This window comes from Lithobates pipiens, unplaced genomic scaffold (assembly GCF_037356315.1).
Source record: "Lithobates pipiens isolate NorthernLeopardFrog02 unplaced genomic scaffold, aLitPip1_a1.2 Scaffold_10, whole genome shotgun sequence".
NCBI lineage: Eukaryota > Metazoa > Chordata > Amphibia > Anura > Ranidae > Lithobates > Lithobates pipiens.
The window spans coordinates 226483872-226555960 of record NW_027507686.1 but is presented as its reverse complement, the minus strand read 5'-3'; the positions used below and the strand labels follow the sequence as shown (position 1 = coordinate 226555960).

Here is a 72089-nt window from a genome sequence, read left to right as displayed (position 1 = left end):
TATCTTGTGTGTTGTGTTTTTTTTTGTACTTTATTTTACAGGTGAATGGGTAGGGGTACATTGTACCCCATACTCATTCACATAGGGTGGGGGGCCGGTATCCGGGGGCCCCCTTATTAAAGGGGCTCCCGGATTCCGATAAGCCCCTCGCCCGCAGACCCCGACAACCAACGGCCAGGGTTGTCGGGAAGAGGCCCTTGTCCTCATCAACATGGGGACAAGGTGCTTTGGGGTGGGGGGCGCTCGCTCGCCCCTCCTTTCCTGGCCAGCCGGGTAGCGTGCTCAGACAAGCGTCTGTTGTGGACTTGGGGGGGACCCCCACGCCGATTTTTTTCGGCGTTGGGGTTCCCCTTTATGTTCATACCAGGTGGCGGGGCCAGCGCCGTCTCCTTCACGGGCCCCACCTACCTGGAGACCCGCTCGAAATGAGCGGACTTTTCTCCAGGCGGGAAAAGTCAGTTCATTTCAAAAGTACGGTGGACTGGCACACACACGGCCGGATTGTCCGCCGAAATGGGAGTCCGGCGGGAAGATTGGAGTGCAAAACTACTTTCTAAGTCCGCCGTACTTTCGGGTCAAAAAAGTATGCCGGAGGCTACACACGGGGGGATTGTCTGGCGGACTTCAGTTTGCCGGACTTTTCCACCCGCTTGTTTGATCGTGTGTACGCGGCATTACTGGTTAGCTCATCAGATAAAAAAGTGAAGAAACAAAGCCTAAAAAAGAAAACTATGGCAGCCATCACATCTAAGAATTGGTAAGCAGCAATATAATACATGTTTGCTTTTGGGTTTAATACTGTTTTAAGAGATTCACTTGTTTAGGTTTACATACATTTTCATATAATATATAAATATATATGCATGTGTATGTACTGTATTTATTGGCGTATAGCACACACTTTTTCACCCTGAAAATCGGGGGCAAATAGTGTGTGTGTGTAATATGTGGATACTGCAATTTGGGCTGCCAATGAGGGAACGGGGGGCGGGACGAGTGCCATCAGATTACATACAGCGAGAATCTCCTGTTTACTCAGTGGCCTCTGTAATAGGAAGGCCCGTTTCCTGGGCCGGCATTGGACCACTGTTCTGTCTGTCATAGAAGCCGGTCCAGAAGGCAAGGACTTTGTATTAAACAGGCCGCTGAGTAAACAGGAGATTCACGTTGTATGTAATCTGACGGCGCTCGTCCCGCCTCCCTCCCTGTTCCCTCCAAGGCAGCAGTAATCTGAGATTAGGCTGCAGTTGGGCATTGATCAGACTGCATTCATGGCAATGGTGAGGCTGTATATGGGCATTGATCAGGCTGCAGATGGACATTAATCAATCTGTATTGATGGGCAATTGTGAGACTGCAGATGGGCATGGATCAGGCTGCAATCATGGCAATGGTGAGGCTGCATATAAGCATTGATCAAGCTGCATTAATGGGCAATTGTGAGGCTGCAGATGGCATTGATCAGGCTGCAGATGGGCAATGGTGAGGCTGCATTGATGGGCACTGCGCCCTATTTTGCTTCAAAGTTCTTTATTTAAAATGTAATTTTTTTCCTGAAACATCCCTCCTAAAATGGCGGTGCGAGTTATACATCTGTGCGTGTTATATGCCACTAAATACGGTATGTTCTATAACAAAAGCACAATCATTTAGGCCCCTTTCACACATGCGGACAGTATGTCCGTATTTCATCCATCCGTTTGTGGATGAAATACGGACATACATGCATTCCTATGGGATAGCGGGTGTCTGCGGATAAACATCCGCAGACACCCTCTATTGTCCGCCTCCGCTATTGTCCGATTCTGCAGACGGAGGAAAATCCTATTTTTCTATCCGTCTGCAGAGCGGATCGGATGAATACGGACAGACAGTCCGTGTTCATCCGATCCCCCATAGAGGAGAGTGGAGAGCTGACAGGGCGGTCCCTGCACAGTATGCCGGGACCGCCGTGTTATCTGCCGACTCAGTGGGAACAAACGGAGCGATCCCCGCTGAGCAAGCGGATCATCACGGGGCGGATCATTACTGATCCGTCCTGTGTGAAAGGGGCCTAAAGTGTATGTCCTACCAAAATGTCCTTTCTTTGGTAGAGTAGAGACTGTTTTAACAGACAGGAAGTAAAGGAAAATCTGCAACAAGGACACAGATAGAAAAAAATGCTCTTCTGTAGTACAGTAGGGGAAGGATAGACCCCCTGTCAAATTTTTATTTCTGTCTGTTTTACTGTTTCCGGTTTTCCATTGTTTCCTGTTTTGTGCAACTATTGTCTGCAGTACAGGAAGTGAGGACAAATCTCCCTGAGCCTTGGATAGTAGGAAAAATAGGAGTTGTAAATCTTTCCCCCTCTTTCCAATACTAGAAAAAAAGTTTTTGGCTTGACGCACACTTAAAGAAAGACTGACAAGCTGAATGAGTTAACCGTGGGTGTTCCGTAGCATCCAAGCATGGCTAAGTTAAACGCACCTATTTCATTATTACTCAAATATGCTAAAGTTGCCCCCTCTTCAGCCTCCCCTGTAAGCTGCCCTATTGCCAATTTGTTTGCAATGCTTTTGCCTGTACGGAGCTCTCGTTTTTCCCCTGACAGGCAGGTGAGATCAAAGCGACATAGGACAAAAGGGGCTCCACAGTGATTTGTCAGGGGACGAAAGGCAGCGCTGTCTGGGAAATCAGCTGCAGCCCAGAAATGGGCCCTCAGCTCACTAGCACTAAAGAAATTGTGGCATGAGAAAAAGTACAGCAGAAAAGGTTCAAAGGTCAGGTTGATTTGGTTTGGATTATGGGAGCCTCCTTTTAAACCTGAGAAAGAACAGGATAATAACCTTTGTTAATGTCCGGGGGAGGGTATTAAAAAAAAAAAATCTTTTGTGCACAATTGCGCAGGGATTGCCTGCAATTAAAATGTCGTTGTTAGGCCAATGCTAGTTTGGCAAGGTCTCTTTATTTAAGACATACTCTTATGAACACTCAGTCCTTAACCCTTTGTACCCACAAAACTGCGAGCATAGCTCATTTATAACCATAAGATATATTGTAGGAGCAGACGAAAGCAGAAATAAAGAGATTTCTAATGATACTGCTGGTCAACCCGATAGGTTAAAAAAGCAAGTTTTTGAAATACCTAAGGTTAAGGGGCTGGTGAAGAAACAAAGGCTAGAAAAGTTTGTATCATGAATGTATTGATTGAGCTAAAGAATGACATTGTTTTGAAGCCCCCCCCCCCCCCCCTCTCCCTGTGGTACATACTAGCTGCTCAGAGTGTTTTCTGAACTTTTGGCTGCTGTATGTGTTTGGTGTTGGGGAACTGCTGTACCCCACCGAGTGCTCCAACTCACTGGCAATGGAGTGGAACACCCGCTAGCCGGAGCAAGGAATGCTAGAAACTTGGGTTGTGAACATCCAATGACACACTTACTTTATATATAGAATTGTGAACCATTTATTAAATGTTCCTAAAACCTAAAGTGATTTTAACCACTTGACATCTGAAAGATTTACCCCCTTCATGACCAGGCCATTGATTGTCAGGCCAATAAAAAAAATGCAGCACTGCACTACGTTAACTCACAATTGTGCGGTCATGCAGCAATGTACCCAAATGGAAGTTATATTAATGCTTTTTCACACAAATAGTTTTATTTTGGTGGTATTTGATCACCGCTATTTTTTTTTTTTTGTGATATAAATGAAAAAAGAACATACCGTATATACTCAAGTTTTTCAGCACATTTTTTTGTGCTGAAAAATCCCCCTTGGCTTATACTCAAGTCTCCCTCCCTCACTGTGCCCATCTTCAGCCTCATGCACCTGATCTCCCGGCGCTGTGAAATGCAGCCTACTCGGCTGCCGTCCAGTGTAACAAAGCCCCGCCTTCTCCTCGTCCTTGATAGGTGGAACACTGACTCACTGCTGGGAAACAGAATCAGTGTTCCATCACGGACGAGGAGTAGGCGGGGCTTTGTTACACTGGACGGCCGCCGACTAGACTGCATGTCACAGCGCCGGTGTTCTGGAGATCAGGTACATGAGGCTGCAGATGTATACAGTGAGAGAGGGAGATGGCACAGTGAGGCATGCAGATGGCACAGTGAGGCATGCAAATGGGCACAGTGAGGCATGCAAATGGGCACAACGAGGCTGCAAATGGGCACAGTGAGGCTGCAAATGGGCACAGTGAGGCTGCAAATGGGCTCAATGAGGCTGCAGATGGTCATTGTTGACCCTCTTTTCCACTTACAGTAGCTGCTGCATTTCTCACCCTAGGTTTATATTCAGGTCAATACGTTTTCCATTTTTTTATGTTAAAAATAGATTCCTCCGCTTATATTCGGGTCGGCTTATACTCGAGTATATACGGTATCCAATAAAAAAAATGTAATTTCTTTATAAATGTTGTCCAAAATGTATTCTGCTACATGTCTCTGATAAAAAAAAAATACCGCTACTAGAACATTTTTTACCTGAATGCATTCAGGTAAAAATATTTAGGCTTTAGTACCACTTTAAGTATAACATACATTTTTTCTTGCCTGGTGTCTGCTTTCCCTCTTCATGATATTATTGGAGAAAAACAGTTTTCATTCCATACTTTATATTGGACTCAGTGACTTTATCATAAGGTCTCTGTGCTTCTTTGTGAAATGCAAACAGATCATGGCAAGTGGATGGGTCAGCAGGGTTCTCCCCTATGGACGAGTTCCGGCGTGTTCGCACACTCCACATGCAGAGCCCGCCAGGAAGTCGGCACAGCGCTGCGCTAATCACAGGCAGTGAGACATTTCCCTATCTCTGCAGCTGCACATCGGGACAATATCTCACTGCCTGTGATTAGCGCAATGCCGCGTCGACTTCCTGGTGGGCTCTGCACACATGATACGGAGCCTTTGTGATTGATAGAACTGAAATCCAATGAATGAAAGGGGATGGGCCATGGAAGGTTGGGAAGGAAAGGTCTAGATAAAGCTAGATGTCATCAAGCCAGAAAATTATGTAGACTCTGTCTGACTTGCTGCATCTTTGGTGAGAGGCTCACAGTACAGGAGAAGATCTTGTACTGTGAAAGACTGAAGTTAGGTTAGCATTTGGCTTTAAAGTGGACATGTAGAAAAAAAATCATCTGCAGGGTTAAAAAATACTGTAAACTTACCTTACATCCAGGTCTGCGGTGGTTAAGTGATGGTGATGTCAAAAAATTTAGATATTTTACATGGGGCTGGTTCACTATTTAATAACTGACCCTTGCATTTTAGTGCAAAGCCCACTTTAACGTGCCATCTTTAACCTTGTGGTCAAAACAATTGTGCAAAACAAGTCAGCTGCTCCAGGGTTCCTCCTTTCTAGCACTGATCCTGAGCTTGAAAAGAGAGTGCAACTTTGACTATTGTGTTCATTTGCCTAGTAATGCTGACAAGTCAATACACACATTTTTTTAGTAGCTTAGGTACAGTAGAGAATCGTAAAATAGCGTATTGATATATTAGGATTTAGGCCCACCTTGAGCTAATTTTTCTGCATTTATTGCAAGATAAAGAAGACAAACATTGAGCATGAAAACCATAAAAAGACAAACTGTGTCAACATTTTGGAGAGAAATGTACTGCTTACAGATTAAAGCATATATCGGCTTATCAGCCTCCTACCATGTATGAAAGAAATATATATATTTTTTCAATTTCTTCTTACCTGAAAAATGATGAGAGGTAAAATAACGTAGATTAGAAGAAATAACAAAATGTACAAATACTCTAATAGCTATTTTATATATCTACTGGGGGTGGGGGGGGATCAGAAACCCACCTATCTCGATCTACCCATCACTCGTGGCCAGGTGACAGATAGATTGTGTCTCTTCCTTGCCCCTCCTGTCCCCGGTCCTCTTCCTTCTGCTGACCGGACCCCCTTGTGTGCTCCCCTGGTCCCCCTTCTCTCACAGCACTGCCGCCTTCCCATCCTCTCAGCTCCCAGGGGATCGTTTCAGGATGGAGAGGGTGCAGGGCTCTTCTTGCTCATTCAGACTGGGGCCTGTGTTCTCAATATACTTTCTCTGTCTCAAAATGGAGACACCAGGGGGAAAGCCCCCCAACAGGGCTGTGAAAGATATTGCAAAAAAGAAGAAAAAAATAAAACTGTAAAAAGTAATTGAAATTAATAATAAAAAAAAACTATTAACACCATCCACTACCCAGCTGACACCATCCAATACCCTACTGAAACCAACCTCTGCCTTACTGACAACGTCTACTGCCCTACTGACCCAATTCCACTGCTCTACTGACTAATACCATCCACTGCCCTACTGACTGGCACTGTCCACTTATAAGGTAGGCTAAGTTTATATTTGTTTTATCATATTTTTATAAATTTTCTGTGCTATTAACTAGCCTTGCTAGTTAATTTCTTTTTTTTTTTTTAAAAGGGCGTTGATCTTTGATCTCTTTCATGTTATTCAGGTGGATCTCCACCTCTAAATGGTTGCCTACCCCTATTCTAGTGGCTGTCATTTATATAGAGAAGGCCTCAGCCAAGATTTGTGAAATCTTTTGACCCACTATGAACCAATAATATCACTGAAGAGAAAGGCTTTTGTAGAGATGACAGGTGCACATAATGACTTACCAATTCCTCTTGAGAACCACTTGTTTAAGGGCAGACAATGGAAATGGGGGATTAAGGTTGTAAGACATCAAATTCTATCACTGAGCCGTAGAGATGCCAGTTTGTCAGTGAATCCATATATATACTTAAGAAACATCTTTTTAAAATGTTTACCATGTATTTAGTAGCCTTGTGAATTAAGGAAGTGTAGTACCTCAAATGGTTAGCATCAGATTACCAAAAACCTTCACCAAGAAGACACAATAGAGGTTGGCCATTTCATGCTAAGATTTATTCATTCCACTTCAGATCTGCAGACAATAGAAGAGGGTATCACACTTAAATCCTCAAAAAAGAACCCCATCGTAATGTGTGAATTTGGTTGTACTGCCTTTTCAATACGTAAAGGTTGATCCCACTCACATGGACACTTCATTATTACTTAGAGGATGTCCTCTTTGAGGACAAATTGGGTACATGTTTGAAGTAGTAATTACTATTTAATTGGACAGGGTGGCTATATTTCTACAGGAAGATCCCTCTCCACCACCCTCTGTAGTTTTTATTGTTGTACAAATTGTAGTTTCCTTTTTCCATTAGTGCACAGCCTAACCTGTAAATGATTTCCACAACCTTGCTGGTTTGTAGCAGTGGATTCCAGCTAATCACTGTCACATTCCAGGCTGAATTGCTGCCATGTGGGATTCATGCCGGGGGATCCTGGATTCATCTTCCCACGTGCTGCAATGTAGTTAGAAGAAATGCTGATTCGGAACACAGGAGTGTGCAGATTACTATATTTCTCGAATATTGTAATTAAACTACCTAAGGTTGCACAGGAAATATTGTGAGGGTAGAGTGAAGAATTGATCCTGGAGAGTAATTTGCCAAAGTTAGTGAAGAAATGAAAACTAAGAAATGTTTGGATCGCTCACCAAAAGCAACTAAAATGCAATCAACGAAACCAAAGATTAAACCCAACAACAAAAATGTAATATGCTACACTTTACCAGTCCTAAGGTGTGATGCTTGCATTCATTTTATTTTTTCAGGACTTTTTTTCCCTTTATTTTCACTTAGTGATCCTGACCGTAACAAATTTCCCATTCTACGGTGACAACACCCACCCATCTTACTGTACCTATGGAGAAGCAGCATTGTCATCCCGGGCTGCTCTTCTAGTTTAGACTACAAACATCTCCCTCTCTCCTCTTGCATAGGTACAAGGGGTTGTGTAGCTCACAGCACATAGCTTAAAAAGCTTAACCCTAGGTTCTCACTTCTGCATGTGGCTGCAGTTGTGGGAATTGCAGTGATTCCTGCACCCGCAACCACCCACAGTGAAAATGCGCTGCTCTGCGGAAACATCAGGGGTTGCCATTCATTCTTATGTAAAATCGCAGTGCATGTGCAGGAAGCGCAGGGAAATCGCATGGTCAAAAAGACCATGCGATTTCCCTGCGCCCACATTTTTGAAAAGGTGCATACACTTTTTATTTTTTTCATTTGAATGGGATACTGTGCCCGCGCAAGCCTGGCACACACAAAGTGCATAGGTGTGAACTTAGCGTTAAAAATTGTTTGATTTTTCAGTTCAATGCACAGTAAGTTACAAGGATACTGCATATCTGTAAGCCCTTGTACACACGGTCGGATATTCCGATGGACAATGTCCGATAGGATCGTGTTTTCGGATAATCCGACCGTGTGTGGGCTCCATTGGACTGTTTCCATCGGAAAAAAACCCGACGGACCAAGTTTTACAGCTTGGCTATAAAATTTTCCGACAACATGATCCGATCGCGTCAGTTCCTATCGTGTGTAGCCTAGTCCGACGTGAGCTGCCACGCATGCTCACAATAAAATTTGGAGACGGAAGCGCCCGCTCAGTAGTGATGGCCGAACGGTTCGCCCGGCGGTCGTTTCGCGGCGAATTTCCGACTTTCGCCGTCCGCGGGTTCGAACGCCTTTTTCCGTCGTTCGCCCCGGCGGACTTACGTGTTTAATGTATACAAGAACTTTAACCTTTCGTGACACGTTTATCATGTGTTACAGGACAACCAATTGAGACATGACAGCTCATGGACACTTGGACATTCCCCCTAACCTATAAATACACCCGATCCGGTGGCCATTTTACATTCTTTCTTCTGTCACTGTAGGGAAAGGATCCTGTGTGGAGTAGGGACAGAGAAAACGCTAGCTATTTGGTACACAAAAGTTCTTTTCAGGACTGGTATAGGTGTTAGGTCAGCAGCCTGAGTTTCTTTTGTCAGTTTAGATAAAGGGACAGAGCGCTGTATGCTGCTATTTTAGGGACAGCTCAGCCAGATTAGTCTTTCTTCATCATCATCATCATCATCATCATTAGCTGTTACTATCAGGTCCACAAAAGAGCTGTTCCAGCTAATCGTTCCAGCCTACTCTTTTTTGCCAATTTGTATAGGGACAGGCAGGAAGCAGTGTTGTCAGGCAGTGAGGATAATTTTAAAGACTTGCTGTTACTATTAGTTCCACAAAGGTTCTTTTCAGGACTGGTATCAGTGGTACGGTAATAGGCTTGTACACGTATAATATTCTTTCTTCCAAATATAGAAAGAATATTATACTTGACTGCTGCCCTTCTGCTGCAGTCTGCTAATCATTCACAACTCACTTGTTCCACAAAGCTCTTTATCAGGACTGGTAACTTGGTCTGTCTAGGGTGCTACGGTACATAGGCTTGGGTGCGGTACAGTCTGCTGTTCTGTAAGGACCGCTATCGGTCCACAATACATAGGGTTGCCGTGCACTACTGCTGACCGCTGCCCTATACTGCAGCAGTCCTTCATTGGTATAGGGACTGACGTACAGTCTGCTAATCACTAACACACAACCTGCTTGGTCCACAAAAGTTCTTATAAGGACTGGTAACTTGGTATAGGGTGCTACGGTACATAGGCCTGAGTGCAGTACAGTCTGCTGTTCTGTAAGGACCGCTATCGGTCCACAATACATAGGGTTGCCGTGCACTACTGCTGACCGCTGCCCTATACTGCAGCAGTCCTTCAGCGGTATAGGGACTGACGCACAGTCTGCTAAACACTAACACACAACCTGCTTGGTCCACAAAAGTTCTTATAAGGACTGGTAACTTGGTATAGGGTGCTACGGTACATAGGCCTGAGTGCAGTACAGTCTGCTGTTCTGTAAGGACCGCTATCGGTCCACAATACATAGGGTTGACGTGCACTACTGCTGACCGCTGCCCTATACTGCAGCAGTCCTTCAGCGGTATAGGGACTGACGCACAGTCTGCTAAACACTAACACACAACCTGCTTGGTCCACAAAAGTTCTTATAAGGACTGGTAACTTGGTATAGGGTGCTACGGTACATAGGCCTGAGTGCAGTACAGTCTGCTGTTCTGTAAGGACCGCTATCGGTCCACAATACATAGGGTTGCCGTGCACTACTGCTGACCGCTGCCCTATACTGCAGCAGTCCTTCATTGGTATAGGGACTGACGTACAGTCTGCTAATCACTAACACACAACCTGCTTGGTCCACAAAAGTTCTTATAAGGACTGGTAACTTGGTATAGGGTGCTACGGTACATAGGCCTGAGTGCAGTACAGTCTGCTGTTCTGTAAGGACCGCTATCGGTCCACAATACATAGGGTTGCCGTGCACTACTGCTGACCGCTGCCCTATACTGCAGCAGTCCTTCAGCGGTATAGGGACTGACGCACAGTCTGCTAAACACTAACACACAACCTGCTTGGTCCACAAAAGTTCTTATAAGGACTGGTAACTTGGTATAGGGTGCTACGGTACATAGGCCTGAGTGCGTTACAGTCTGCTGTTCTGTAAGGACCGCTATCGGTCCACAATACATAGGGTTGCCGTGCACTACTGCTGACCGCTGCCCTATACTGCAGCAGTCCTTCATTGGTATAGGGACTGACGTACAGTCTGCTAATCACTAACACACAACCTGCTTGGTCCACAAAAGTTCTTATAAGGACTGGTAACTTGGTATAGGGTGCTACGGTACATAGGCCTGAGTGCGTTACAGTCTGCTGTTCTGTAAGGACCGCTATCGGTCCACAATACATAGGGTTGCCGTGCACTACTGCTGACCGCTGCCCTATACTGCAGCAGTCCTTCATTGGTATAGGGACTGACGTACAGTCTGCTAATCACTAACACACAACCTGCTTGGTCCACAAAAGTTCTTATAAGGACTGGTAACTTGGTATAGGGTGCTACGGTACATAGGCCTGAGTGCAGTACAGTCTGCTGTTCTGTAAGGACCGCTATCGGTCCACAATACATAGGGTTGCCGTGCACTACTGCTGACCGCTGCCCTATACTGCAGCAGTCCTTCATTGGTATAGGGACTGACGTACAGTCTGCTAATCACTAACACACAACCTGCTTGGTCCACAAAAGTTCTTATAAGGACTGGTAACTTGGTATAGGGTGCTACGGTACATAGGCCTGAGTGCAGTACAGTCTGCTGTTCTGTAAGGACCGCTATCGGTCCACAATACATAGGGTTGACGTGCACTACTGCTGACCGCTGCCCTATACTGCAGCAGTCCTTCAGCGGTATAGGGACTGACGCACAGTCTGCTAAACACTAACACACAACCTGCTTGGTCCACAAAAGTTCTTATAAGGACTGGTAACTTGGTATAGGGTGCTACGGTACATAGGCCTGAGTGCAGTACAGTCTGCTGTTCTGTAAGGACCGCTATCGGTCCACAATACATAGGGTTGCCGTGCACTACTGCTGACCGCTGCCCTATACTGCAGCAGTCCTTCAGCGGTATAGGGACTGACGCACAGTCTGCTAAACACTAACACACAACCTGCTTGGTCCACAAAAGTTCTTATAAGGACTGGTAACTTGGTATAGGGTGCTACGGTACATAGGCCTGAGTGCAGTACAGTCTGCTGTTCTGTAAGGACCGCTATCGGTCCACAATACATAGGGTTGCCGTGCACTACTGCTGACCGCTGCCCTATACTGCAGCAGTCCTTCATTGGTATAGGGACTGACGTACAGTCTGCTAATCACTAACACACAACCTGCTTGGTCCACAAAAGTTCTTATAAGGACTGGTAACTTGGTATAGGGTGCTACGGTACATAGGCCTGAGTGCGTTACAGTCTGCTGTTCTGTAAGGACCGCTATCGGTCCACAATACATAGGGTTGCCGTGCACTACTGCTGACCGCTGCCCTATACTGCAGCAGTCCTTCATTGGTATAGGGACTGACGTACAGTCTGCTAATCACTAACACACAACCTGCTTGGTCCACAAAAGTTCTTATAAGGACTGGTAACTTGGTATAGGGTGCTACGGTACATAGGCCTGAGTGCGTTACAGTCTGCTGTTCTGTAAGGACCGCTATCGGTCCACAATACATAGGGTTGCCGTGCACTACTGCTGACCGCTGCCCTATACTGCAGCAGTCCTTCAGCGGTATAGGGACTGACGCACAGTCTGCTAATCACTAACACACAACCTGCTTGGTCCACAAAAGTTTTTATAAGGACTGGTAACTTGGTATAGGGTGCTACGGTACATAGGCCTGAGTGCAGTACAGTCTGCTGTTCTGTAAGGACCGCTATCGGTCCACAATACATAGGGTTGCCGTGCACTACTGCTGACCGCTGCCCTATACTGCAGCAGTCCTTCAGCGGTATAGGGACTGACGCACAGTCTGCTAATCACTAACACACAACCTGCTTGGTCCACAAAAGTTTTTATAAGGACTGGTAACTTGGTATAGGGTGCTACGGTACATAGGCCTGAGTGCAGTACAGTCTGCTGTTCTGTAAGGACCGCTATCGGTCCACAATACATAGGGTTGCCGTGCACTACTGCTGACCGCTGCCCTATACTGCAGCAGTCCTTCATTGGTATAGGGACTGACGTACAGTCTGCTAATCACTAACACACAACCTGCTTGGTCCACAAAAGTTTTTATAAGGACTGGTAACTTGGTATAGGGTGCTACGGTACATAGGCCTGAGTGCAGTACAGTCTGCTGTTCTGTAAGGACCGCTATCGGTCCACAATACATAGGGTTGCCGTGCACTACTGCTGACCGCTGCCCTATACTGCAGCAGTCCTTCATTGGTATAGGGACTGACGTACAGTCTGCTAATCACTAACACACAACCTGCTTGGTCCACAAAAGTTCTTATAAGGACTGGTAACTTGGTATAGGGTGCTACGGTACATAGGCCTGAGTGCAGTACAGTCTGCTGTTCTGTAAGGACCGCTATCGGTCCACAATACATAGGGTTGCCGTGCACTACTGCTGACCGCTGCCCTATACTGCAGCAGTCCTTCATTGGTATAGGGACTGACGTACAGTCTGCTAATCACTAACACACAACCTGCTTGGTCCACAAAAGTTTTTATAAGGACTGGTAACTTGGTATAGGGTGCTACGGTACATAGGCCTGAGTGCAGTACAGTCTGCTGTTCTGTAAGGACCGCTATCGGTCCACAATACATAGGGTTGACGTGCACTACTGCTGACCGCTGCCCTATACTGCAGCAGTCCTTCAGCGGTATAGGGACTAAGAGTTTTGTCACAGGGTGATTTAAAAAATGACAGGCAGAGGAAGAGGCAGGCCCTTCCGCAGGGGTGGTAGGGGTAGGGCAGGAGCAACAGCCTTGAGCCAAAGTGGGAAGTTGCAGAAGGTGCGTTCAATTACTTTAAAGGACGCACCAGACTTGGTTGAGTGGCTCACTCAGCCTTATTCTTCTGCACCCTCCTCATCCTCTCGATCTGCACCCTCTTCTTCACTCTCTGCTATGTGCACCCCCAAAGACACTACCACCAACAACACGACCACCACCACCACCACCACATACCTTCCGCTTGAGTCACTGGAATTATTTTCCGATCCATATCAAGAGGACATTTCTGATGCGCAGCCACTCTTGGTATTGGATCAGGAAGAGGAGGTAGCAACAAGCGCTACTCAGCAGTCTGACGCCAGTACCCAGATCAGCCCAAGGAGGAGGTTGGTCCCCGGTGTTGCTGCCTACTCTACTTATAGCGGTGGGGAAGGTGACGTTGATGATGACGTGTCTAGTGATGTCACGTGGGTGCCCACAAGAGAGGAAGAGGAGGGGAGTTCAGAGGGAGATATGGACCAGCAGATAGGGAGGAGAAGCAGCAATGACTTACATTGCACAGCAGGGACAAAGCAGACTGCAAATGTATCAGGAGCGAGTCATCGACCATGTACGGTCACATCTGGCGCTCCCAGGACACCGGCACATGGCTCCGCAGTGTGGGCTTTTTTTAACGTGTCCGCTGCTGACAATAGCGTTGCCATCTGCAATCTTTGCAGTCAACGCGTTAGTCGCGGTAAGCCCAATACTCACCTAGGGACGACCGCCTTAAGAAGGCACATGAGCAGCCATCACCGAGCCCAGTGGGAGCAACGGAACACACAAAGCCACACTGCAGGCTCTCACCGTCCAGCCTCGTCTTCTACTTCTCCTTCTCCTCTCTCCTCACAATTGTCCTCCACTCCACCTTCCATCACGCCAAGCTCACATTTTTCTGCAAAAAGGCAGGCTTCCGTGGGCCTAATGTTTGAGCGTAAAAAAATGATGACGCCGGATAACCCTCTTGCCCAACGGTTGGCGGCTGGCTTGTCAGAACTCATAGCCCGCCAACTACTGCCATATAAACTGGTGGACTCGGAGGCCTTTCGCAAATTTGTGGCCATTGGAACACCACAATGGAAGGTCCCAGGAAGGAAGTATTTCTCAGAGAAGGGCATCCCAGAGCTATATGGCCATGTTCAGCGGCAAGTGAATGTATCTCTGGCACACAGTGTCGGTGCCAAGATACATCTGACCACAGACACGTGGTCTAGCAAACACGGGCAGGGAAGGTATATCAGTTTTACTGCCCACTGGGTGAACCTTCTGACGGCCGTCAAGCATGTAACCCGTGGCACCCGTGTAGATTTGGTTTTACCGCCACGGATTGCATGCAGGCCTGACTCTTCTTCTCCTCCTCCTACTCCATCCTCCTCCCTCTCCTCCTCAGCTGCCTCCTCCTTTTCCGCTGCTAGCGTCTCTTCCACTGCACCGCCCAAGCTCCCCAGAACCTATTCCACATGCCAGGTGAGACGTTGCCATGCCGTGCTGCGTCTGTTGTGCCTGGAAGCAAAGAGCCACACTGGCCCGGCACTCCTTTCAGCTTTGCGTTCACAGGCAGATGAGTGGCTAACACCGCTCAATTTGACAGTTGGTAAAGTGGTGTGTGACAACGGTGCCAATCTGCTTAGCGCATTGAAACAGGGCAAAATCACGCACGTGCCGTGCATGGCACACGTCTTAAACTTGGTCGTGCAGCGATTCCTTGTCAAATACCCTGGGGTCCAGGACATCTTGCGGCAGGCAAGGAAAATCTCGGCCCATTTCAGAAGATCTTACACGGCCATGGCTCGCCTTGCTGACATTCAGCGGCGACACCATCTGCCGGTCAGACGTCTTATTTGCGATTGCCCGACGCGATGGAACTCAACCTTCTATATGCTTGATAGGCTGCTCCAGCAGAAACGTGCAGTTAACGTCTACCTGTATGAACTCTGCGAAAGAAACGGTTCTGGGGAGCTGGGTTTTTTTTCACCGCGCCAGTGGCTGCTCATGCGCGACACATGCAGACTTCTGCGGCCATTTGAGGAGATCACCAAACTGGTCAGTCGCAGCCATGGCGCCATCAGTGACATGGTACCTTATGCCTTCTTTCTGGAGCGTGCATTGCGTCGTGTCATTGATCAGGCTGTGGAGGAGCAGGAGCGGGAAGATGAGGAAGTCGCAATGCTGGATGAATTCCCAGGGGGGGCTACTCTATCTGAGACAAGTCAACAACAGGAGTCTGATGAGGAGTCAGAGGAGGATGGTGCCGGGGCGGATGAGCAGGAGCAAGAAGAGCATGCTTTAAACCTTTCTGGGATCCCTGTTGTGCGAGGATGGGGAGAGGAGAATGAAGAGGACGACATTATCCTGGATGATGAGCAGGAGCCAGGCCACCACACCGCTTCCACTTTAGTGCAAATGGGGGCCTTCATGCTCCAGTGTTTTAATAGGGACCCCCGTATAAAAAGCATGAGGGTCAAGGACCAGTACTGGGTGGCAACGTACTTAGACCCCCGGTACAAACACAAAATGGCGGAAATGTTACCGCCGTCGCAGAGGGCTGTCAGAATGCAGCACTTCCAGGCCTTGCTTCGAGAAATGCTGCATTCTGCTTTTGCGTGCGCTGGCAGAGGAGCAATTCCCACTCCCAGAGAAGGATTTGCGGGTACCAATCCAACAGCGCCTGCAAGAAGAGGCCGGTTTGAAGATGTGTTGGTGACTTCGGATATGAGGTCATTCTTTCAGCCGACCCATCGACAGGTGTCATCCGGATCCAGCATCAGGGAACGCCTAGACCGTCAGGTGTCCGACTACATTGGGTTAACGGCCGATGTGGACGCTCTGAGGAGTGATGAACCCCTAGACTACTGGGTGGGCAGGCTTGACCTCTGGCCAGAGCTTGCCCAATTTGCAATCGAACTGTTGGCTTGCCCCTCATCCAGTGTCCTGTCCGAAAGGACGTTCAGCGCAGCAGGGGGGATTGTGACCGATAAGCGTACTCGCCTAGCTCACCACAGTGTTAACTACCTCACATTTCTAAAAATGAATGAGGCATGGATCTCGGAGGAATTCAACACATGTGATCAGTAGACCATGTATATGTCTATAAACAATTTTTGGAATCAAGCACACAGACCTTCTTAATTCATTTGGCTCACTTCCCTGACCCAAAAAAGCACACCGTACTATATGCCCCTACCCTCCTCTTTGAAGAGGTTGAGCGGTGTCATATTTCTACTGGGGCTGCTTATTATGAGGGGTTCCCACCATCCCTGTGCTGTGCTGACTTCCTCCTGGGTGTTCTTATTATGAGGGGCTCCCACCATCCCTGTGCTGTGCTGACTTCCTCCTGGGGGTTCTTATTATGAGGGGATCACACCATCCCTGTGCTGTGCTGACTTCCTCCTGGGGGTTCTTATTATGAGGGGATCACACCATCCCTGTGCTGTGCTGACTTCCTCCTGGGGCTGCTTACGGTGCTGCTGTCAGCGCTGTATGTCACGGAGCTGCTGTCAGCGCTGTATGTCACGGAGCTGCTGTCAGCGCTGTATGTCACGGAGCTGCTGTCAGCGCTGTATGTCACGGAGCTGCTGTCAGCGCTGTATGTCACGGAGCTGCTGTCAGCGCTGTATGTCACGGAGCTGCTGTCAGCGCTGTATGTCACGGTGCTGCTGTCAGCGCTGTATGTCACGGAGCTGCTGTCAGCGCTGTATGTCACGGAGCTGCTGTCAGCGCTGTATGTCACGGAGCTGCTGTCAGCGCTGTATGTCACGGAGCTGCTGTCAGCGCTGTATGTCACGGAGCTGCTGTCAGCGCTGTATGTCACGGTGCTGCTGTCAGCGCTGTATGTCACGGAGCTGCTGTCAGCGCTGTATGTCACGGAGCTGCTGTCAGCGCTGTATGTCACGGTGCTGCTGTCAGCGCTGTATGTCACGGAGCTGCTGTCAGCGCTGTATGTCACGGTGCTGCTGTCAGCGCTGTATGTCACGGAGCTGCTGTCAGCGCTGTATGTCACGGAGCTGCTGTCAGTGCTGTATGTCACGGAGCTGCTGTCAGCGCTGTATGTCACGGAGCTGCTGTCAGCGCTGTATGTCACGGAGCTGCTGTCAGCGCTGTATGTCACGGTGCTGCTGTCAGCGCTGTATGTCACGGAGCTGCTGTCAGCGCTGTATGTCACGGAGCTGCTGTCAGTGCTGTATGTCACGGAGCTGCTGTCAGCGCTGTATGTCACGGAGCTGCTGTCAGCGCTGTATGTCACGGAGCTGCTGTCAGCGCTGTATGTCACGGTGCTGCTGTCAGCGCTGTATGTCACGGAGCTGCTGTCAGCGCTGTATGTCACGGAGCTGCTGTCAGCGCTGTATGTCACGGAGCTGCTGTCAGCGCTGTATGTCACGGAGCTGCTGTCAGCGCTGTATGTCACGGAGCTGCTGTCAGCGCTGTATGTCACGGTGCTGATGTCAGTGCTCTGTATTACGGTGCTGCTGTCAGTGCTCTGTATCTCCTGCACCCTCTTGTTTGCCTACCCTGGTCCCTGACCTTCCCTCTCCTCCATTGCCTTCATTAGCTCCATAGTCCTGAATTGTCAGAACAATTTCCCAAATAAAAAAAAAATGCTTGTAGTTATCGATCCCAAATTCACCTCATACATGTATTATGCTATTGTCCAGGTGGTGGGACTACGTGCTACCCCCTAATAATTACCCCGTGGCCGCAAATTCGACCTAAAGGTTTGCGAAATTCGCCTCCCATTGAAGTCAATGGAGCCCGCGGCGAACGGTCGTTTTCGCGAACGTTTGTGCCCGTTCGCGTTTCGCGTTCGCGAAACGTCCCGTCGGAAGTTCGTCCATCACTACCGCTCAGGTAAAACTACCGCTCGTAATCGATATAGCACATTCGTCGCGCTGCAATGTTAAAAATTCTTTCATGTAGCGCATTCTCTTTTTCTTTACAAGAATGAAGTTGTTTTGATGCTCATATTCACACACACGTCTCCCAAACGTATTTCTTTATTCTTTTTACTCATTTCATCAATATAATATTTTAATTTGTCACATCTCCTTATTTTTTTTTATTTTGTGGTTGGTTTTTTTAATCAGCATCTCCTTTTTTGACAGTTTGCTAATTTTTTTGGTGTGTTTTGTGTGTCAACTTACCACAACATCATTATTTTCTTTTTAATTTTTTTTTCTTTTTTAATCTACAGGAGGTTGTTTGGTGTTGGTGCCCCTTGTTATTCATTTGACTTTGTATTTTTGAAATGTGCCTGCCTACTCACAAATAAACTGTCCTTTTTTAAGTAAAACACATAGGCAAGTATTTCTTCAACCCAAAAAAAACTTTATTTAGGTGTCAAACAAATAAACAGGAAGGCAACGCTGGAGAAACTGGTCAATTTGGCGAAGCCTTTGGCCCCCGGGGCAGACATGAACTAATTTGAAAATGCAAAATTGGTGGCCTGAGGAGTACATATCTCAGGGAGAACAGTCTGGTCCAGAAGTCCTAGAGATCAGGAAGAGCAGATGCCATCTATGTCCCCAGGCTGTGGTCCTACAAGAGGCTGCATCTTCTGTCAGACCAGACTGAACCCAGGCCAACACTCTCTGGTCTTCCTTGGCACTTCCCTCCAGGCTTCCTTCCAGGCTGTGGCTGGGCTCCTGTAGTTGTGGCAGGAGGAGGAGGGCGATGGTCGACCTCCCGGCTGCCACTTGCCACAGCCTCCTCCCAGCTGAGGTCTTCCTGTGTATGAAAATGGGACATAGCTTTAGTTTTTTGGTCATCAATCACACAATTTTGTGCTCATGACTGTTGCAAATTGAATGTTACCAAATAGAACAGACTATCGTTCTGAGCCCAGCATTTTTCATTCTTGTCCCAATCATTTTTGGTCACTACTGTCTATTGAGATGTAAACCACTTTGTTAAATCACAACTTACTGATCAATAATAACATCTAGTTAACATCATTAAATGTACGACAAGAAATATGTTCAACAATGCTATACCTGTCTCAAGCTGGGCCCCTCCACATGTTGTTGCCTGGAAGGCCCAGGTTGGACATCGGAAGCCTCAGCTGGGGGTGAAGGAAGCCTTGAAGGAAGACTGGAGAGTGGTGGTGTGGGTTCCCCCTGGTCTGCCAGAAAATGCAGCCTCTCATAGTACACCATCCTGGGGTAATAAATGGCATCTGGATATCATGATCTCAGGGAATCCTGGTGCTTCTTTCGCTCCCTGAGATATGTACTCCTCAGGGCACCAATTTTAAACATCACATAGGTCATGTCTGCCGTGGGGACCATGATCTTCACCAAAGCAAGAAGTTTCTCCAGCGCTGCCTTCCTCTTTCTTTGGTCATTATAAAATGGTTTGTTCTTCTGCCATAGGCAGGGCACCTCCCTGAGCAGATCAATGAATAGCCCCATAAAATTTGAGTTCTTGAAGGGATCCATCTTGTCTGCAAAACACAACACAAGACAAACCCTAATAATAATAATAACATGCTAAACTCTCCTAATCTTGTCCCAACATAGGCCTATATAGAAGCAGTATAGGCTAGTGATGTACCAAGTTAAAAATGGTACCTTTGTTTGCACGATCGTCCTCACTATGCTCACAGATCGTACGTAGAACACACGTGTGTTGCGTTTTATATACAGTGCGCATGCGTGAAACTCAACCCGCCCCTGACGTTCTTTCTAGACTATTCCCCGCCCCTTCTCTTTTGGCGCAGTGGGGAGAGCACATGGCGGAGAGAACGCAGGTGCGCAATCAGAGTTCCACTAATGAGGAGGAGGGCAAGGAAAGCCCGGAGCCTGAAACGTCCCGATCCTGGAGGAGAAGATTTAAGGCCTCAAATATGTCTTTTGGAGAGATGTTGGAGATGGTGGACATATTGAAGAGGAACGACTATGATGGGAAGTATGGACCTTACCCAAACCCAAATATCAGAAAGGCCAAGATCATGACTAAAGTTGTGAAGAGTCTTCAGAAGAATTTTGGGGTACGACGATCCAAGGATCAACTGAGAAAACGCTGGTCAGACCTGAAACTGAGGGAGCACGATCAGTACAGAAGGATCAAGCGAGTTCTTCAAAAAAGTAAGTAGTTGTCGTGTGTTCATATTATTATTATTGCTTGCATACTGCTCCATGTGCTTTAATTTAATGCTGTACAGTTTAAAATGGCCACTTTCATGTTCATGGGTTCAATCGTTCGTAATAAACATTGTTCGTTAGCCCATTCCCAACACAATGTTTTCCCAAATTACACTTCACTACATTTGTTCACACTGCAGGTAAGTATTCCAGCTTTAGAAAGTGTCCAAAATAATGTTCTCACCTTTGAACTCGGCCAATAAACACAATTGGACCACACTTCCAAGCAATGTTTCATATTTCTATTTCTGCCCTCTGTGTGCTAAGTATTGCTTTTTTACATTCTCATAGGGGAGAGAAGACTCTGGAAGTCTGAGGACACCAGGGACCACACCTCCCAAAAAAGGGGAAATTCCAACACCAGAAGTAGAGGAGAAGGAGGAGGAAGGAGAGATTGTTTAAGTTGGACAAATTGTCACCACAACAGGTGAGTGTCGGAGACCCCAGCTTCCGGTAAGCTAATCAATGTATGTCGGCATATTTATAATAGATGGTGTGTTTATTTTATTTTTTTAGGTGATGTGGAAGAAGAATCACATTTTAAAAGTGCCCAGATCCTGATTGGGGAGATAATGGGGTGCAATCACGATTTAGAAAATATACAGAAAAACATCAATGATGTTCAACAGAAAATGAAGAACATCATTGATGTTTTGGGGAGAGTCTGAAAAACCCCAAACTAGCTAGTTTTTTTTTTTTTTTTAACAAAAAACTTTTGTATTTTACAAAAAGCCAAATTTGGAAGATGCACACAGTGTGTCAACATGTACTATCTCCCATCATGGGGGATCAATGTATGTGTTTTGTGGAAAGTGGCTGAGATGAAGGGGTTGCACCCCCAAAATATGTACATTGATACCCCATGATGGGAGATAGCACATGTTGACATTAGGCATGGGATCAGGAGGAAAATGGCCACTTTTGTATTCTCAATGTGTGTACATCTTCCAAATTTGGCTTTTCCAGGGGTGACACCCCATGTGATGAAGGCAATATCAGCCCAGTTTGTACATACTCATGTCTGATATTGTCTTCACTTTTCAAAGTTGAACTTTGTAAGTTCCTGTGTTCTGTATGTTTGATACATGTCTGTTTACACAAAAACGCCAAGTTATCAAAATGTTACCGAAAATAATGTTTTCTATACACCAAATATGTTGGTTTGTTGTCAAACCCTTTTCTAAATGCACATGTGAATGTGCTTTGATTAAAAAGTGAAATTATCAACAATGTGTGGCTTCCTTTTTCAATGCGCAAAAGCAGTATTTGCAGAAAAGTTGTTGTTGTCTGTAGCAATGGGTGTTATTTAATAAAGGCAAATCGACTTTGCACTCCAAGTGCAGTTTCAGCTGTACCTTTGCAGTGCACTTGTAGTGCATAGTGGATGTGCCTTTAGTAAATTACACCCACAGTGATGTTTATATTTCCCCAATCACGCCATTTTCATGACCCCACATATTTCTGCCATGGTGCTGAAAAAGAGCAATATTTTTGTCAGTAATGCACTACATACATTAGCAACAAAAACAAGGTGTGTTTGTAGCAGACCCACAACATCATAAGATTATCTGAAGAAGAGACTGACACCTCATCTCGCTCTGAACTTGGGTTTGCACTGTTGTAGAAAAAGGCCCAAAAAAACAGCAAAAATACCTAGGAGACACCTAAAAAAAAGCCAAGCAGTAAATAAAAACAAAGATTATTGTAGTTTGAAAGAAAAATGTATTTAAAAAAATGCCTCTCAGACATTGTCTGGCATATCAATGGCCCCCCTACCCACAAAGTACTCCATGTATTGGTTTCTGACCTCGCCGGGCGCTTTGGGGGGCAAGCCAAGACGAGCAGCTTCAAGGGCCATGAGATTGTCATTTTCCGGCAAGTCTGCATCTGGGCCAACTGAGACCACATAGTTAGCTGAATGTCTTTCCAAGAAATTGTGCAGAACACAGCAGGCAAGCACTATGTGATTTAGTTTATATTCCGCCATGTGGATTGGCATCAAAAATAGGCGCAACCGGCTGGCCAGTATTCCGAAAGTGTTCTCCACGACTCTTCTGGCAAGCCGGAAATTAAAGATCCTCTGATGTGGGGTGAGGGTCCTCATTGGGAAAGGCCGCATCAAATGGTTTGCCAGAGCAAACACCTCATTCGCGACGAAAACGAACGGGAGTTCTTCTACATTCTCCTTTGGGAGTGGCAAGCCCAGACTGCCACTCTGGAGACGCCAGTAGAATTCCATCCGTGTGAACACTCCACCATCCGACATCCGGCAATTTTGCCCCACGTTCACATAAAGGAAGTCATAGGTCGCTGACACCACCGCCAACATCACGATACTATTAAACCCCTTGTAATTATAATAGTAGGACCCCGAGTTGGGGAGTGGGACGATGCGGACGTGTTTCCCATCAATTGCACCTCCACAATTGGGAAAGTCCCAATGGGAGGCCACAGTCTGCCATTCCTGTGGCATTGAAGGAAACTGTGGAGTGAAACAAGAAAAAAATTTGTAATTTTGCACATCAACATTGCAAGCAGATTAGACACAAACTTTTTTGGACAATATCAGTATAACATTTTGGGAAATTAGTATTTAAAGCCTAAAGTATAAGGTCCCCTTATCAGAGTCATCACCAGAGTCATGACCTGAAAAGCAGAAACGAGCAGACAATAAGCAATGCAAATCAAAGCGTACTATACCAAGATATAGTCTACAATGAGAAACAAATGCTTACTGACTGCACGCACTGATAATCAGATACGCACCGACAAGCACAAACTGAAGAGCAGTAACGAACTGAAGCACGAATCTGAAAAGCGCGAATTGTCTCTCACCAAACTTCTACTAACACGCAATAAACACGAGATCAGCAGAAGGAGCCCAAAGGGTGCCGGACGTGGTGCTGAACTTCCCTTTTCTAGTCCCGTCGTACGCGGTTTACGTCACCGCGTTCTTGGCAACCGGAAATTCCGACAACTTAGTCCGACCGTGTGTATGCGACACCACTTCCGGACCACTTCCGGACTAAATCCGTCGGAATTTATCCGACGGATTTGGTTGCCGGAATGTCCGACCATGTGTACGGGGGCTAAGGATCAACAGGCATTTTTCATACTTGCAGAAAGGTATTTAGCCAAAAAACAAAACAAAAAAAAACTAACATAGCAACCACATCTAAAGGGCTGGTTAGCTGAAATATATTACATTTTTGTATTTAGCTTTAAGGTTTCGAATTGATATAACATTAAGAACCGCTAAAAATAGCTGCGTTTTACCGCCGACGCTATGGGCGCGGCAGTGTGAAAGGGGTCTAACTGAAATTAAAGCAGTATTATACCCAAAAGCAAACATTTATTATATTGTGGCTTACCAATTTTTAGATATGATGGCTGTATTAGTTTCCTCTTTTAGGCTTTCTTTTTTCAATTTTCATCATGTGATCCAGCCAGCAAGCCTGTTTTTCAAAAGCCTAAGCTCTCTAGCAGAATATATCAGTTTATATGGATGAGACCAACCACTTAAAACAGAAGTAAACCCATCGATTTGATCGTTTCAAATAACAGTTAACATTCCAGGCATGCCATAAATGCTAGCTGTCACATTGGTCGTGCTCTCAACTAAACTGTCAAACCATTCAATGGCTGGTGTCATAACTGATCACATGTACAGCATCACGGCAGTTGTAGATTAAAGAGAGGTGATGGCAGCTTCCTAGGCTGAAAACAATAGGAGGGTTTACTTTCACTTTTTAACACTGGCAGGGTGATTAAAATAATCAGCTTTAATTTATTCATGCAAAACCTTTATCTCAAAAGGAAAAAACTGTTAGCTGTAACTGATTATAAAGTATGAGCTGGAGTTTGGCTTCAATATTCTTAGTGTATCTAAATCTGCTAATACATTTATGACAATTTATGACAATACTGCTGCCCGCCGTGCCTCCTGTTCTCATTTGTCCAGAGTTGTGTCTCACTAATACCAGAGGTGTAGTTTATGTTGAGTATGTTCGGCTAAAGGTAGAACACCCAAGTATTTAGCACCTCATCCCAAGTAGTCAATTATATGAAGTGGAAGAGGAGAAGGGGTATTGTCGCAGTGCTTACAGATAATAATGGAAACCATATATTTAAAAAAGTATATAATTTTAATGAGGATAAAGTTAAAACAAAAAAGGGCCAATTAGTTCACAAATATTCAACATTTCATGATGAAGGTGGTCATAAGGTGAATGTTCAGCTTAAACAGAAGTTTCATATTCGTATATTAAACCGACATGTTTCACCTAATAGCTTCATCAGGGAGTATACACATAAGGTAAATGCATAAGACTGTACAAAAATACATTGTGCGCTGCCTAACCTTTTATGCAAATGCTGTGTTTTCTAGTCTGTCCAGCAATTGTGCAATAAAAGTTCCACAAATGTGTCTTGTTCAAGACTGTTCCCTACAATGTTATCTTCTTTCCCCCCAGGGAAACCAACAAAACATATCCTCCTTTAATCAGATGTTCCCAAAGATTGGTGAAATACTGTCGATATGCCTGTGACCTTCAATGTGTAGCAGTTTAAGTTTTAAGTATAGTTAAGCATATTAAATGAATGTAAAAACCTCATAGTTTGGTTATGGGGGCTAGGGATGAGTCGAACACCCCCCGGTTCGGTTCGTACCAGAACTTTGGAACGGACCCCACGTTCGTTACGAACGTTAGAACCCCATTGAAGTCTATGGGACTCGAACGTTCGAAATGAAAAGTGCTAATTTTAACGGCTAATATGCAAGATACTGTCCTAAAAAGGGTTTGGGGACCTGGCTCCTGCCCCAGGGGACATGGGTCAATGCCTAAAATGTTTTAAAAAATGGCCGTTTTGGCGGGAGCACTGATTTTAATGACGATTTAAAAAAAATGAAATATTCCTGTAAATATGGTGCCTGGGGGGTGTCTGTAGTATGCCTGTGAAGTGCCACGCGTTTCCCGTGTTTAGAACAGTCCCTGCACAAAATGACATTTAACGGAAATAACACCATTTAAAACTGCTTGCGGTTTTAATGTTATATCTGGTTCCTGCAATATGGTTGAAAATAATTCAGAAAAATGGCATGGGTAGCCCTCCCTGCCCATTACCAGCCTATTTGGGTCTTGTACGCATATTAAGGGGAACCCTGTACCCATATTAAAAAAAGGAAATGCGTGTGGCCCCCAGGCCCTATATACTCAGAACAGCAGTATACAGGCGGTGCAAACAAGACAGGGACTGTGTAGGTTTGTTGTGTTAAGTTGAATCTGTTTGTATTTTCAACTGGTACATTTTTAAAGTGTAGCTCCAGTCAAAAAAACTATTTTTAAGCTTTTTGGAAAACATAGGGAAGGGTTATCACCCCTGTATAATTTGTTTTGTCGTCCATCTTTTTTCATCTCACTTGCTGTTGTCTCCTTCCGTTTGCAAGTAGGAGATGTTTGTAAGTTGGATGTTTGAAAGTAGGGGCCTGCCCTATATGCTCTACAGAAATGGCGGAACAAGGTGTTGGTTTTGCCACAACATTGTAAGCCCTCAAAGTGACTCTTGGTGGGCGCTGGAGCGCCCTGCTGTGAACGATTATATCAAGAATTGTAATTACATGCCATTGTTGAACAGTGGTAGAAAAATTGACCTTTGGTGGTTGTGGTGCTGGTGCCACAACACTATAAGTCCTCACCGTTACTCTGGGTGGGCACAGGAAGGGGCCCTCCTGTGAAATATTATATCAAGAATTGTAATTACATGTCCCTGTTAAACAGGGGCAGAAAAATTTGGCCTTAGGCACTGGTGCTGGTGCCACCACACTGCAACCTCTGCCATATACTCTAGTTTTATTGCAGGAATTAGCCCTGCTGCAAAGCATTGCATCAAAAATTGGACTTAAACGCCCCTGTTAAACAGGGGCAGAAAAATTGGGCCTTAGGCACTGGTGCTGGTGCCACCACACTGCAACCTCTGCCATATACTCTAGTTTTATTGCAGGAATTAGCCCTGCTGCAAAGCATTGCATCAAAAATTGTAATTAAACGCCCCTGTTAAACAGGGGCAGAAAAATTGGGCTGCTGGCATCACCCAGAACCAAAAATGTTCTTCCAACATATCAGCGGAGGAGGAAGAGGATAGACAATCAACATAACAGGACAGTCACTCAGCATCAGCATAGGCAGTCTTGAAGGGATGTGGTATTTCAAAAAAAATGATTCGGTTACATCAGCTTCAGGTGCTTGGTAGCTGTGGGTGATCCAAGACTGATTCATCTTGATGAAGGTCAGTCGATCAACTGATTCGGTGGACAGGCGCACCCTGTGATCGGTAACAAAGCCACCAGCAGCACTGAAGGTGCGTTCCGAAAGAACGCTGGATGCAGGACAGGCCAGTAGCTCAATTGCATACTGTGCAAGCTCTGGCCAGTGATCCATCCTCAAGACCCAGTAAGCCAGAGGATTTTCGGTGGGAAAGGTGTCCAAGTCTGACCTTGCCCCTAGGTATTCCTGCACCATGTAAATCAGACGCTGGCGATGGGTGCTGGAATCAATCATACCTTGGGGCTGCGGACTAAAAAATTGTCTGAAAGCATCAGTCAGACGGCCACCTTCTCCACCGCTCCGTCTGACCGATGCCTCAGGAACACGTTGTCCAGGACCAGGAGTTTGTAACCTCCCAGTCTCTGGGAACGGATTGCACAGAGCTTTCTGCAAGGCCTCCCGGAGATGTCTCATCCTCTGCTCCCTCTGCGATGGCAAGATAAGGTCGGCAACCTTACCCTTGTACCGTGGATCAAGGAGAGTGGCCAGCCAGTAATGGTCCCTCTCCTTGATCCGAAGAATACGAGGATCCTTCCGCAGGCTTTGCAGGATCAGGGAGGCCATGCAGCGTAGGTTAGCTGAGGCATTCGGTCCGGAGTCCTCTGGGTCACTAAGGACAACATGATCTGCAGCTACCTCCTCCCAGCCACGTACAAGTCCACGTGTTTCTTGGGACTGTAAATCATCCCTATAAGACTGCTGCTGCTGATGCTGATGCTGAGTGCCAGCCTCCACCTCCATGCTGACACAATCATCCTCCTCCTCCTCTTCCTCCTCCTCATCCTCTTCCTGTGTGATGGGTGGCACAGCAGGAACACTGTCTGGATAAAGGGGGCCTTGAGAGGCAAGGAAGTCCTCCTCTTCCTGCCTCTGTTCTGCCTCAAGTGCCCTGTCCATTATTCCACGCAGCGTATGCTCCAAGAGGTGGACAAGAGGTACAGTGTCACTGATGCATGCACTGTCACTGCTCACCATCCTTGTGGCCTCCTCAAACGGTGACAGGACAGTGCATGCATCCCTGATCATGCCCCACTGGCGTGGTGAGAAAAAACCAAGCTCCACTGACCCTGTCCTGGTGCCGTAGTCGCACAGGTACTCATTGATGGCCCTCTGCTGCGTGTGCAGCCGCTGCAGCATGGCCAATGTTGAGTTCCATCTGGTGGGCATGTCACATATAAGGCGGTTCTTGGGCAGGTTCAACTCCTTTTGGAGCTCAGCCAGCCGAGCACAGGCATTAAATGATCGGCGGAAATGCACACAGATTTTCCTGGCCTGCTTCAGGACATCCTGTAAGCCGGGGTACCTGCCCAAGAACCGCTGCACCACCAGGTTAAGGACGGGAGCTACACAGGGCACATGGGTCAGTTGTCCCTGTCGGAGGGCGGAGAGGAGGTTGGTGCCATTGTCGCAAACCACCATTCCTGGCTTAAGCTGGCGTGGCGTCAACCACCTCTCGGCCTGCCCCTGCAGAGCTGACAAAACATCCGCCCCAGTGTGGCTCCTGTCCCCCAAACAAACCAGTGCAAGCACGGCATGGCATCGTTTTGCCTGCGTACTTGCGTAGCCCCTGCAACGCCTACGGAGCACCGCTGGTTCTGAGGACAGAGCACTGGAAGAGGCCATGGAGGAAGAAGAAGAGGAGGGGGTGGAGGAGAGAGGTGTGTCACAACCAATAGTAGCATTTTGGAGGCGTGGTGGCGGAACAACCTCCAACACTACTGCACCTTGTCCTGCATCCTTCCCAGCAGCCAGAAGAGTGACCCAATGGGCCGTGAAAGACAGGTAACGTCCCTGTACATGCCTGCTGGACCATGAGTCAGCGGTAATATGCACCTTACCGCTGAACGCCCTGTCCAGCGAGGCAAGGACATTGCCTTCCACATGCCGGTAGAGAGCCGGAATCGCCTTCCGTGAGAAAAAGTGGCGTTTGGGGACCTGCCACTGAGGAACCGCACATTGTACAAACTCACGGAAGGGGGCCGAGTCTACCAACTGAAAAGGCAGCAGTTGAAGTGCTAGCAATTTAGCCAAGCTAGCATTCAACTGGGCATGTGGATGGCTGGGAGTAAACTTCTTCCGCCGGTCCAGCAGCTGGGGCAGGGACATTTGCCTGCTATAATCGGACGTGGGTGTACCGCTAGCAGAGTTCCCGGAAGCACTTGGCTGTGACACACCTAATTCTACACCTTCATTCCTCTCAGAGCAGGTTTCAGAGAGGACTGAAGGTCTAGTGGGGTTGGAGATGCCAGCTGATGAGGAGCAAGGAGAGGTCCGCTTTGTTCTTTGGTGTGGGTCTTTGAGGTACGCTTGCCAACGAGCTGCATGGCAGGTCAACATATGTCTGGTCAAGCATGTGGTGCCCAAGCGGCTGATGTTTTGGCCACGTGAGATACGCTTGAGACATATGTTGCAAATAGCAGCGGTGCGATCTGATGCACTCGTCTCAAAAAAGGCCCACACCAAAGAACTTTTAGAATAACGCGCAGAGGCAGCGCTCTGCACAGGCGGAGCTCTGCGGTGTGATTCAGTCGGTGTGCTGCCCCTAAGCTGGCCCCCGGAGGGCATCCTGCCTCGTTGGACATGTGCCTCCTCCTCCTCCTCCTCCTCCCTCCTTCCAGGTACCCACGTGGAGTCAGTGCCCTCATCATCCCCTCCCTCTTCATCGCTGTAGCAAACCTGGCAGTATGCTGCAGCTTGTGGAACATGACTGCCAGATTGCTGTCCTTCTTGAGCATCCCCTCTCTCTGCGCTCACGCTACTGCCTTCCTCTAGCTGAGTGTCATCATTAGAGCCCACTGGGCATCCTCCTGGAGCATGTACCCAACACTGTGCTCAAAGAGTTCAGGAGACTCCTCAGGAGGACGTGGTGGGTCTAGGGAAGGAGTCACTGATGATGACATTGAGAGGAGGGAAGACGGTGCGTTGGCAGCTGCTTTGCGACTACCCTGAGACTGGGTGAGAGAGGATGAGGAGGATGAAGAGGGCTTGGTCATCCACTCTACCAAGTCATTGGCATGTTGTGGTTCAACATGTCCAGCTGCCGAAAAGAAGGACAAGCATGTCCCATGGCCACGTGCTGATGACAATGCACCGCGTCCACGACCAGCACTGTTGTCTCTAGACACAGAGCCTGCTTGGCCTCTTTTATCGGCTCGCGCCTGTCTGCGTCTCCTTGCTGGCCTTCCAGACATGGTAATGGCCTGAAGGGAGTTGGGTAAAACAGCAGTTGGGTAGTTTATATTGTGCTGGAGGTACACAACACCCACTAACTCCTGCAGATGCCTTTTTTATAGAACACCAGAGATAAAGGGGTATATACAGATGTATACTGTGCTGTGCTGGAGGCACACACAACTTCCAATAACTCCTGCAGATGGCAATTGGGCTCAAATAGAGAACAGCTATGTAGGTGGATTATAGCGGTATGTACTGGGTACAGAGCACGCAGACAGCATGCACTATCTCCTAACACTACTGACTGCAAGCTCTATTATTAAAGATAGATCACTAGCTATATAGGTGAGGTGAATATCGCGGTGTATACTGCGGTCAGGGCACGCAGACAATAACCAGAAAACAGCAGATATAAAGGGGTATATACAGATGTATACTGTGCTGTGCTGGAGGCACACACAACTTCCAATAACTCCTGCAGATGGCAATTGGGCTCAAATAGAGAACAGCTATGTAGGTGGATTATAGCGGTATGTACTGAGTACAGAGCACGCAGACAGCACGCACTATCTCCTAACACTACTGACTGCAAGCTCTATTATTAAAGATAGATCACTAGCTATATAGGTGAGGTGAATATCGCGGTGTATTCTGCGGTCAGGGCACGCAGACAATAACCAGAAAACAGCAGAGATAAAGGGGTATATACAGATGTATACTATACTGTGCTGTGCTGGAGGCACACACAACTTCCAATAACTCCTGCAGATGGCAATTGGGCTCAAATAGAGAACAGCTATGTAGGTGGATTATAGCGGTATGTACTGGGTACAGAGCACGCAGACAGCACGCACTATCTCCTAACACTACTGACTGCAAGCTCTATTATTAAAGATAGATCACTAGCTATATAGGTGAGGTGAATATAGTGGTGTATACTGCGGTCAGGGCACAGACAATAACCCCTACACAACAGCAAGATAGGAAATCAGCCAAAAACGATCGGTGTGTACTGTGTTGAAGGTACACAGAACACCCACTGCTTCAGATGCCAACACACTACACGAAGCCGCCTTAATGGCGGCCTTATATAGTGTGGGGCGTGCACTACACAGCCTGAGCTATGATTGGCCACAGGCATCCTGCCTGTGGCCAATCATGGCTCTCCCCGCTGCTGGCGCTGCGATTGGCCAAGCATGCGGGGTCACAGTGCATGCTTGGCCAATCATGAGCCAGCAATGCACTGCGCCATCGCAGTGCGTTGTGGGCCGTGAGCGCCATGCGAATTTTGACGCGAACGGACCAAGTGTTCGGATTTCGCCGAACGGACAAACAGCCAATGTTCGAGTCGAACGTACGTTCGACTCGAACACGAAGCTCATCCCTAATGGGGGCATACATGAATATTCTCCAGCCTCTCACAGTTTGGGGCTCAGTACCCATGCAGCCAATTGCCAGGGCCCAGCACTGTTACCTGGAAGGTGGAAATAGTATGGTTAGTTCTGTGCATGCTTTAATTTTCAAAAAAACAAACAAATCTTGCACAGCAATTTCAGGACCACTGGCTTTTGATCTGGTGGTGGGAGAGTGTGAGAACGGATTCCTTATATTACCTACTACCAAGGTCTGTTGCTGGCGCCGGTGTATTTAAACCTAAAAACACTCCTCCACTCCAGCCACCTTGGTCAGCAGTTGTAATGAGGTTTAGGATTGCCTCTAACATAGGTGTAAAGCGTATCCTGCAAGTTCGAGATTCAAGGTCCCAGTTAATTGTTTTTAAACCATAATGCACTGCGTGGTATTTGAAAAATAGCCAGAAGGCTTAGAAGGGCTGCTAAGGGGGCTTTTAGACAAGCCAGCCCTTACTATAACAGGGTGGGCACTGGGCACAGGGCAGCTGTAGTGTCTGTTTATTGGAAGCCACTGTAGAAAAAGAATAGAGAACGCACACAAAGCGCCTAGGTGGAGATTAGTGTCAATCCAGAAATTGTACTTTACCTATTAGACCCCTTTCACACTGGGGCGCTTTGCAGGCGCTACAGAACTAAAAATACATATATTCTACAGATCCATATGGGCTGAGGTTTCGTTTTTTAAATGATTGTTGATCACAATCTTCTCACCCATATACCATACGTCATACGTATTTCATTACACCTGTACGACTACCCACCATGTCTGTGGGTACTTTAGCCCTGAGTGTTCAGTTTAATCACCTGTCTCTGCGCTGTAGGTTTCTCAGGCTCATTCACTACATACCAAGGGGGGGGGGGTGGCATCAGGTCTCTTTTATGAGCTGTGGTCTTCTCATTACTGTTCACATCCTCATACTCAGGTAGGCACAGAGGAGTAGTGTTCTCATGACTGGTTGTCTGTCACTTTCACTAGTTTGTGTTTTCTCGGGTTCGGGAATGCCGCACATTTCGGAAGCAAACATTTCACGTTCATTCTTCAACTCCATGTGGGGCTTTAGTGCATGGTAGCACTCCATCATTAAGGAGTTGGTCCGTTCTTCAGCAGACAGGAGCGGACAGGAGCGCTTGTCACAGGGGTTTTTCCTTTCCCAACCACCGCCGGGACATCGGTACGTTTCGGATTCTTTCCAATTCCATCCCAGCTACTCCCATCCACCAGCATGGATCATGTTCTGGGCACTATTCTTTAAATACAGATTCATGTGGGCTGAATATGCTCTCCACATTGTTTCGTCCATGGGTTTGTCGATTTAGCACTTTCCACGTGTGTGTGTAGGGGGGGGGGGTTCATGGTTGTCCAGCTGATGCCACCATATGCTTTGAAGCTACTTCCATGAGACCTGCCCGCTGGTAGGGCAAGTCAATGGCGCAAGTTACCTTTGGGAAAGAAGCAGCCCTTGCTTTGACTCCTTCCCCAGACACTCCTTTGGATCTTGGGGACCTGCAGGGGGGTTAGGGGTTAATTCAGTCAAGTTGATGTCCTGTTGGTGACCACACAGGGATCTGCAGTTTCACAGGGTGTGTGCTGAGCCAATGTCCCCTTGACGGCCCACAAGTGGTAGGTCCGGGCCATATATCATTGTTATTCTTGGTTTCTCTCTCTGCGCAATCTCTTGATTGCGGGGTTTCTTGGAGGAATATTCAGATATGTCAGACCATTCATCGTTGTCCAATCCCCAACCATTTAGAAAGGGGGGCTTACGGTCATTTTGGGTTTGCTGTGTCATGCTGTGAGACTTATTGCCCAGGATGGAGTCTGGCCCTCTTTTCCCCTGTTTCAGGTCTCTGACTCAGTTGTCAGGTCACGAACGGAAGCACGACCCAATCAGTATCATGTGGGACCAGTTTCTGTGTGTCTGGTATGGTTTCCCCATGTTATCGATGCATATTGCCACATGTGTTGGGCCTTATCCGCCAACACGATCATCCATATCTATCAGGTATCCAGGACTTCAGTCCCCTGTAAACCCCTAGAAGTTCATCCATTTTTGCAGCTTACCCTCTCAACTGCCCTATTCCTAGAATAGACAGACAGGCCAGGGGTTTGTGGGAATTTCATAGGGCTACTCTACTGATGTCCGTTTTGATGTGTTTGATCTTCTCTGCTATTTCGCAGGGACCCCTCGAGTGAGCCCTCGTTCCCCTTCCCCCAGGCGTATCCTCTCACTCCAACAGTTCGTTCTCATGGCTGCGTTTTCCCGGGAATTAGGCTTAATCCAAACCACGTAAGGGATATTGATTTGGGTTCTGGCCAGTTGTGCAGGTTCCACACAGGGGGTCCATTCTTATCATCAATTCAGGGGACGCTGGTTTCCTCCTGTTATAGTTCATGCATATCGGATCCATATACAGGAGACATCCGGGCGTGCGCTACTCCACTAGACAGATTGTTACTGACCCTTCATCAAGCTTTCTTTCACACCTACTTTCGTTTCTTTTTGCCCTCTTTCAGGCTTACTGACCAGCTAGGCCAAGGCACACCGCAGGTCTTGGTAGTTAGGGTATCGCATTTCCAGTGAAGACTCTGACTAAAAGTTAGAAGGCTGGCCGCAGGCTCAGGAGTCTAAGGTGTATATATCCCTCCTCCTCTATCTGAACCGGCGTCGGTTCATTTTCAGGGTTCCCACCCACCCGGTTCCCCCGATCTACATGTACCCTTTTAGTACCTTTTTATATTAATGCATTCAGAGTATGCCCTCTTTCAGGCTTACTGACCAGCTAGGCACATGCGAAGGCACACCGCAGGCCTTGGTAGATAGGGTATCGCATTTCCAGTGAAGACTCTGACTACAAATGTATTTTAGCTCTGTATTTAGCTGTTTGACTGGACTTCCAATTTAGAAATAGAAAAACACACATAATATATAGTATGGTGTAAGCTATTGCACAGAACAGCATTCAATATTTTTTCAAACACAAATAGTACTATATCAGACACTGATTTTTGCTACTGGGTTAAACAGATAACTTGCAAAGAATGATATAGGGTGGCAGCTTCCCAAAGAGTTTACCTGTCAAGTGGTGTGACTAAAGAATCCAGTAATAAAGACTTAGTTGCTCAGTGCAGTTTGTTTAAGAGGACATTCCTGTTGTTTTAGCTAGTAATTGATTTTTTGTATTTGTGAGAACACATTGGAGGCTGCGTAGATGGCAAGGGGTGTAATTAAAATCTAAGCAAGCCCAATGCTTGGTATTAGACCACATCAAAGAAAACCTTTTTTTATACTTTTTCAAAAATGGTCACCAGACAGTATACAATTCAGAAGAGTGGACTTGCAGCTTATTGTATAGATGTCTGGCTCGCAAAATGACTGGAGGTTCCCATTGAATGTTTCACAAAGTGAGCTGAAGACTGGGGGGTCCTTTGATATTTCAGAGGAGGTCACATGTCCTTTATTTAAAAAGAAACAATTAATGCTCTAAGTAAATGCCCAGCCTGGCTCTCTGTGCTGAAAACAAGCAGCTTTGAAGCATGAATGCTTCGAGCCAAAGGCGGAAAGACTTTAAGATGATGGCACTAATTATGAAAATGGCAAACCATAATGTGGCCAAGATGGAAGCAATTTTGGCAAACGTCTAGTGTGCTATTTTCTACCCCTGGGATAGTCCAGACTAATAGTCTAGTACTGGATACGTCATGGGCTAATACATCTACTGCTGGCAGATTTACATAGCATAAAGCGTTATCTCAATGTCACAGTCCAGGTTTATGAGGAAATATCTTAAATCAATTGCCCATATAATTTATCCTCCCTTATTTCCTACTTTTCTTCAGGAGACAGAAACAAATCATTCTTTAAACATACAGTTAACATCGGTCCCATTTGTAGGATTTTAATAAGATAATTTGTAAAGCCTGTTCACATTCACAAATGAGATGTTGTGTACCAGACTTTCAGCGAGTTTTGCCTTTTTGTGCTGCTGCTTACTTTGACTCTGTTACTAAATATTAGCTGTTATCATTATCATAAAAATTCAAGTAGAACTATATGCCAAATGTTCTTCCTAATTTTGGATAAAGCAAGGGAGGGTTATAACCCCTGTCAGATTTTTTTTGTCGCTATCTGTGTCCCATTGTGGAGATTCCCTTTCACTTCCTGTCCCATAGCCAAACAGGAAGTGAGAGGAAATCGCTGCAAATGAAAGGAATTCCTTGGGGACCCCCAGGTCACCAGAACCAGTGTCCTTATTGGAAGATGTCCCCCTTACTTTTAGTTACATAGTTAGGTTGAAAAAAGACACAAGTCCAGCTAGTTCAATCAATAAAAGAGAAAAAAAAATCATACAACACCATATACACAATCCTATACTTACAGTTGATCCAGAGGAAGGGGAAAAACCCCAGTAAAGCATGATCCAATTTGGTATATCAGGGGAAAATATTCCTTCCTGACCCCCCTAGAGGCAAATGGATATTCCCAGGATCAACTTTACCTATAAATGTTAGTTCTCAGTTATATTATATATACTGTATTTATTGGCGTATAACGCGCACTTTTTCACCCTGAAAATCGGGTGCAAATCGGATGCATTGGCCTCCTTTTCCCTCTTTGCAAGACATCTCTTAAGCCTAGTACCCACGGGCCGAATGTCATGCGGCATCAGTCGGTTCAATAGAAACCGGCCGACATTCGGCCTGTGGGTATGGGAGCCGATCCAACAGAGGCCGGGCATTCGCTCATGACCGAAAAAGATTTGCTGACCGTCAGCGCTCTCAGCCAGTGGCAGAACACAATAGAGGCGATCGCTGTACTAAAATTGGATTGTAAGTACATCGGCTCCGACCTGAGCTGTCAGGTTTTTTTATTTTTCGTTTAACCCGCTGGGTAGAATGAAAAAAAAAAAACGGTGTACTAGGCTTCACTCTTATTTTTCAAGGACCACCAGAGCTTTAGCCACTATTCCCTCCAGACTATTCCTACAAACTGATCCTGAATAACTAAAGGCTGAGTTTATTCTTCACCTGCGTCACTGCCACCTCTGAAAAATGCCAGTGTGCCAGGTTAGCTTTTATAAAGATACATCATCTTTCCAGTATAATGGTCTGTAGACCCCTTGCTCTGTGTGTCCACCTTGCTGTACTCTGATAAGTTGCTCCTGGCATCTTTTAGGCAGGTCTTGGTTGTGTGGCAAGAGAAGCTTGATCGCAGTGCAACAAGATATAAAAACACAGCAAGGCCATGCTTCTGGACAAAGCATAAATCTTTAGTAAAGGTTATCAATGTTAGATTTATTTTAGAGGCTGATAAAGCAAGTACACATGTATATTTGATAGTTATATTTTAAAGAGAAACGGTCATGAATAACCTATTACTGGGTATCACATCTTGCACATGTTGGTGGTATATAGTATATAGTTACCTTGGAATAAGTGAAGATAAAAGAGGCTAATGTCTATATTAAAATGCATTATTATTATTTTATTTTATTATTTTAAGATGTGTATATGACTACATTTCTAAGTAAGAACACATTGATACATCCCGTAAATCCCTATATTTATGACTTATCGCCTACAAATCTGAAAATGAAGCTTTAGTAGTTTCAAAACAACTTTCACCTACTGTATAATTCTGTGCTGTGTTATCCGATATGCAGGGATGGACAAAATAACAACTACCTATCAATATGTTTTTTTTTTTTTAATGGCTTAACAAACCGTAGGGAAAGCCTTTGCCTTCACAACATCCTTAGCCTTTCTTGGAATGCTGTCATACAAGTCCTGATCTGTAAAGAGATTTGTGCTCTACAGAACATCTCATAAAGGCACAATAATGTTTCGATATGATCACTGCTCAGGCCACGGAATGTATTTGACTTTATTTCTACATTGATGAATGACTCCTGAATTTTAATTACACCAACAGTAAAAAGAGCACTTGCTCCAATAAAACAGGCGTATAATCATCGACCATATGACTATGGAGAGTAATCATCAGACCTAATGTGGCTCATGAGATGGCTGCCAATATCAATACGGATCTCACACAATGTTTAGCATTTGGCAGTAGGCATTGTTGTCTAAAGGCATTCTTTTGCTTTCTCCAAATTAAAACCTGTCCAGATATAGGAAAAAGGGTGACAGATGACTCAACAAACCTCATCACTTATTTCCATTGCCCAGGGGTCCAGATATTTCCTTGAGCATTGGCCTTAGGTACAATTTCCAAATGGCAACCTTTCAGCTTTGTAAAGTTCATCATATAATGCTTTTGTCAGTAAGAACAAAGAAAAACACACCAATATAGTGCAGTAAAAAGGACAGTATTCATTGTATAAAACAAACACAAACTCACTTTTGGCCCGACTTGTAACAGCACACATCAGGCTGGCAGAGTATAGTTCAGTGGCCACTTGTCATGATGTGCGCATTTACACTAAACTGCCCTCTGCCAGCCTGATGTGTGCTGTTACAAGTCGGCCAAATGCGAGTTGACAATTTTGTTTTATACAAAAAATGCTATAATTTTTTCCAAGATCTGTGCAATTTTTTCCTGTTCCTATTGTCACTTTTAGTTTATGGATGCCCGCCAATGAGCTTCAGCAGCTGGACTGAGTTTGGCCTTCTATCTGTGGTTTAAAGGGGTTGTAATGGTTCCTTTTTTAATTTTCTAAATAGGTTCCTTTAAGCTAGTGCATTGTTGGTTCACTTACCTTTTCCTTCGATTCCCCTTCTAAATGTTTTTTTTATTTGTTTTCTTTGTCTGAATTTCTCACTTCCTGTTCCTCCTCAGTAAGCTGTTCAGTAAGCTGTTCTGGCTGACTAAACACCGCTCGGATGATGGTGTGAGGTTTACTGAGGAGAAACAGGAAGTGAGAAATTCAAACAAAGAAAAAAAACATTTAGAAGGGAAATCGAAGGAAAAGGTAAGTGAACCAACAATGCACTAGCTTAAAGGAACCTATTTAAAAAATAAAAAACAAAGCTTTACAACCCCTTTAATTTTCCATTTTGCGCACAACAGCAGATTGTCAACCCTTTAATTTCCCCCTGGATGCACGCATTGCAAAGTACTGTGTACTTTTCTTGTACCTCTTTTTTCATCATAAATAAGGTTTTTATCAAGACTGGATCACAGAAAAACTGAATTCTGTGATAGTTCTGGAGGCAAAACGTTCTAAATTTGCCTATTACCATCAATATGCTTTGACTGGTTCCCCTGTGCAGATGCAGTTTGTCCATGTTTGGCAATGTCCTGTAATTTTTGTATACTGTTCCTATGGGCACATAAAACAATTTTGCAGGTTTTTGACTGATACACCTGCAATTTAAAAACAGACTCTTTGGTTTCTTTGGCACTCTGTTGGTTAACCTCATGATGCTTTAAAAACTCATAAATGAGGGAACTAAATTACCTTTCTTAGATAACAGATACTAATAATTGGTAGCAGTATAATGCCTCTTACATTCACCACTGTGCAAAAGTTTTAGGCAACTGTGAAAAATGCTGTAAATTACAAACGCTTTCAGAAATAGAAGTGTTAATAATTCATTTTATCAATTAACTAAACGAAAAGTAAATGAACAGAAGAGAAATCCAAATCAAATCAATATTTGGTGTGACCACCCTTTGCCTTCATAACAGTATTGATTCTTCTAGATACACTTGCACACAATTTTTGAAGGAACTTGGCATGTAGATTGTTCCAAACATCTTGGAGAACTAACCACAGATCTTCTGTGAATGTAGGCTGCCTCAAATCCTCCTGTCTCTTCATGTAATCCCAGACATACTCTATGATGTTGAGATCAGGGCTATGTGGGGGCCAAACCAGGACTTCCAGGACCATCACTTCCAGTTGTCCTGCTGCAGAGTAAATTTGGGGCCAATCACACGCCTCCCTGATGGTATGGCATGATGGATAAGTATCTGCCTGTATTTCTCAGCATTGAGGACACCCTTGATTCTAAACAAATCTTCAACTCTATTTGCAGAAATGCAGCCCCAAACGTGCAAGGAACCTCTACCAAGCTTCACTTTTGTCTGCAGACAACCATTATTGTAGTGCTCTCAAGCTCTTTGACAAACAAACTGCCTTCTTCCATAGCCAAATATTTAAAAATTTGATTCATCAGTCCAGAGCACCTTCTGGCATTTTTCTGCACCTCAGTTCTTAAGTTTTTGTGCATAGTTGAGTCACTTAGCCTTGCTTCCACATTGAAGGTATGGCTTTTGGCTGCAATTCTTCCATGAAGTACACTTCTGGCCAGACTTCTCCGGACCGTAGATGGTGTACCTGGATCCCACTGGTTTCCACCAGTTCTGGGCTGATGGCACTGTTGGACATCTTCCAATGTTTAATGGAAGTACTCATGATGACTTTCATCTGCTGCATTAGGTGTTGTTGGCCGACCACTGCATCTACAGTCCTCAATGTTGGGCATTTCTTTGTGCTTCTCCAAAAGGGCTTGAACAGCACATCTTAAAATTCCTGTCTGCTTTGAGATCTTTGAGAAAAGGGATCGCTGCTCCAGGTGTGTGCAATACCTCAATTGGAACCAAGTAGGAGTGCTAGCCCCAGCCTGCCTCCGTGAAAATTGAGAAAAAAAGAAATGGTTGCACACCCAAAGGTTCCAAAACAAAATGCCTTTTATTGAAAATGACCAGCATACACCAGGGACACCAGGTATTAGTCATGTAGACGCCTTCCACACATCTGACCTGTGCTTAATCATAGGTGATTAAGCACAGGTCAGATGTGTGAAACGCATCTACGTGACTTATACCTGGTGTCCCTGGTGTATACTGATCGTTTTCAATAAAAGTCATTTTGTTTTGGAACCTTTGAATGTGCAGCCATTTCTTCTTTTCTCATGCTTTGAGATCTTTGCCTGGGAGAAGCCTTACTGATGTAGTATAACTAACATGGGGTTGATTTACTAAAACTGTAGAGTACAAAATCTGGCACAGCTCTGCAAAGAAAACAATGAGCTTCCAGGTTTTTTTTTGTCAAAGCTTAATTAAACAAGCTGAATTTAGAAGCTGATACGCTACCATGCACAGCTGTATCAGATTTTGCAACTTCCAGTTTTAGTAAATCAACTCCCTTGTGTCTTGTTTCTGTCTTGCCATGGTGTATGACCTGTGACATGTAAATGTCTTTCACAACCTCACCTTAGTAGCAGAGTTTGGCTATTCCTAACCCAGTTTTAAGCCTCCAACACAGCTGTTTCAGTTAATGACTGTGTTTCAACCTACATGTGAAATTGATTATCATTAGCGCCTGGTTGGTATAATTAGTTTATCATACACCTGACTCTAATACTACAAAATCCCTGACTTTACGCAAGTGTACAAAGTGTGCAAGTGTTAGAACTGATGCTGGATTGAAGCCAAAAGATGGTCACACCAAATATTTATTTAATTTAGATTTTTCTTCTGTTTGCTCACTTTGTATTTTGAAAATTGACAGAAATAAACAATAAAATAAATACAGTGCCTTGAAAAAGTATTCAAACCCCTTGAGTTTATCCACATTTTGTCATGTTACAACCAAAAACGTATTTTATTGGGATTTTATGTGCTAGACCAACACAAAGTGGCACATAATTGTGAAGTGGAAGGAAAATGATGAATGTCCCCCTGAGTCAATACATTGTAGAACCATCTTTCACTGCAATTACAGCTGCAAGTCTTTTTGGGTATGTATTTATCAGCTTTGCACATCAAGAGAGTGAAATGTGTGCCCATTCTTCTTTGCAAAATAGCTCAAGCTCTGTCAGATTGGATGGAGAGCGTCTGTGAACAGCAATTTTCAAAAGCCTTGCCACAGATTCTCAATTGGATTTAGGTCTGGACTCTGACTGGGCCATTCTAACACATGAATATGCTGTGATCTAAACCATTCCATTGTAGCTCTGACTGTATGTTTAAGGTCATTGTCCTGCTGGAATGTGAACCGCCACCCAATTCTCAAGTCTTTTGCAGACTCTAACATGTTTTCTTCTAAGATTTCCCTGTATTTGGCTTCATCCATCTTCCCAGTAACTCTGATCAGCTGCCCTGTCCCTGCTGAAGTAAAACATTGCCACAGTATGATGATGCCACCACCCTGTTTCACGGTGGGGATGTTGTGTTCAGGGTGATGTGTGTTCCTTTTTTGCCACACATAGCGGTTTGCTTTTAGGCTAAAAAGTTCAGTTTTGGTCTCATCTGACCAGAGCACCTTCTTCCACATGTTTGCTGTGTCCCACACATGGCTTCACGCAAACTTCAAATGCCTTTCTTTCAACAATGGCTTTTTTCTTGCCACTCTTCCATAAAGGCCAGATTTTTGAAGTGCATGACTAATAGTTATCCTGTGGACAGATTCTCTCACTTGAGCTGTGGATCTCTGCAGCTCCTCCAGAGTCAGAGGCTTATCTAGTGAAAATGGCGCCTATGGCAAGCACTGAAACTGCGCCTCTGTCGAAACATTTGAAACCCACCTTTCAGATAACCAGGGACAGGGAGGGACACTGGGGACAAAGAGGGACGCAGTGCGATGAGGACAGAGAGGGACGCTGGTGACAGAGAAGGAAGCCAGGGACAGGGAGGGACACAGTGTGACAAGGATGGACATAGGGATGCTGGTGACAGACAGAGGGATGCAGTGTTATGAGGACAGAGAGGGATGCAGTGAGAACAGGGGACACAGAGGGATGCAAGTGGGGGGACACTGCGTGGGAGTGGGGGCACTGTGGGGGGACCAGGAGAGTATCATGGGGCCTCCTGCGGTCCTGTTGGAGCCCAGGCCCCTTACATCTGTACTGGCTGCCGATGGTGGTGGCCCTGGTGTCTCTAGACTCCTGTAAAAAATAAAAAGTACACAGCCTTATCTAATGCCTGTAATAATAAGTCCTCCCATGGCACGCTACTCCCCGCTGGCCTCTCCTCTCTTTTCGTCCGTCACAGGTGATGTAATGTACAGTACAAGCACCTGGGGTGGATGGAAGGGAAGCAGGGGCCGGCGGGGAGCAGTGCGCCATGAGAGGTCCTATTACAGCCGCTGCCCGAGATAGACTGTATCTGTTGCAGTCTTGCAGAGCTTCTTATGGGCCACCCCCCTAATGGCCCCAGGCCCTTGGGCAGTGCCCGAGTGCCCGATGGGTCAGTCCGCCCCTGCTCATTGAACAGTCTGCATTCAGTGAAAGCTAATGCACTGCAAAGTTTGCAGTACATGAACTTTCACTGAATGTGGACTGTTCAATGAGCGTGTTGCAAAAATCACTTTATTTAATCCATATTGCGCACTATATTTGATGCCTGGCACACACGCACAATTGCACACGATGATGAAGCCATCGCGCCGGAAAATTGGATCGTGTGTAAAGCCTCGTACACACGATCCAATTTTCCGGCGGGAATTGTGTGATGACAGGCTGTTGGCAGAAAATCCTACCATTTGTGCGCTCCATCGGACAATTGTTGTCGGATTTTCCGTGGACAAATATTAGATATCAGGTTTTAAAATTTTCCACAGGCAAATGTCTGTTGTCGGATTGTTGTGTGTACACAAGTCTGTCAGACAAAAGTCCATAGTACAAACCCGCATGCTCAGAAGCAAGAACGAGCCAGAAGCGGTCGGTCTTGTAAACTAGCGTTCATAATGGAGAATTAACATTCGTGACACAGCAAATTCTGAAATCTCGAAATGCAGCGCACATTCTCTTCTTCTTTAATGGGATAATAATGAAGCTGCTTTGCTGGTGATACTGATGGAGTTACAAACAAATTTTCAAAGGCTTTTTTTTTCTAGTGATATCAAGAATATTATTATTGTTTTTTTTTCTTTGGGCAAGTTACCACAACACCATTATCCCGTAGTTTTTAAGAGCAAAGATACAACTATGTTGGTGTCCCTTGTCAATTTTTCCTTTTTCTTTTTTAAATGTAACTCCCTACTCCCAAACTGTCATTTGAAGTAAAACACATAGCCAAGTATTATTCTAAACGATATTTTTATTGTGCATTAAAAAAAGAAAACAAATAAAATTAGACATGCTATCTGCCAATAGAACTTAACCAAAAAGTGCATTCTATGCATTCAAAAATATAGAAAATATAACAAATCAAATCATTATTAAACCAAAAAAATGATGTCAAAACAATAACTCCAAGGCCAATAATAAATAACACGTTATCTCCTCCGATTCCGCAAGATGTCTGGTTGACGAACGGCCGTAATAAAAAGCACAAAATGAGAGGCACGAATCAACACTCACCATACTTCTACTAACATGAAATTAGCAATAGGAGCCCAAAGGGTGGCGCTAAAGAGCTGAAGAACCACGTAGTATGTCAGTACGTTCGTAATTGTTGGCCAACAATTGTGGGGCCGTGTGTATGCAAGACAAATTTGGGCCAACGCCATTCGGACAAAAGTCCACGGTTTTGTTGGTTCATTTCTGATTGGAAAGAACCTGCCCACAAGTTTCTTTTCAAAGTTTTTTTTTTTTTTTTTTAATATGAAGGAGCTTTAAATAAATGATCTAAAACCAGTAACTGTATAAACCAATTTAACAAATCGGGGATTACTGGGCAACTCATATAGCTTCTTGTTTGGTTTGTGGACATTGGAGGGCACTGACACAAACAACTAAATCCTCTATTAGCACTTCTTGTCATCAAATGAACGAAACCTAGTGATGAGATTTTGTTGAAAAAACAAGTTTAGCATTCTCTAACGAGTGACTATTTTGTCTGTATTGCATGGCAGTTTTGTTCTTTACTCTTTTGTTAAGTGACAAGTGAATTTCTTTATTTTCCATCATTCTAAAGTGTACAAGAATCCAGTGGCCTGTATTGCTCTATAGCAACAGCGTCTTTCACTTAATGACAAGCTGAAAATGGCACAAGATGTTCAAGGTCAATGACCTGATTAGAAGTAGGGTTCATTAAAATCACACTTTAAGAAAGGCCACAATGTAGGGACAAAATGTTGTCGAAGGTTAAATGGAGCATTTTGTCGTAAAAACCAGGAGGGCATGCCTTTTGAATTATATGATGTATGTATGCAAATCTCAGCAAGGATTACCTAAATAATGAAATGCTGTTTCGCTGTCTTCCAAGACAAAAATACAACTGTGCCTGATACATCCCTGCAGTTTCCTTTAACTAAATACTAGGTACTGCTTTTAACCACTTCAGCCCTGGAAGATTTTACCCCCTTCCTGACCAGAGCACTTTTTGTGATTCGGCACTATGTCGCTTTAGCTAACAATTGCGCGGTCGTGCGACGTTGTACCCAAACAAAATTGACATCCCTTTTTTCCCACAAATAGAGCTTTCTTTGGTGGTATTTGATCACCTCTGCGGTTTAAATTTTTTGCGCTATAAACAAAAAAAGAGTGACAATTTTGAAAAAAAAGAATATTTTTTACTTTTTGCCCTAATAAATATACCCCAAATATATATATATAAAAAAACGTTTTTTTTCCTCAGTTTAGGCCGATATGTATTCTTCTACACATTTTTGGTAAAAAAAAAAAAAAATATCGCAAAAAGCGTATATTGATTGTTTTGTGCAAAAGTTATAGCGTCTACAATATAGGGGCATTGGTTTATGGCATTTTTATTATTCATTTTTTTTTTATTAGTAATGACCTCAATTTTTATCATGACTGCGACATTATGGCGGATACATTGGACACTTTTGACACTATTTTGGGACCACTGTCATTTATACAGCAATCCGTGCTATAAAAATGCACTGATTTCCTATATATTTACAGTATATCAGTATAAGTATAAGAATGTATTTTATTCGTGCCTTACTTGCCTCATCAATGTACACCTAAGCTGTTCTGCTGTTTTTCTTACAAATAAAAACATTTCTGTTAAAAAAAAAAATTTGACGCTGGCAGGGAAGGGGTTAAACACTAGAGGGCGATCAAGAAGTTAAGTGTGTCCTAGGGAGTGATTCTAACTGTGGGGGGGGGTGGGCTACCTAGGACATGACAGTGATCACTGCTTCTGATGACAGGGAGCAGTGGATCTCTGTCATGATACAAGGCAGAACGGGGAAACATACTTAGACAACTCCCCATTCTACCTCACCACACCGCAATCGCGGGCCGCCGGCAAACATCAAGTTCCCGAGGACCAGCACGCTCCCTCGGCGGCAAATTTAAAGGGATGTACTTGTACGCCCATTCACCTGCCTGTGCCATTCTGGCAACGTATATGTGTGTGCGGCGGTTGGCAAGCGGTTAAAGGCTTCATTATGAATATTTAAGTATCAAACAAAGGTCAGTTATAATGTAATGCATCCATACATTGTTCAGTACTAACAAGGGATGTGCGTAGTCTGAGCAGTCATTGCAATAATCAGACATTGTAGAGAATAGCAAAGAAAACACAATAAGGGGAATTTATTAATATCGAGCAGACAGCATCGGAAGGAGATGTGCAAGACAGCCAATCAGCTTCTATTTTACATTTTCAAAGCCTAACTGAACAAGCTAAAGATATAAGCTCCAGTTTTAATAAATTCTCCCCAGTAAGACAATGCACACCCTTTAAACTTTCTGATCATTACGGGAAAAAAAAATTATATTTGTAAAATCTCTGAAATTGGCTTACGATTAGGATCATTAATGTCTAGAAAAGGCAAGGATCATTTTATAGTCTGTGCACTAAAGTTAAATGTCATCATGTTGTCAGAATTCACAGACATTTTACAGCCATCAAACGAATTATGTTTCAATGTAATACTGTGTTATGTAAAAGTACTGATCCCTCTCTTCACATAAAAAGGAATGACTGTAGTCTGGGTACATACAGATGTGAAATATGGACTGAACCAAAAGATTCAGAGAATTTGGAAAAATCTCCATGCATAAGGGACAAGGAAGAAATGCAATATTGGATCCTCATGATCTTCTGGCCCTCAGACGGCACTGCATTAAAAAGAAGCATGATTCTTTGATGGACATCACTGCATTGGCTCAGAAATACTTCCAAAAATCATTGTCTGTGAACACAGTTTGCTGTGCCATCCAAAAATGCAAGGTAAAGCTCTATCATGCAAAAAAAACTGAGCAGTGAGCATGATCCAGAAACGCTGCCGTCTTCTCTGGGCCAAAGCTCATTTAAAATGGTCTGTTACAAAGAGGAAAACTGTTCTGTGGTCAGATGAATTGAATTTTGACATTCTTTTTGCCATCCATGGGCACTGGCTCCTCTAGACTAAAGAGCAGAGGGACCTTCCAACTTGCTATCAATGCTCAGTTCAAAAGCCTGCATCTCTGATGGTATGAGGGTGCCTATGGAATGGGTAACTTGCACTTCTGGAAAGGCACCATCAATGCTGAAAGATATACCCAGGTTTTAGAGAAGCATATCCTTCCATCCAGACAATGTCTTTCAGGGAAGGCCTTGCATATTTCAGCAGGACAATGCTAAACTGCATACAGGCATATCCCACTTTTAAGTACACAATGGGGTTTATTTACTAAAGCTGGAAAGTGCAAAATCAGACTTAAAATACACTTCTGCATAGAAACCAATGCACTTCTAACCCCGGCTTGTTCAATTAAGCTTTGCTAATAAAACCTGGAAGCTCATTGGCTTCTATGCAGAAGTGAGCCTGATTTTTCACTTTCCAGCTTTAGTAAATAAACCCCATTGTGTACTTAAAAGTGGGGTATGCATGTACTGCATCTATGACAACAGCATGTCTTTGTAGTAGAAGAGTCCAGGTGCATAAATGGCCTGCCTGCAGTCCAGACCTTTCGCCAATTGAAAATATTGGTGCATCCAGCAAAGCAAAATACAACAAAAAAGACCCAGAACCCCTGAGCAGTTACAATCCTATATCAGGCAAAAATGGGACAACACTCCTCTCCCAAAACTCCAGCAACTGGTCTCCTCAGTTCCCAGATGTTCACAGAGTGTTGTTCAAGGAGAGGGGATGCTACACTGAGGTAAACATGGCCATGTTCCAACTTTTTTTGCGATGTGTTGCTGCTAATAATTTCAAAATTACCTAAGACCCATTTCACACTGAGGTGCTTTACAGGCGCTATAGTGCTAAAAATACCACCTGCAAAGCGCCTGTAAAGAGCCTATTATCTCACTCCAGTGTGAAAGCCCAAGTGCGGTGTATACACCGCTCTTAAAGCACCCCTGCTCATTCAAATCAATAAGAAAAAGACAGATGAGAGCTTTTCATCAGAAAATGCGACCGTGTGTATGCTCGGAATTTAGCTGTCCGAATTTCCGCCAGCCAAAAATTGATAGCATGTTCTCAATTTTCCCAACGGAAAAACTTTCTATCGGTAATTTCGATAGTGTGTATGCAATTCCGACACGCCAAAAATCACGCATGCTCAGATTCAACTACGAGACAGAAGCTATTGGCTACTGGCTATTGAACTTCCTTTTTCTAGTCGTGTTGTACGTCACCGAGCTATAAATGATCGGAATTTGATGTGACCATGTGTAGGCAAGACAGCTTGAGCCGAATTCCGTTGGAATTCCGTCGGGAAAACCATCATAACTTTTTCCGACGAGAATTCCGATCGTGTGTACGCGGCATTAGAGATACTTTCCCCAACTGATCATTATTTATTTTACAGGTGGGTGCATAAACCTGTACACTTTTATCCCCCAAGGATGCACATCTTCACACTCTTCCTATTGCATCCTATCATCGAATATTAAATTATAACCCATCATTCTTGCATCCTATCACTCCTATAACCTGTGAAAATCTTAGGCAGGCCATACATGGTTCAGATCTTGGCTGGTTCCTGCTAAACTGGGCAAGATTCGAACTGTGTATGCGCAGGCTGAATGTTACCAAGTTGATCGATCGGTCAACTTGGGTACAACCAGCATGCTGGGTTTTTACCTGCAAATATCACTAGTGGCTGCTAAAGCTGCTAGCAATAATCACTGTATTCTCATGGCGGGGATGGCTTCCCTTCCCCTCCCCCCCATACCACCTTCCTCTTGCCGAGCAGACAATGGCTCGGCAGGAAAGATTCATGCATCAACACTGTCTGTGTTGATGGTGGAATCGAGCAAATTTGTGGGGATGACCTGTGGTTGCAGGAAATAAATTTGCTCCATGTATGGCTGGCCTAACACACCTAAAAAATGTTTTCTCCAGAAAACAAATTAAAGCAAATCCTCACCCTCTTTGCATAATCTTACTCTTTCCCCACATCTTTAAAGGGGCTGTAAACCTTTGTGTTTTTTCACCTTAATGCATCCTATGCATTAAGGTGAAAAAAACACCTGTCAGTGATCGGCCCCCCAGCCCCCCCGTTTTACTTAACGAAACCCTTGAACTTGACCCAGCGGGAACATGCTGTCTCTCTGCCTGAGGTTCTCGGCTCTTGATTGGATAGATTGACAGCAGCGCCACCATTGGCTCCCATTGCTGTCAATAAAATCCAATGACGCGAGTGCTGGGGGGGCGGGGCCGAGTCCTGCATTCGGCGTCCATAGACACCGAATGCTGGACTCGGGAGCGCATCTGCAGGGTAATCCCCTGTGGGAAGCGCTTCTCCGAGGGGGTTATCAGATGTGGGGAGGAGCCACAAGAGCCGCTGGGGACCCCAGAAGAGCAGGTTTGGGGCTACTCTGTGCAAAACGAGCTGCACAGTGGAGGTAAGTATGACATGTTTGTTATTTTATTTTTTTTATTTACCTTTACAATCACTTTAACACAATCCCAGAAGTTTTGGGTAAATACCTTTTTAATTTCAGGCAACAGTGATGTGCCTCAGCTGCCCACAACCTGGGATAATCATGTTCCTGAAGAAGCCGTAAGGAGAAACATGTAGAACAAAAAGTGTGGTATTTTTTGTATGGAAGAAATGTATATGTATTTTTGGAAGAAATGTATATGTATTTTTATACACTTTTTTTCTTTCCTGTATATATGTCAAAATAAAATATCTTTTTTAACCATACCTGCTGTTGATGAGTATATGAATAGCACCCAGAAAGTCCCATACACTCCCCATTGAGGGGTTCTCTCTTCCGGGGATAATCATGATGATGTAAACAAAAAGGATGGGGCACAGAGGTAACAGAGTTGTGGTTTACCGCAGGAGAGCTCTGGGCACACTGGGTGTATAAGTATAAGTATAGAGGTTAAACCAGTTAAAATGGGATTTAAAAAAAAAAGTAACAGAGGGGGTGAAGTTCCTATTTAAAGGGGGATGGGTGGCTTTCTCCAATCTAAAGGTAGCCATAGACACAGCCATTTCTGACACATCAGGCAACAAAATATTAAAATCTAGGACTACCCAGTATTTATGATTATAATGCAAACACTGGACATGGACTTTATATGTGGCATCAAGGACTGTGCATATCATCTAACCAATAAAGTATAAAATCTTAATTTTATTTTTGTCACATTACAATACACCAACAACAGATATTTAAAAAAAACACTCACATAGAGGCTGTTTGCATAAAATACACAAAACATATGAAAAAATTAGTTTTGACACAACACTCGAGTATGACGATGGTACTGTGGGGCCCTGTCCAGTTTTTGTGCAGTATGGTTTATCGATGTAGGGATGTTGGTATTTAAGGTGTATGTTTAATTTCAATATAGGGATGTTGGTATTTAAGGTGGATGTTTTATTTCGATGTAAGGATGTTGGTATTTAAGGTGTATGTTTAATTTCAATGTAGGGATGTTGGTATTTAAGGTGGATGTTTCATTTTGATGTAGGGATGTAGGGATGTTGGTATATAAGGTGGATGTTTCATTTCGATGCAGGGATGTAGGGATGTTGGTATTTAAGGTGGATGTTTCATTTCGATGTAGGGATGTTGTTATTTAAGGTGTATGTTTAATTTCAATGTAGGGATGTTGGTATTTAAGGTAGATGTTTCATTTTGATGTAGGGATGTTGGTATATAAGGTGGATGCTTCATTTCGATGCAGGGATGTAGGGATGTTGGTATTTAAGGTGGATGTTTCATTTTGATGTAGGGATGTTGGTATTTAAGGTGGATGTTTCATTTCAATGTAGGAATGTTGGTATTTAAGGTGTATGTTTAATTTCAATGTAGGGATGTTGGTATTTAAGGTGGATGTTTCATTTTGATGTAGGGATGTAGGGATGTTGGTATATAAGGTGGATGTTTCATTTCGATGCAGGGATGTAGGGATGTTGGTATTTAAGGTGGATGTTTCATTTCGATGTAGGGATGTTGTTATTTAAGGTGTATGTTTAATTTCAATGTAGGGATGTTGGTATTTAAGGTGGATGTTTCATTTTGATGTAGGGATGTTGGTATATAAGGTGGATGCTTCATTTCGATGCAGGGATGTAGGGATGTTGGTATTTAAAGTGGATGTTTCATTTCGATGTAGGGATGTTGGTATTTAAGGTGGATGTTTCATTTTGATGTAGGGATGTTGGTATTTAAGGTGGATGTTTCATTTCAATGTAGGGATGTTGGTATTTAAGGTGTATGTTTAATTTCAATGTAGGGATCTTGGTATTTAAGGTAGATGTTTCATTTCGATGTAGGGATGTTGTTATTTAAGGTGTATGTTTCATTTCAATGTAGGGATGTTGGTATTTAAGGTGGATGTTTCATTTGGATGTAGGGATATTGTTATTTAAGGTGTATGTTTCATTTCGATGTAGGGATGTTGGTATATAAGGTGGATGTTTCATTTCGATGCAGGGATGTAGGGATGTTGGTATTTAAGGTGGATGTTTCATTTCGATGTAGGGATGTTGTTATTTAAGGTGTATGTTTAATTTCAATGTAGGGATGTTGGTATTTAAGGTGGATGTTTCATTTTGATGTAGGGATGTTGGTATATAAGGTGGATGCTTCATTTCGATGCAGGGATGTAGGGATGTTGGTATTTAAAGTGGATGTTTCATTTCGATGTAGGGATGTTGGTATTTAAGGTGGATGTTTCATTTTGATGTAGGGATGTTGGTATTTAAGGTGGATGTTTCATTTCAATGTAGGGATGTTGGTATTTAAGGTGTATGTTTAATTTCAATGTAGGGATCTTGGTATTTAAGGTAGATGTTTCATTTCGATGTAGGGATGTTGTTATTTAAGGTGTATGTTTCATTTCAATGTAGGGATGTTGGTATTTAAGGTGGATGTTTCATTTGGATGTAGGGATATTGTTATTTAAGGTGTATGTTTCATTTCGATGTAGGGATGTTGGTATTTAAGGTGGATGTTTCATTTCGATGTAGGGATGTTGGTATTTAAGGTGGAAGTTTCATCTCGATGTAGGGATGTTGGTATTTAAGGTAGATTTTTAATTTCGATGTAGGGATGTTGGTATTTAAGGTGGATGTTTTATTTCCTATGTTTAACATGACATTTTTGTTAGCTACTTATTTTTAACATCTATGTCTTAATGCTATTGTTGCCATTATAAGAATATTTCATCTCTGCCTAGCTTTTTTTAGTTCAACATTTTGCTTGGTAAAAAGTCTTACAAATGAATGTCAAGCGTGATTTTATAGTATAAAACATTTTTGGTGATAGGGAATACACATCCCTTATCCAGTTCCTTTGTAAGGTAACAAATACACACTGTCTTTGTCTCTATCCAATGAAAGCTCGTTATGTCTCAGTGATACTAACAAATTGACCTAAAGGAAAAGTTTCTTTAGAATTTTAAATAAATTGCCTTTCAATTTGTGTTTAAAAAGGAAAAAGACAGCTTCTCCAACAACCCACGTCTACCTCCTTTTTATATGCGCCTTTCAAATGTGCATTTTTAAGAGTGACTTCCCCAAGTTTGTTTCTTTCCAGCATCAGTCATCCTTAGCTGTCACATATTGTGATCTGGGGATTGATAGGAGAAGGAACAGACCCCAGGGACCATTCTCTTAAAAATCCCTAATGTATAATTTTCATACGCATAATTGTTCTTTTTGGATCTTTGAAAAGGCAGAGCTGGGCACAGACCCTATCCTCTGATGGGCTGCTGATTCTTTGTGATGTGGCTTTTCTTTCTTTTTCTTTTTTTTTTTTCTTTGCACTGAGCCACTGTAAGCAGTGCTGTGTAATTTTATCCAGCCTGCACTTAGTTCACACAAGAATGATACCTTGCCTGCCTCCTTTGTATCAATTGGTCGGGGATCTGTCTATTGTTGCAAGGGGAGGGGGGGGCTTTTTATTTCAGTGCTGTTGAGCACCACTATTTCTCGAAAACTCATAAAATTCAGAAGGGATCTCATTCTTGCACATTGGGAGATGCTTACACTCTGAGTGCTGCTAATAATCCATGAACCTGTGACCACCGTTGACACCTATTTATTTAGAGGATCAAGACAAGACAGATAGAAGGTCAGATAACGCTACGAGCGTCCATGCATCAGAACGGTGTGACTTGCCACTTAAGAGAGCTGCTAACAAGACTTCTTTAATGGGACCCCTTGTGACATTTGCTTCCAGCCTTCCAGCCAACAGTATTTCGGCCATGCCACAATGGTTATAATTTGGATTTTGCTGCTCAGTATTTGTGATCTTGGTCGACAGGTATCCTGGGCGAAGGCTTTGTCTAGCACTGCCGGAGTGCCTTGTGCCAGAGGAAAACTGTGTGATCCCAGGCTAAGAAGAGATGCCGGGGGCCGCGGCGGGGTCTACGAACATCTCGGCGGTGCACCTCGACACCGAAAACTTTATTGTGCTACTAAGTATCACCTTCAGATCCATCCAAATGGGAAAATAAATGGAACATTGGAGAAAAACAACATCTTTAGTAAGTGAAATTTTACGTTTGTGGTATTAATGTTTTTCATATTTTTCATATGCAAGAGTGTTTATAATAATAGTATCCACACTTCTCTAAAGATTTTTATATTGTATTGATTGTGTTTTAATGCATTTCTAGTGTTGGTTTTATATTAATTCACTGATGAATTAGCAGAAATAGGTTAGGTAAGCAGTGTTTTGCAGCCCATAACAAGTCGAGATGTTGTCATTTTATTGTGTATTTACTTTTCTATCACTTTGTATCTTTAGAATCTGAATTTTATTTATTTTTTATGCGCTACACTTTAGTTGTGGTTGCATGTTTTATTTTTTTGTACTTTTTACTTATTTTTATCTGAACAGACTTTTACAGATGGTCATAGACAGCCCTTTCAAAGAAAGAAAACATTTTTTTTTTCTTTCCTTTATTAATAAAAGGATATTTAGCATCTTCTTTTCATGTTGTCTCTCATTTCTTCTTTAAGATGTTGGAGTGAATAGGATGAGACTTTGAGGTGGTAAAGCATTATCTCCCTTTCGCTTTGCCTTTCTATGAATTAACCTGGAGGGTAAGAATTTACCTTCAACCCTCAGCTGGTTCTCCGAACATGTCATTTATTCAAGCGGCTTTTATTTAATTTTTTTTAAGCCAGTCAACACGAACAATAGCTTAGTCCAATGTGCTATACTTTTGTTGGATTATGTGCTTTTGCCTCGCTTTTTTCATTCGTTTCTTGCCAAAATGTTCAGCAATTTTAGCGATGTTCCTATCGCTTTATTCCTGTAGCTCTATAAAGGTAAAGGAGCATTTTCAGGTGTGACCCACTTAACACATGGTGGGCATACAGCCTACAAACCTGGTTAAGGGATTTTTTTTTCAGGTTTGCTTGTTTGATGACCCCCTTACATTCACAGGCAACTGATAATAAGTGTAGTGTGCGAAATTGCTCTCTAGGAGTCAGTTAATGCAAGGCTGGCCATACATTATACAATCTTCTTCAACAATTTGTTTTTAATTTTACCAAAACCATATAATATGAGGTCAAACTTAAACACTTTCAATGGGGGTTATTTAGGAAAGTCAAATCCACTTTGCACTACAAGTGCAAACTACAAGTGCAAAGTGTACTTGAAATTGCACTGAAAGTGCACTTGGAAGGGCAGTCGCTGTAAATCTGAGGGGAAGATCTGAAATGAGGGGAAGCTCTGCAGATTTTATTATCCAATCGTATGCAAGATAAAATGCTGTTTTTTTTTTTTTTTCTTTGCATGCCCCCCTCGGATCTACAGCGACTTTACTTCCAAGGGCACTTTCAGTGCAATTTCAACTGCACTTTGCACTTGTAGTGCAAAGTGGATTTGCCTTTAGTAAATAACCCCCAATGTGTTTGCAATCAGGTAGGCCCTTGCACTGCATAGCTGAAGGTAAATCTAAAAGGAAATTGAACAAGAAATGTGTATAATGTAATGCCAGCTTAATTGTGATTCCTAATACAGGCATACCCCACTTTTAAGTACACAATGGGCTTTATTTACTAAAACTGGAAAGTGCAAAATCAGGCTCACTTCTGCATACAAACCAATGAGCTTCCAGGTTTTATTACCAAAGCTTAATTGAACAAGCTGGGGTTAGAAGCTCATTGGTTTCTATGCAGATGTGAGCTTGATTTTGCACTTTATAGCTTTAGTAAATAAAGGCAATTGTGTACTAAAAAAGTGGGGTATGCCTGTAATGAATCAGTCCCTTCAAAAGCTTATCAAAGGTGCACCCATTAATTAAGGCTGGCCATATATTATACACTTTTTTTATTCAATTTTATTTCTATTTACCTTCAACTATGTAGTGCAAGGGCCTGCCTAATTGCATACAAATGTTAAAATGTTTAGGTTTAAACTTATATGCATTTTTTTTGCATATATAAAGGAAAATTGTACAAGAAAATTGTATAATGAATGGCCAGCCTTAGATATTCTACTGCTTCATGAACATGTGAAACACGTTGTTAATTTTTGTCTTTGAATGCTCCGATCTCATCTATTCTCAGTCACCCCAGCTGTCAAAATTTGCAATATTCTAATTATAGACATATGCATTTAAAATCATTTTAAGTGCTGCTACCGATATGAAATGTATTAAAGTCATAACATTAACATGCTTTACATTCCAAGGGATTGTGTAATCTATTTTGTCCCACTTTATTATTATTTTAACTTTTGTACCACCTGCCCCACCCTATTAGATTGTAAGCTCTTCTGAGCAGGGCCCTCTTAACCCCCTTGTATTTTAATGTATTATAACTGTGTCGTCTACTTTTTATATTTTAAAGTGCTGCATGAACTGTTGGTGCTATATAAATCCTGTATAATAATAATAATAATTGTAATTAATAAAAATAAAAAATGTATAATAATTTTACAGGATTTATATAGTTTGTGCAGCGCTTTACAAAATATGTCCACATTTTTTTTTTTTTTTAGTTTATTTTCAGCATATCAAAAAGAAATCAATAACTTGAAAGACAGCGTAAAATATCTTGTTATTGCTGTTCTCATAATATTACAAAATGCTGTGCAGCTGAGCCAATAAAAGGGATGTAAGGAAATATCTAGATGCTACTTGAAACTAGATCAAGCTCAGCACAGGCAGGCTTGATAGCCCACACCAATCGATTCTCCACATTTGGACATGCTTTTTAAATAGCTGTATCAACATGATGGTCCCTGTAACAAATAACAAGGTGACCCCCCCACTAGGAGGTCCTACAACAATGTACAAAACCCTCTGGCACTGAATAAGTTCAAAATTGGCTAAAGCTTCTTATACTCAATAAAACAAATGAACTGTACCACCTATTTGTTGTAATGCATTATCCTAACATTTGGGATCTTTGAGATTAAAACCGATTCACCGGTCGGTCTAAGCGTGCCACTAATACCCTGCAAAATATTGCATTTGTCTTTTCTAATCCCCCAAATACTTTTTAAAATGTCTATACCCTTGCTTTTGATGGCAAACAGAGATTAGGAGAACCTCAAACGCTCAGGGAGGAGTAAGGAAAACCACTATTTCCTAAAGGGAAGCTCATCTTAAGAAAAGATTTTAAATATATCTCTGATGGTTACACGGAATAAGAGTCCCTCCAGAACAGATGTGAAAGGAACGTTCGCACATATGTGAAAGCTTTGAATAAATTGAAATGTCTGATTTCGAAACATGGGGCTATGTCCTAAGAAAATCTAGGCGTGTGACGAATATTTTTTTTTGTGTGTGTGTATAGACAGATAGTGCAACATGTTTCAAGCCAATAGAGACGAATGAAAACAATAGCATGCATGGGAACTGGCAGGAGGTCATGCTTGGGCAAAAAAAGGATTAAATCATATATTTTTGCTTATTTCAAGGTATTTTAGAAATAACTGCGGTGGATGTGGGAATTGTCGCCATCAAAGGACTGTTCTCTGGGAGATACCTGGCTATGAACAAAAGAGGGAGACTTTATGCCTCAGTGAGTACTCTGAAATGCACAAACACCTTTTACTCCTAGAAGTTAAATCCCGGGAACCAAATCTTTACTTTTGCAACAGTAGCTTTGCCTGCATCAGCACGCATTTGTTTTACTTTGCACTCGTACAAGACGGGGTTCGTTTTGGCTCTAAATTCTCACAGTAATCCATGGAAATCCACAAACACATGGATACATTACACATGACAGAACTTCCTTTGGCAGTTTTGTTTGCAGTTTATTTTGCAGCAATCTGTAAAATACCCACATGAAGCATAAGAACTTTTAACATTTTGTTATATTTGCGCATCCCTTTCAACAACCAAACAAAGACTTCAGACTGGGCCATAATACCATATTATATGAGCATGGTGACCTTAGAGGTCTATGAAGGTAGTGCAATTGTTTCATAACAATTCAGCTGAAATCAGTCGTTAGGAAAAGAGTGCTGGAACATGCAGCAAAACACAGTTACAAATTCCCATTGAGCATGGGGGATTGCTGAATTTGTGTAACAAACACTGGGGTTGATTTACTAAAGGCAAATTAACTTTGCACTGCAAGTGCAAACTACAAGTGCAAAGTGTACTTAAAATTGCACTGAAAGTGCAGTCGCTGTAGATCTGAGGGGGACATGCAAGGAAAATAAAAAACAGCATTTTAGCTTGCATATAATTGGATGATAAAATCAGCAGAGCTTCCCCTCATTTAAGATCTTCCCCTCAGATCTACAGCGACTGCACTTCCAAGTGCACTTTCAGTGCAATCTCAAGTACACTTTGCACTTGTAGTTTGCACTTGTAGTGCAAAGTGGATTTACCTTTCGTAAATAATCTCCACTGGCTTCATTATGGGAGCACCCTTTTTGAATATGAAACATCCAGAGCTGCCATTTCTATGCAGATTGTTTTTTCAATAAAGTTGGCCAACTGGTTGGTTTTCCACTGTTGGTTACTCAGCAATGGCAACAGAATTCTAAAATGAAAAAAAGGGTTTCTACATTTTCTTTCAACCAGCACTACAGCACTGTGGGGTTGGTTTACTAAAACTGGAGACTGCAAAATCTAGTGCAGCTGTGCATGGGAGCCAATCAGCTTCTAAATGCAGCTTGTTCCATTAGGCTGTGACAATAAAACCTAGAAGCTGATTGGTTTCTATGCAGAGATGAACCAGATTTTGCACTCTTCAGTTTTAGTAAATCAACCCCTGTGGACTAGCTTCACATGTGACACATTCAATACTAATAAACTAGGATTATTAACAGCTAAGGGGGTTATTTACGAAAGGCAAATGCACTTGCTACAAGTGCTACGTGCACTTGGAATTGCACTGAAAGTGCACTTGGAAGTGCAATCGCTGTAAATCTGAGGGGTAGATCTGAAACGAGGGGAAGCTCTGCTGATTTTATTATCCAATCATGTGCAAGACAGGCATTTGCACCTACTTCCAGGCATAGATTCCCACGGGAGTCTATGCCTCTTCCTGTCCCGCCACGCTGTCTGCTGGGACGCGCTGCGCAACTCGAGCATGCACAGTAGGGAATCGGAAAGTGAAGCCGCAACGCTTTACTTCCTGATTCCCTCACCGAGAATGGTGCCGGTGTTCTGGCAGATAGTGTCCTGCCATCATATAGTGTCCACCCCGTACATACGGAGCAGAAGAAGCTTCGGAAAAACTCCGAAGATGAACGGCGCCTGCGCCGTGAGTGGAAGTGGTAGCCCCACCATCCAAGCGGACATAGGGCTGGGAAAATTAGAGGGCCCCTCGCGGGCTCGCTTCGCTCGCCACGCTTCGCTCGCCACGCTTCGGGCTCGGCCTCGCTGCGCTCGGCTCTTTTATATTCCGACTCTATGTCCACTTGGATGGTGGGGCTAGAACCCCGGCTCACGGCGCAGGCGCCGTTCATCTTCGGGTATTTTCGGAATCTGTGTGCGCATACGCAGTACACAGCGGACACTTTCTGATGGGGGACTTTATATGATAGGACACCGGCAGCAGCCGAGAGCCGATTAATTGCTCGGCTTCGGCTGCCAACATCGCTGGACTACAGGAAAGGTGAGTGTCCATTTATTAAAAGTCAGCAGCTGCAGTATTTGTAGCTGCTGGCTTTTAATACTTTTTTTAGGTGGACTCCCTCTTTAAGTTAAAAAACCCCTCTGCATGCAGCTCCCCCCAGCCCCCCTAAATACTTACCTGAGCTTAAGCTCGACCTAGCAAGAGGCTCCCTCGGCTCTCTCTCTCTTTATTAGCTCAAACACAGCAGGAGCAGTCATTGGCTCTGGCTACTGTCAATCACAACCAGTGAGGAGGGGCAGGGCTGAGCCGCCCTCTGTGTGTCTTATGGAAACACAGAGTTGGCTCAGAAGCAAGCACACACGCACGAGTGCTCCAATAGCAAATGGCTTGTTATGGGGGCACGTGGCACTTTGTGAAAAAGGAGGGGCTAGGAGCACGGGGGCCATGAAGAGGAGGATCAGGGGTGCTCTGTGTAAAACCATTACAGGCAGGTAGTATGGTAAGGTAATGTGCTTGTTATTTAAAAAAAAAACAATCCCTTTTAGGCTCGGTTCACACTGCTGCGACTTGTCATGTGACTTGAGAGTTCGAAGTCGCTTGACAAGTCGCACCCCATTAACTGCAATGGAACTGTTCGAATCTGTGCGAATCAAGTCGCACAAACTTAGAAAAAGGCTCCTGCACTGCTTTACTTGCATTGACTTCTGTTAATGAAGTCGCAAGCAAGCCGCAATGAAGTCACGTGGCAAAGTAGTGCCTCAAGCCGTGCCACTTTCCGGTCGCCGCAGTGTGAACCCAGCCTAAGATGCAATACAGAAATCACCTTCACTGAAGTATTTCTATAATGAAGGAAGAAAGGTAAACTGAAGGCATTGCTGAAAGCAATCAGGTTCCAACTTTCAGTTTTTCTAGTGAATTGGTTGATTATAAAAATAGAAATCTGACTGGTAGCTATACAGCAACACCTGCAATCTTTTTTTTCCTTTGCTATAAAATGAAGGCTCATAATACTGTATAACTCTCATTGCCATAATAAGGATAGAACTGTTCAGTCGATTTTTGGCTCGCTAGCAGCAAAAGAAAAGTCAGACACTCGTGATAACATTCAATTTAGGAGGATTCCATGGCTCATGGGTATGTCCAGTTTTAAAGCTTAAACTGATAAAACATAGGTAGTGTAGAATAAAGCCCCATACACACTATCAGATTTTCTACTGAGTTTTTCCTTCAGATTTACCAAAACCATGTAGTGCAAGGGCCTGCCTGATTGCATACACATTGAAACTCCTAAGGTTTGACCTCATATTATATGGTTTTGGTGAATCTGAATGAAAAAGTCAGCAGAAATGCTGATAGTGTGTATGGGGCTTTAGGCTGTTGCTCAAGGAAAATAGCAACAAGAATCTTTTTTCATTCTATGTTGGTTAAGCCACAAAAAGTAGTCAATGTTTTGCACCTTTTCTAAATAAGGAAGCAAATGGTGAACCACAACACATACACACACTAGGAATCCTGAAATGAATGGAAATTCAATGACTAATCACACTCTGGCAGTCAAGGCTGTTTAGCTTCCCTATCTGTTTAATTCAATTAGGGAAGAGGAGCAGCTGATAAAAGAAACCTTGTGTATCTTATCTCTGTTCTAATGCCTTTAGGATGTACATTAGATTCCTAAATCCTTTATGTCCTCAGACGATGGCTTTAAAGCCTAGTACACAGGGGCTGAATGCCATTACATGTGTATTGCAGCCGGTCGGACAGAAGCCAGCCATTAGGCATGACTGAAAAAGGTCTGCCGATTGGCTCCCAAGCAGCGATCTCAGGCCAATGGCTGAGAACGCTAACTGGAGTGTTCTGGCGGGGGGTGAAACTAGACGGCTTAGGAGATATCCCCTGTATTTGCATGTGTCAACGTCATCAGCACATGGGCACTGAAGCAAACTGAAGCAATGGCATGTACGTGCCTTTCTTTCAGTGAGTGTGCCATTACCGGTGGCTCTTGCATGCATGCAAACACGTCATCGAGTCTCTAGTGACGTTATCGCAGCTCCGGCCAATCACAGCGCCGGAGCCCGCGATACCCGGAAGTAACTCCAAGATCGATGTCGGCTACCAGAGCAGTGTACGAGTAAGCCCTTGTACACATGGGCACAAATCCGTCGGAGTTATCCCAACAGATTAATTCCGGACGAGGTCCGGAAGTGATGTTGCATACACACGGTCGGACTAAGTTGTCGGAAAATCCGATTGTACATAACGTGATGACGTTATTTCGTTACGACGGGACTACGTTCAGGCTAGTAGCCAATAGCTTTGGTCTAGGAATTTGATCTGAGCATGCGTGGCACTTTGTCCGTCGGAGTAGGCTACACATGATCGGAGTATGTCCGATCGGAGCATTTTGTCGGAAAATATTTCCGGCAAGTTGGAAAAGTTGGTCCGACGGATATTCCGACGGAAACAGTCTGATGCAGACCACACACAGTCGGAATATTCGACAAAACGCTCCGATCGGACACATTCCGACAGAATCTCCGACCATGTGTGCAAGGGCTAAGACTGCAGGGGCTTCGATCTCATGTAAGTAATTCATAATGAGCTAGTATGATATGCATACTAGCTCATTATGCCTTTCTCTTGTAGTACTCTTGTAGTTTCTCTTGTAGTAGTCTTGTAGTAAAAAACACTTTAAAAGACTACGATGTCATCATTCACCAAATGAGAAATACATATATAAGTATCTCACTTGCATTTGCTCTCAGTAGATAGAACGCCTTATTTTCACCACAAAATGCCTCAGTTTGATCCACCTCTTACTGGAATGTGGCATTCAAGACCTCCAGATATAATATCCTAGCTCTGTCTGTGTACTGATGCCCCTTTACATCAATTCAATTTTACAATACAATTGTTCGAACAATACAAGGAAAGGTGATGTAAACATAACTAAATATGATGAGCAGGTTTTGAACCTGCTCTGTGGCTTTACTACTTTTGAAGAGTATGAAAGGACATACAACAGGTGTATTAGAGGGATGTTATATGGCATTTTGTAACACTGATTTGAAGAACAGAATTTTCACAGGAGCCATAGGTCCAGCCTAAAATGTTCTATGCACAAAGGATCAGTACAACACGCAGAATGGACAAAGTGGTGCATGTTATTTCATTCATGTTAGTCCTTCTGCCATCTTAAACAAAATTCATGAATTTGCAAAAGATTGGTGCAAAAAAGACCACCCCCTCCTCCAAAAGCCACCCCAGTTTTTTGTATTGGAGTGGGTTCACATGGCTGCTTTGCTAAACATACACATGATGCACTTGCAGAAAATGAAGTTTCTCCTATTAATGAAAAGGCAAGTTCATCCGTCTTACTTGTATGAAATAACAGAGCAGCAGACGGTCAGCCAGTTTTTCACTGATCGTGGCTTTTTTTTTTTTTTCAGTTTTGTTCTAAAATAAATAACTGAAATGCTTTCTTTTTCTCCTCCAGGAAACCTACAATGCCGAATGTGAGTTTGTGGAGAGGATTCATGAACTTGGTTATAATACCTACGCTTCCCGTTTACATAGGACAGTTCCAAATGGAGCTGGAACAAAACGGAAAGCCAGTGCAGAAAGACTCTGGTATTTATCCATCAATGGAAAAGGACGACCTAGGAGGGGCTTCAAGACTCGAAGGACGCAGAAGTCCTCTCTCTTCTTACCAAGAGTACTGGACAACAAAGACCATGATGTAGTGCGGCTATTTCACACAAACACTAAATACAGAGAAAGTATTCGAAAACAGCAAAAAAACAACGGCAGACAGAGAAGAGGACACTGATGTGGGAAGGGATGTTTTCCAGATTTAATCATCTGAGAACCTGTTTGGATCCCGTGCCTGCAAATTTGGGCAAGAAACAAAAACGTAGATTATTTGATGACTCTCCTAAAAAAGCGGCTACTTGTTCCAATGGACTTTGCTAGATACATGGTTACCTGATCATTTATTCTGGTGTTGGCCAAGACTGCAGATATAATGATCATTCTAAAGTGAACTTTGTTGATTGTTTTCAGACCACACTATCCTTGTGCCTAACAAAGCAAATAACATCTGGATGTGGCCGTTCTCCTTGTTCAATGAAATGAATCATCACCCTTTAAGTTTTGCATTATGTCTGATGCCTGCAAACAGTCCAGGCACACATTTTCTTTGGTATAATTCAGTATACTTAATAGTTTCCAAGAAGCTATGAAAATAACTCATTCAACCATTCCCTAGTCAACACTCAATGTTTTTGTCTGTTTGTTCAGCAACACAATATGGCAGCTTCCACTATGGTACTAAGTACTGTATGAATTCATTATATATCCCTGTCCCTACCTAATAACTAATTCATTATAACATATGCTGGCCTGTTGTTCGGTCTACCTCAGATTCCATTTGGTCACTGTCCCTTTGTTTACCATTCCCCGGCTGTTACACTAGAAGCACAATTATGGAACTGCTCCCTAATGTTAGACTGTACTGGGAAATGGGGAGGTCAAGGTTGTACAGGAAGGCAATTAATATAAATATATTTATTAATATTGCTCAAGTGTGGCTAATTCTTTTTTGAATGACTAGAAAGATTAAATTATCATTACAAGATGTCTAAACCCAGGAAAAAAAACCTTCATATTTTGCAGCTTACCAGGCCTCAGCCCCTGTACACACGGTCGTAGATTTCGACAACCAAATCTGTCGGATTTTGTCCGTCGGATTTTGTCCGAAACTGTTGCATACACACGGTCGGACTAAGTTGTCGAAAAATCCAATCATTCAGAACGTGATGACGTAATTTCGTTACAATGGGACTACGTTCAGGCTAGTAGCCAATAGCTTTGATGTAGGAATTTGATCTGAGCATGCATGGCACTTGGTCCGATCAAAATTCTCTACACATGATCGGAGTATGTCCGATCGAACCAGTTGGTCGGGAAATATTTCCAACAAGTTGGAAAATTGGTTCCGACGGATATTCCGACGGAATCAGACTGATGCATACCACACACAGTCGGATTATCCGATAACACGGTCCGATAGGACACATTCTGCCGGATTCTCGGACCGTGTGTGCAAGGGCTTAGATGTGGTTGATGGCTGCATATTTATTTTATTTTTAAGGCTAAGAACATTTTCTGCAATTACAGAAAATACCTAATGTCTTGGTGGAACTTGAGTGTCCTTGTGAGATGAACTGAAAGCACAAACAATATTATCGTCCTTCTGTAAACTACTAATATCCCCATCCTCTCTGTAATAGAGATGAACAAAGGTAGACGTATTTGTAGTTTAGCCTGGGTGACAACGATGGCTCCCTCCATAGATGCAGTGGAGGAGTAATGTAGCCACCAAGGGATGGACAGTGTGTTCTTTGCAGGATTACCCTTTCAAAAGTAAAGAAAAAAAAGTCTGAATAAAGAAAATAAATTCGGCCACCACATCTAAGAACTGGCAAGCTAAAATATTAGACATTTTTGTTTTGGGGTTTAGTTACACTCTAATCCTGAACCCAGGAAAACAGGTGACAAAGTTGAACTCTTTTACACGCAAAAATATTTGTAACTATGTTTATCCGGTTTTATGACTTACATGCCACCTACAACACTGCAAAGCCAGAACCTAACCCTGAACTGCAGTTAGGAATACTCTCAAAGCTGGCTGATGGGTTGCTGAAGAAGCAGAAGCAAACAGAGGACATATCATCATACTCTCTCCTGCATTCAACATATTCCCATCAGTCAGTGTAGTGGGCCCTGGTATAATTCTATTACTCACTATGCCTCTTTTAATCTAAACTCTGCTGTGCAGGAAATTTCAGGACGATTATAAAGATAAATTCAGGTATTTCCATGAACAAATGCATAACTGCATCGATTGGTGTTTTTAATAACCACTTGGAGTTCAGCCTTAGGATGTATTGATTACATAATGAAAAAACAAAGCTCTTTCATGGATTTGATTACCGGTATGCTCTTTGATAGCAAAAAGAAATGCTTGGCTGTCAAGGGATGAAATAGACAAATAATAAGACAAATGAGTAAGGGGGAAGGTTGTGGGTACAGCCAATAGGAGTATGTCATTCAGAGGACTAACAAATATTACAGCCTACCTTAAAGGAGAAGTAGGGCCAAAGCACTTTTGGCCCTACTTCTCCTGTGGGTCACAGGAGGGTACACTTAGTTTTGAACTCCTGTAACCTGCAATCAGTTGACAATGAGCTAAAGTCCGCTATCATCTGATGTCTAGACTCTGGATGGATCCTAATGTTGGGATCCATCCAGATGCAACTTGCTCAGTTTTTCTGTGTGCTGCTTAGAGCCTGAGTCAGCCGCTCTTACCCCTTCCACAGTCCGGTGCTCCAGTAAGCGTTGGAGGAGCAGTGTCACCACCCATCAGTCACCGGCTCTCTGCTTACTGAAGACTGAGAACTGACCAATCAGTGGCCTTTTATCGCTCATGTCTTGGTCTTAGAGGCAACAGGGGACAGATGCAGCATGGGTCTGATGCGGCATTGACCTAGGAGAGTATGATTTTCAATCCATGTATGGACAGGGAGGTTGTACAGAAGTCGATCTACTGATTGACTTCTGTACAACCACCCTGTCAGATTTTGGGTTTTCCTTGCTCGATCAGCCTCACAGGCTATAGCCGGCAACACAAATTAGTGTACTCTGATAGCAGGGAAGCCTCCTCACTGTCAGAATACAATAGCTCGGTGGAGAGGATTCCACCATCCACATCGAAAGTCTTTTTTTTTCAAGCAACCCACTGTGCTGCCGGTATGTGCAGGTGCCTTTAGTTGTCTGCACTTTATAGTGCTCAATAATTTTCAGCGAGATTTATATGGGCCTAAGGAGATTTTGGTTAGCTTCTGCCTAATTCGGAGCTAATCTCAGCCCAGCCCAAAACTAAGCCCTGCCTCTACTATTGAAAAGTCCAATGTGAAAGCCTTGTGATAGTTAAAGGATGTACCATTAGTCTGCTATCTGGTGTGGGTGAAGCTTTGTTCTGAGTTGCATAGGGGTATTCTAATGATTCCTCAGTCTATCCAAAACTAAAAAAACAGATCTGTCAAACTGATGATCTCTCACTCCGTTGCAGTCTGGCTGTTCTTCAGTTGATAAAGTTTGCACTTCCTTACACAATTTTGCAATTGAAAACTTCAGGCTTCTTTTTACAGGATACAATGTTCTAAGTTGCAGTTATTACTATTTATATATAAACTTTGCACCAAGTTCCAATAAAAATGGAAAACCTTCATTTAGAGCAAATCATTAAAGCCCCTTCTGACCTATGTGGTCCACTGTGGTATCCAAGTGTGTGTCACTGGAACACCAAAAGATTTATACCCACTGGAGTAATGTTCTTGTACAGTGTATAGACACCAGCTTGGAAGATACTACAAAGAAAACAACAGGCTTCCAATGCCTTTTGGAATGTAGCCTATGAAGAAGCACGAGGAATTGAAGTATCATGCTTAATGTTATAATCCAAATACAAATGCTATTAAAAAATAAAATGTAGGTGGAAGTTATTAAAAAGGCCAGCTGGTTTCAGGGGCTAAACATATATGCTGTGAATACTTGCACCCTATTGCGCAAGCCCACCCACCGCAATGCAGTCTTTAGTCCTTCTTTAAAATACACCTATTCCCAGACTACGGTCATTATTTTTTAATACATTTATAACAACAAGTAAATTAATTTTAAAACAAGTCTTCAGTCAACTCTCGAGCAGCTTGAAATGTGGAATAAGTTATTCTCATATGTCTTCAAAGAACATAATAAAAAAAAAATTTCAGTCGGTTTCTAACAGCTTAAAACACTTGCTGGTTGTTTACAATGGAGGACAGGTGGCCTGCCAATAATATTCTGTATATAAAAAATATTTCACTGCCTCTGTTCCACAATGCTCATAGATACAGAGATAAATGAAGTGCTTTAAACGTTTGTTTAGAATACTTTGGTATGCATGATTTGGGCACAGGTTCGTTGTAAAGAGCTGCATGCATGCGCCGAATAACGGGCAGTAGCAGCCGGTTCAACAGAAGCCAGCCAACATTTGGCCCGTGCGTACAGCAGCCAGCCATTGGCTGAGAGCGCTGATCAGATGCTGATTGGCAGACCTTTATTGGTCATACCTCTTTGATAGAAGCCAGGTGTTCGGCTGGCTTCTGTCGGACCGGCTGCCGTACACACGGACCGAATGTTCGTCGGTTTCTATTGAACCAGCCAATACAGCCTGATATTCATCTTGTGTTCGTGCAAGGGGCTGCCCCCATGTCAGAACACAATAGCTCAGCAGGGGAGATTGCTGCTCTAACATTGGATAGTTAGTACAGAGGCTCCTCCCGAACTCGTCAGTTTTTTTTGTTCTGCCCCCTGGATTCAACAAAAAAAAAAAAACGCTAGTGTGTACCAGGCTTAAGACATAGTTATGCCCAGGTCAGAAATAATTTAGGTAAGTCCCTGACTACACTGTAATGCAAGATTACATTTCTACATTTAAGGAAATGTGCTCTTTTGGATTTTCGAACATTTTAGATTTTATCTTAATGAAATCAAGTTCTGTTTTGGTTCATGAGTGAGACTGAATGGATAAGGTTTACACTTGATATTTCATTTGACCTAAACATTTAGGATGATGTTGGTTTAATAAAATGAAAGGTTTATAACAAGTTCTCTTGCCCTCCTAAAGCACAGAGGACCTGAAATATGAGCTTCTTGGTTGAACCACAAACCAGAGAACAAAATCATTCTTACCCTCGTATCTAAACCCCCTCCCACCCAAAAAAAACTACTTTGCAGCTTACCCGTTGTCACGTATAGTGGCAGCATTTGTTTTCAGTTTTTAGGATGTACAGAAAATAATTGTTAGACTAGCCAGAAACTCCTTGCTTATAGCACTTCATATGAGCTGAAAAAAGACAGCAAAAACAATCCATACATTTTTGTTTTAGCGTTTAGTTATGCTTTAAATGATGAGGCCACCAAAACTACACTCCTATACTTTGAACCAAAATTGTATAGTGAATTAAAGACTTAAAGTGGTTGTAAACCCTTACAGACCACTTTTGACTACAGGTAAGCCTATTCTAAGCCCACCTACACACGGTCGGAGATTTTGCCAACCAAATCCGTCGGATTTTGCCCGTCGGATTTATTCCGTCGGATTGTGTCCGAAACTGTTGCATACACACGGTCGGGCCAAGTTGGCGAAAAATCCGATCTTTCAGAACGTGATGACGTAATTTCGTTACGATGGGACTACATTCAGGCTAGTAGCCAATAGCTTTGATGTAGGAATTTGATCTGAGCATGCGTGGCACTTGGTCCGATCAAAATGCTCTACACATGATCGGATTAGGTCCGTCCGGCCCAGTTGGTCGGGAAATATTTCCAACATGTTGGAAATTTGGATCGGACGGAGATTTGGACGGAATCAGTCCGATGCATACCCCACACAGTCGGATTATCTGACGACGTGGTCCGATAAGACTCATTCCGACAGATTCTACGAACCGTGTGTACAAGGGCTAAGGCTTACCTGTAGCTACCCAGGATATCTCCTAAGCCTGCACGGTTTAGGAGATATCCCCTGTAACTGCATGTGCCGACGTCATAGGCACATGCGCACTGAAGCAATGGCATGTACGTGTGTGTGAGTGACGTCATCGCGGCTCCGGCCAATCACAGTGCCAGAGCCGCAATACCCGGAAGTAACTACGGGGAGAAATGTCGCCGGCTGATGCTGTGTACGGGTACCGCAGGGGGGTTTCGATCTCAGGTGAGTATTACATAATGAGCTAGTATGCCCTGCATACTAGGTCATTATGCCTTTGTCTTGCAGGTCTTTTTTTATTTTTTTTTGTATTGGGTTTACAACCACTTTAAAAGAGAAGTATGGGGAAAAAATGCTTTAAGAATCATACTTACCTAGGTGGATGCAGCATCGGTTCGCATCTGTATCAAACACCACTGATTTCTCCGTTTTCAAAGCTCCCTGTCGGTCCCCATTGTCTTTTCTGCCCCCACGCTCACTGGAGCACTGTGCTGTGGAGGGGGGAGTGGCTGGCTCAGCTTCCCAGCGGCTTGCTGAGAGGCTGAGCCGGGTGGCGGTCCAGGGTTGTGGGTGGATCCTGACCATATTGTTGCAATCTTGCCCCAGCCTGGACTGGCTCTGCAACGTCAGCCAAAAGCAGGCTTCAGCCCGCTGTCTGCTAAAAATGGGTCATGGAAGTGCAGAATGAACTGAACTCCTGTGATCCACAGGAGAAATACAGCCAAACAAGTTTTGGCTGTACTTCTCCTTTAAACCAAAATCACCACAGTCAAAATTTTAGCGTTAAATTGCTGGTGCTGTATGGTTACACGATAATAAATAAATTCATTAAAAATTCAAATGCTTTATTATGTTCAACTTAAATAAAGACGCACACACAAACTTACGATACAAATTATACCAAACATACATGGTTGTGGCCTTTACAAATCTAACAACATAGATAGTGTAGCCTACATGAAATCAATGGTATGACCGTTATAAAAAATGTGAGATCCTCATTATACAGTGGAACCTTGGTTTATGAGTAACGCGGTTAACGAGTATTTTGAAAGATGAGCAACTTTCCTTTTTAAATTCTGATTCGGTTTGCGAGTGTTGTCTCGCAAAACTAGCAGAATTCAAGCTAATGTGGTGTGCAGTACCGCATTTGACCAGAGGTGTGGGGGCGCCAGTGACACTCGGAGTGGTTCAGAGCCGTTCGGAGCCATTCGCAAATACTCAGAATCACTCGGAAATACTCGAAAACACAGCTTGTGGCCAGAGATTGGGGGGGAGGCGCCGGAGAGTCTCGGAAATACTTGGGGACAGCTCGGCTGAACTTGGAAACCCTCGGAAAGGCTTGGAAACTCTCAGGAAGTTCAGCCGAGCTATCCCTGAGTATTTCCGAGACTTTCCGGCGCCTCCCCCCCAATCTCTGGCCACATGCCATATTGCATGCAATAGAAGTCAATGCGGAAAAAAATTATCTTTGTTTCCATTGACTTCTATGGGGAAACTCGCTTTGATATCCAAGTGCTTTGGATTACAAGCATTCTCCTGGAACAGATTATGTTTGTAATCCAAGGTTCAACTGTACAGTTAAATAACAAAAGTCAAATAAGAGAATGAAAGCCATGATCACATGCATGAAAAACATTCAGCAGCAGAGCTGACCTGTGACGTCCATTATGCTGTGAGTCAAGCTTCTTGTAAGGGATGTCATGAATTTTTACATTACAATTTTAAACATGCAGGCAAACAAATATATATAAATATATATATATATATATATATATATATGGAGAGAGAGAGAGAGAGAAAGAGAGAGAGAGCACGGCCTACTATATAACCTGGACCACTGGATACCACAATGGTCCAGTGGTCTTTATAGAGTTAAAAGAAACAGAAGGACTTGAGCATGGGAACGATAGTGAAGTCACTGCCTCCTGTTACACGGAATGTTAATAAATACTTCCAGCAAAGCTGCAATTTGCCCTCTAATTCTCTGTAACGACTTCCTTTCTGTCTCCCAAATTTCCATTGGTGCAACATTTCATTATAGTATATCCTTTTTTATGGGTTTTTGAGCTATTCAACATAGCACAAGTTCAAGTGCTGTTTCCATTCAGAAAGGACTTTCGAATACAGTTAGATGGAACAGCTGATAGAGAGTATCATTAGCAGACCCTGAGACTTTAGACTACAAAGATCAGTTACTTTTAACTTGCTGAATAAAATTAAGGTAACTTTACTGCTGAAAGTGGGGCATGCCATTAACCTATTTTTATAGGATTTGTTGGACAGTTAGGGCTAATGATATTGCTTTTGGTATATATTTTTTTTTAGCAATGTTACATGTTTAAGATGTAATATGTATGTTCTGCACACATATTAACTGAATGTGAAGCAGATTTTTAAGTTCACTTAAAATACATATGAATTCATTTAAGTGAATTAGCTTGTTTAGAGGGGCTAAAAGATTTACCCCACAATATCATAAATAAAGATGACTTTTTCATGCACTCCAGTAGATAACACCAATGAGCAATATATTCGGTAAAACATTTATGCAATATCCACATTACACATACTAAACATTAGATGGATTATGTCTTTGAGCTTTTGATTTGTAGTCACGGTAAATGGAACATGACAGAAATAGCAGGATGATCCCAGCTTTATGTGACTCACAAAGGAGTGCGGCGAACATAAGCATGACAGCCCTTGAGTTTGCACATTTCTAAACAAGTTACCAACAGCAGCTTCGTACTTACGTCCCGACGAGCTTCCGTTAAAAGCCCACAACACCCAAAACAGATATTTCAGGGTTTTATATATATATTGCAGCCAATCCTCCTGACAATTTCTTACATCTCTTGGACACATCAGTGGCATCAGCTGGATGTATGAATTCCCAGATGTGCATACCAGCTGTTGCTGTAATGCGGGGTTGCTATTCTTTCTTTTTTGGGGTTTTACCTACAGTGCCTTGCAAAAGTATTCACCCACTCCCCCCCCCCCCCCCCCCAGCCTTGGCATTTTTTGTGCTTTGTTGCCTCACAACCTGGAATTAACATGGATTGTTTGAGGATTTGCATCATTTAATTTACAGAACATGCCCACGACTTTGAAGGTTTTTTTTTCGTTTTTTATTGTGAAGCAACCAACAAATAGGACAAAATAACAGAAAAAGTCTATGTGCATAACTATTCACCCCCTAAAGTCAATACTTTGTAGAGCCACCCTTTGGGGCTCTACAGCTCCAAGTCGCTTTGGATAAGTCTCTATGAGCTTGCCACATCTTACCACTGGGATTTTTGCCCGTTCCTCCTTTCAAAACTGCTCCAGCTCCTTCAAGTTGGATGGTTTGCACTTGTGAACAGTAATCTTTAAGTCTGACATACAGATTTTCTATTGGATCGAGGTCTGGGCTTTGCCTTAAACTGCTCAAATTTTGCTTTAGCAGTGTGTTTGGGGTCATTGTCCTGCTGGAAGGTGAACCTCCGTCCTAACCTCAAATGACTCACAGAGTGGTTTAGCTCAAGAATATCCCTGTATTTAGCACCATCCATCTTTCCCTCAACTCTGCCCAGTTTCCCAGTCCCGACTGCTGAAAAAAATCCCCACAGCATGATGCTGCCACCACCATGTTTCACTGTGAGGATCGTGTTCTGTGGATGATGTGATATGTTGGGTTTGCGCCAGACATAGTGTTTTCTTTGATGGCCAAAAAGTTCAATTTTGGTCTCATCAGACCAGAGCACCTTCCTCCATACATTTTGGGAGTCTCCCACATGCCTTTTCGCAAACTCAAAGCATGCCATTTTGTTTTTTGCTGAAAGTAATGGCTTTCTTCTGACCACTCTGCCATAAAGCCCAACTCTATGAAGAGAACGGCTTATTGACGT

At 43.6% G+C, this 72089-nt stretch overlaps 1 protein-coding gene across 1 annotated transcript; it reads left to right on the top strand.

Moving 5' to 3' along the window:
• Window positions 1-52482: 52482 nt before the first annotated feature.
• On the top strand, window positions 52483-63185 carry FGF3 (fibroblast growth factor 3). The gene is made up of 3 exons (XM_077462258.1): window positions 52483-53098; window positions 56494-56597; window positions 62104-63185. Exons 1-3 carry the CDS (start codon window positions 52825-52827, stop codon window positions 62434-62436), a joined length of 711 nt encoding a protein of 236 aa, XP_077318384.1. The 5' UTR covers window positions 52483-52824; the 3' UTR covers window positions 62437-63185.
• The last annotated feature ends 8904 nt before the right edge of the window (window positions 63186-72089 follow it).

Bases quoted from the DNA above. Each gene is read 5' to 3' on its own strand.
- FGF3 (XM_077462258.1), top strand. From the start codon at position 52,825: ATGGTTATAATTTGGATTTTGCTGCTCAGTATTTGTGATCTTGGTCGA. The intron at 53,099-56,493 runs GTAAGTGAAATT...GCTTATTTCAAG, and splicing joins GGAGAAAAACAACATCTTTA to GTATTTTAGAAATAACTGCG. The intron at 56,598-62,103 runs GTGAGTACTCTG...TTTCTCCTCCAG, and splicing joins GAGGGAGACTTTATGCCTCA to GAAACCTACAATGCCGAATG.